Source organism: Schistocerca serialis, chromosome 1 (assembly GCF_023864345.2).
Source record: "Schistocerca serialis cubense isolate TAMUIC-IGC-003099 chromosome 1, iqSchSeri2.2, whole genome shotgun sequence".
Taxonomy (NCBI): Eukaryota; Metazoa; Arthropoda; class Insecta; order Orthoptera; family Acrididae; genus Schistocerca; species Schistocerca serialis.
Genome location: NC_064638.1, coordinates 254,834,618 through 254,906,706, shown reverse-complemented (window position 1 = coordinate 254,906,706; position 72,089 = coordinate 254,834,618). Strand labels below are relative to the sequence as shown.

Here is a 72,089-nt window from a genome sequence, read left to right as displayed (position 1 = left end):
AGCATCCGTAACGGAAGCGCGTTCCAAGCAGACAGATGTTGAGTTTCTCTTGGCGGAAAACCAGAGTACCGTAGATATTCATAGGTGTCTGCAGAATGTCTACGTATCCTTGGCAGTGAACAGATATGATGCGGCGTTGGTTGATGCATCTGTCATCATCGAAAAAGGTCGCGCAAATCTGTCCGATCTCCCGGCCGGCCGTACACAACTGGTTCTCCTGCAATGTTGGAACGTGCGGACACTTTCACTCGCCGGATCACAAACATCTTGCTGCACAACTGGACGTCTCTGTTGGTAGTGCTGACTCACTCCTCCACCATTTGCTGTATTCAAAGGTGTGCGCCTGCTGAGTTCCTCGCCGTCTAACACAAGACCGTAAAGAGCAACGAAAGACCATCTGTGCGGAATTGCTTGCACGTTACGAGGCTAATCGTGGCAATTTCTTGACGCTGCAAGACATTGGCCGGACGTTCACAAATGGAGTGGTACTACGCGGGCCTGCAGGTCCTCCCAGTAAATTGGTATAAGGTCGTCGCACTGAACGGGATTATATTGAAAAATGGGTTTTTTAGCTAAAATAATGGCGTATTGGAATCCTGGGTAAAACCAACCTGATTTCAGAACAAAAAGGTGTTGTATTACTTACTGAACGACCCTCGCACAAGTTCGGTTTACGAAATGATGGAGAAGGAAACTGACCGTGCTCTCTCAAAGGAACTGTCCCAGCATAGCCGGCCGAAGTGGCCGTGCGGTTAAAGGCGCTGCAGTCTGGAACCGCAAGACCGCTACGGTCGCAGGTTCGCATCCTGCCTCGGGCATGGATGTTTGTGATGTCCTTAGGTTAGTTAGGTTTAACTAGTTCTAAGTTCTAGGGGACTAATGACCTCAGCAGTTGAGTCCCATAGTGCTCAGAGCCATTTGAACCATTTGTCCCAGCATTAGCCAGGAGTGTTTTCTCTAGCACAATACAGTACGCGGCATTCTAAAGACAATGAATGCAGTTACATGAAAACTGTAACTGCGAACGTTTCCATAAGGTTAGAGCCATGTAGATATCCAGAATGAATCCTCTGCTCTAAACCCTTTCTCCTCAGTACTCCATCATCCATCAGTGCCAGCTCACCAGGCATCTAGAAGAAATTTATGAAGTTTGGAAAGGAGAACAGCTGGACAAAATAAAGAAGTTAGGACGTGGCGTGATTCGTGTCTGTGAAAAGTAATGGAACCAGGCTCGAGTCTCGATCTGGTACACAATTTGGATGTGCATGGAAGTTTCAGGTGTAAACCAAAAGGTTTGAGACACCGTGCATATTGAATCTTTTCACCTTTTCAAAGCATTGGTACTTCAGGAGTAAAATCAGTACAGCTCTCCATGTTTGTGTAAGTGGTATATGTAGCTGCTGCACTCAAAGTTTATAACACAGATATTTAAAAAACAAATGTTTATGGAACGTGTGAAACGCGGCTTTTCGTCACGACACACATTTCGTTTCATTCCGTTAAAACATCGCTAATGGTTGGGTTTTCACGTCCATTTATAGCTTACAATCAGGATGTCACGTCTGCTTTTCTGTGGTATTCTAGACGAGAAATGAAAGGTAGGAGATCGTATACGGCGAGCAATGAAACACATTGCGACAAATAATGGAATCTTTTGGTAAGGTAACATTTCCGGACGGCCAGTAACACAACATGGAGAGCTGCGGGGCGGGAGGGTACAAGGAGAGAGCAAGGTTCCCCGCTCCATGTCTTCAATCCTTACAGGTATTCTTCTCGGCTGCCAAGTGTACTTTACCAGCACAGTTTTCCCTCTTCCCACAGCATTCACAGATGGTAGACGGGAAGAAGGACGCTTGTTACGCCAATCTCTCAGCCAGAATTTCTTTGTGTTTGCAGTCGTACTCAACACGTGTGATGTTTGGAGGATAAAATGCAGTGCATCTTCACAGGTTTTGGGAAGAGGGCTCTCGGAATTTCGCAAGGCTACGAGATACAGCGCCTTTCTAGTGACGTCTCCCTCTGTATAGTCCGCTTTAAAGAGGTTTTCATTTAGAAGTACGAGGGTTGGTCTCACCCTGCCACCGCCGAACAATGGGTGCGACGCTGTTGCGATCCACGCTGTTACCGGTTTCGCTGCCCAGACCATTGTGCATGCCAGTTCACAGTGAGTCGTTTCACTAGCAGATTCGTGTAAGGTTCAGGTGCCGTTTGATGTGCGATAAAACTATGCAAAACAGAACAAGACAGACAATGTAGAGACCTATATCATACATGAGTTGCAAAAGTGTTACGTTACTTTAAATTCATAATTTTTGCAAGTTAAATACTGACTGCAAAAAAGCCTTTTTCCGTAACTTATACCTAGCAAACGCAGTACTATACACAATTTTGGAAAGATCCATTATCGAGTGAAGTATTTTGATAATCAACAAAAGAAAGGAACGTTAGTGAGTTGAATAGCTTCAGAGAGATGACGTGATAACGTGGAAGCTGTTTCCTCAGACATGAAAGCATCAAAATATTTAACGTGATTCTAGCCAAAATTAAAATGAATAAGTTTTTCACACGGTTACAGATACTATAGCTAGCTATTCCACACCAGATTTTTTTTATTTTTTCACGGCTTTGTACGAGATAGAGACTAGAAAGCGAGTTTACATCACCAGGGAATAGAGAACCATCTAGCACTGCCTGCAGACCGCATCTCACGCGACGTCATTAGAACTTTTGACTTTAAAATCAGATGCTAGCTAATTCGAAATAGATTTCAGTTTGTTGACCATTTCGCGCTCTGTCTAAACAAATATGTGATGAATCATTCAGCTCTTTTTTGAATCCCCTCTATTCACCTACATGAAACCAATTTGTTAATGGTCCCATTACAAAGAATCATATTAAAATAACTGACCGAATGAGGATTTTAAAAGCGGCCTCTTTCGTGTGCATGAAACCAACTTGTTAACTGTTCCATTCGAATGAACCATATTAAACAACTGGTTGAATGAGGATTTTGAAAGTGGTCTCTCGTGTGAGATTCATTTCTTTAGATTTCTTCTGTTAATCCAACGTAAGACAAAAAAGAAAAATAACCATGCACCACGAATGGAGCATCCGAATGTTCACAAATCAGTAGATGTGCTGTACATGTAGAGGTAAACAAATTATTATTTCAGAAGAATTGGATGATTTATTCAATAGAGAGAGCTGCACAAATTGAGCAAGTAAATAACGCATTGCTCCACATCTGACCCTTACGCAAGCAGTTATTCGGCTTTGCATTGATTGATAGAGTTGCTGCAAAACTCCGTCCAATTGGTACTCTAGATCATCAAAAGCTCGAGCTGGTTGGAGGGCCCTGCCCATAATGCTCCAAAAGTTGTCAAGTGGTTAGAGAACAGGCGACGTTGTTTGCCAAGATAGTGTTTGGCAGGCACGAAGGCAAGCAGCAGAAATCGCCGTGTGAAGATAGGCATTATCTTGCTGAAATGTAAGCTCAGGATGGCTTTCCATGAAGGGCAAAGAAACAGGTCGTAGAACATCTTCGGTGTACCACTGTGCTTGAGGGAGCGTCTGATGACAACCTAAGGGGTCCTGTTGTGAAAAGAAACGGAGACCATCAGTCCTGGTTACCAAGCCGTATGGCGAGCGATAGATCGGTTGGTATCGCTCCAATATTCGGCGCGTTGATTCGAAATCTCATTGGCTGAGGTGGAATTGTCTCCAGTGATGTGTCCTGCTTCGAGATGAGCACCGATGGCCACGACATGTCTCATGAGGACATCCAGAATATCAATCAGTGCGAAGCCGAATACCTGCTTGCGTTAGGGCCAGAGGCAGATCAACGCTTTATTGACTTGCTTAATTTGTAAAGGATCTTGTCTTGAATAAATCATCCAATTTTTTTGAAATTATAATCATTTGTTTACCTGTATATGTACATCGTATCACATTTCCGTCCCATTCGGATAATTCCTTCGCTGCTCGTCGTTTTTTTATGTCTTCGAGTGTATGTGTCTGGTGTCTCATTGCGCCCTGCCTAGGTTCATGTAATCGTATCACCTTAAATCCCTCTAGTTAAGAACTTACTTGTACTTGGAGATGGATTTGATTCCAGAGACTGGTCGTCGAACAGTATGGGATATTTCGTCTATTTACGGTAATTACAACACTATTGTTAATGTTTAGTGTCAGCTAGAAATCGTTACAGCAGGTGTTGATCATCTGCAAGTCTCCATGCATTTCGTAACCAGTTTCGTTGTCACTTCCCTGTTCAGTACTGCATAGTCTGTAACCATCCGCATACGACATGTTATTCACCGTATAATTTAATGCACTGCCCGAAAAAAAGAAAAAAAAGATTAGCATCCATGATCGAATGTCGGTGTAACTTCGTACATGTAGACGGCATTGTCGGCTATGTAAATGATTAGTGTAGTCGTGTGAGACAGCATTATTAGCACCTGACAGAGTCTGAAAGGAGCTTCATTGTTAGTCTCCATTTGGCTGGGTGATAGAATATTGCAATATCCAAATTTGTAAGACTTTCGGATGTGCTAATGTGCGACTGTATGGGAACCTGTAGATGTCATACTCGTTATTAAGATTCCGATAGACCACGTCCGACCATCACAAGCGAGGGTCGCCACATTATGGAACAAGCACATCGTAATCCATTCACACAGCTGCCTGTCGTCTGAGAACAAGTAAGAGACCCACTGCAACATTCTGTGTCATCCCGCACCATTGGTCGGAATTTATCAGCAACCAGTGTAGGCATTTACTGTCTACTGAGTAGACTGCCGTTAAGACCACAGCAGCAACGGGTGCGTTTGGAGTGCTGCTGTGACCAGGTAGCATGGTCTGTTGATGAATGGCATCGCATTGTGTTCAACGATGAAGCGCTGTTGTAAACTACCCCGTTGGCGAATAATGCAGCGACCTGTGGAGAGACCCCAATCTTTCAGTTTTTTAAGAGGCACAGCGGCAGTACTTTGCTGGTAACGACTGAGGTAATTCTGACAGCATACGTCCCTGGCATCCTGCGGTCTCATATATTACCTCTGATGTGACAGTGTGATGATGCCACTTTTCAAGAGGACAGTGCTCCTTTACACAGGTGTGTGTGTGTGAGAACTATACACTTGATGTTGAGGTACTCCCGTGGCCAACAAGATCCACAGATCTGTCGCCGAAAGAGCATATGTGAGACCATCTAGTGCCAGTCCCAGTTCCATTACCCAGGATATCAAGGACGAGATACCACCTAGCCTCAGGAGAGGCTGCAACGGTTTTATGACACCCTTTCCAACGGAATCGGTACGTGCATCCACTCCAGGGGGTGCAACGTCATGCTGATAAGTGAGATAATACTGCCAAGGTCTTTGTAAATCTGATTAGCATTTGTAATCCCTGCAATAACATCGCATGCCCTCTCAGCCCTTGAAGGTTCATTTCATTTTCCTTTCCCATTCTGAGTGATTCACGTTTCCTTTTCAAGCTCTATATATCGTGAACAGCAGCAGTTCTGTCGTACTACCTTGAGGGTCATCGGTTGTACCTTTGCTTCAGACTGTGCCTCCCATTAAGAACGATGTACCGTGTTCTGTTTTCTAGAAACCTTTCACTACTATCGCATTCGTGTTCGTATATTCCGTATTCACATCTGCTAGGTAAAGGGGTTGAACAATTGGGAATCTTGTGCTTCAAAAGGTAGTCTAAATGGAATGCCCACCAGTGGTAACCTTTCCTGATCTTGGCATTCTGCGTACATCTATCTATAGAGAGAAGAAAAGGTGTTCTCAGGAACGGTTAATTCAGAGCCCCTCAGCTACGAAGATGTGATACTGGACGACTCGAAATTATTCGAAATTTTTTAGATGTTTTAAAATTATTAATGGTAGTATCATAGTATGATGGGAGTGGTGTGATAGTATCAAGGAGTCAAAGATGCAGTAGTAATAGCCAAAAAGGTCTATGTGTGCTGTTGTATACCTCATAGCTTTTGAGCCAGTAGAGATGACTTACATGAAGATATTCCTGTTTTATTTTGAGACCTCATACAGATAGCCCGATTACATACCACCAAATAATACCGTTCGTGGAGAATTTCGCACAACACTGCTAATGCTTCATCACTAACTGCATACTGTAGGTAGATTTCCGGCTAAAACTCATTTCAGCAGTTTGTAAAACTTGAACTAGTTCGGCGATGGAATGAAGTTTTGATAGCAGTTCATTTTTAGCAGATCTTGCTACAGAGCCTAAGTGGCATCGTGCTGATTTGTGTAACCGAAGAAGATTCCGTTGGAGAACGCTTCTTCACTACATTCACACTGCGTGTGTGGCGAAAGACCGATGTGCTGTAGCTATTCCTGGAACAAATTGTGATTGAAGCGTAGAAATGCGATGCTTGGTCTGAAGCCCGTTGAACATTGGCATTTGCCACACTACTGAACTGCTGCTAGTGACTGGTATACTTCGGCATAAGTTGTTCCATTGGCTAAATCTCTACATTTTGCCAGGTTATGGTTAATTGTTGGTTTTAAAATGTATTTTGTACTTCGTTCTGATCGGTTGGCGGGTGTCGTTCCATCACTTATGAGTCACATTACAGATAGATTGGCCGCGGAGGTGAGCGCTGACTAATGAAGGTGAGCCACATGTACTTTACCTTATTAGTCATTAAACCAGCAAGTCTGAACACAGTGCTGCTGTCTGGCCTAGTGTGAACTACCTCGCACCGTCTACACTGCTGTCCCAGTTCTTGCAATGTCAATCTGATATACTTTTCAATGGTTCTATCAGGTTTTTAAGTATTGGTATGAACACAACCACACGACAGTAAGCTTATTTAAGGGTACAAAGGTTTCACAAGCAGTATTACTGATTGTCCCTGTCTTTGGAATGGAGTGATTCAAATGTATCACACTTAATCATTAATGTACACTCATGAAACAATTTCATTATATATTCATTTAAATTAAATATTTTCTTTTTACAAACCTTACAGTTAAATAATGTGAAGAGATCCTTTCGCATTTTATAATCGATCGCACTGTAATTTACCTCTGTATCTCTACTGATAAGGGAACCTCCCCATCGCACCCCCCTCAGATTTAGTTATAAGTTGGTGCAGTGGATAGGCCTTGAAAAACTGAACACAGATCAATCGAGAAAACAGGAAGAAGTTGTGTGGAACTACGAAAAAATAAGCAAAATATACAAACTGAGTAGTCCATGTGTAAGATAGGCAACATCTAGGCTAACGTAAGCGTATGAGCGCCGTGGTCCCGTGGTTAGCCTGAGCAACTGAGGAGCGAGAGGTCCTTGGTTCAAGTCTTCCCTCCTGAGAAAAGTTTACTTTTTATTTTCAGTTTATGTGACAAACTCTTATGTTTTCATCACTTTTTGGGAGTGATTATCACATCCACAAGAAAACCGAAATCGGGTAAGGTAAAAGAATCTTTTTACCCATTCGCCAAGTGTACAAGTTAGGTGGGTCGACAAAACATTCCTGTCATGTGACGCACATGCCGTCACCTCCGTCGTATAGAATATATCAGACGCGTTTTCCTGTGGAGGAATCGGTTGACCCATGACCTTGCGATCAAATGTTTTCGGTTCCCATTGGAGAGGCACGTCCTTTCGTCTACTAATCGTACGGTTTACCGGTGCGGTCGCAAAACACAGACACTAAAGTTATTACAGTGAACAGAGACGTCAATGAACGAACGGACAGATCATAACTTTGCGATAATAAAGAAATTAAACTTTTCACTGGAGGGAAGACTTGAATCAAGGGCCTCTCACTCCGCAGCTGCTCACGCTAACCACGGGACCACGGCACTCCTGCGCTCACGTTAGCCTAGATGTTGCCTATCTTACACATGGACTACTCAGTTTGTATATTTTGCTTATTTCTTCGTAGTTCCACACAACTTCTTCCTGTTTTCTCGATTGATCTGTGTTCAGTTTTTCAAGGCCTATCCAGTGTGCCAACTTATATCTAAATCTGAGGGGGGTGCGATGGGGAGGTTCCCTTGTGAGTAGAGTGGAGCATAGATTACGGCGCTGGTTTTGCACTCGGCGAAAAACAAGCGTTAAGTCTTAAGGCGACTACTGCTAAAGCAACGTATTTGTTTTCTTTTGTACAAACCTAGCATACAACATTTTCCAACGTAATTCAGAACAAGAAAAACGGCACCATTCTAATTATCCACTACAAATACTTCACTAGTAAAGCGAGCCCATGTGTTTCTCTCTACGTCGCAGTAGCGTGTCAACGTATCGTTAGGTATTTTTTCTTTGTTCTTAGATGATTCTTTGCCCTCGTCCACATTTACGTGCTGCATTTTTTTCCTCAAGAAATCGTTAGTCCAATAGCCAACAAGGCAAAATATATCGGACTAGGTACCTTCTGTGCTACTGAATGCTTCCGTTCGTCTTCTGGCGTTATTTTCAGGTGGTACAGGATATCATCCACGTGAATCAGGTGTATACACGAGACCCAGTTTTTATTAAGTAATTAAACTTAATTTTGTCCGGATGTGATGTCCATCTTCACCATCAGTACAAGGCGTGTGCCTACCGGGCATGGAGAGAGTCAAGTGTCCGTTCTGTCAGGAAAGCAAAAATATTCTTCATGTTATCTTGTAGAACTTCTTGCCAGCCGTAAGACACATGCTGCGTGAATTCATGAAGTCTAATAGCTGGAACGTGGTATGAAAGTAGGTTTACCCATCGTATCCCACACACGCTATATTGGTGCATAATCAGGGCACCAATAGGTTGGTCAAAGATCGAAAATTCCTCAAGCTGACTATGGTTTTAACTTTACTGTGAGCCGAGAAAAATCTTGCTGGAATATGCTCCTTGGTATCCCGTTCGTGAAGGGCATGGCAACCGTTCTTATGACATACTGGCCAGCATTAAGCCTCCCTTCTACAACACTGTCAAATCAGATCTGTTGTCACTTCCAGCAGCTTTCCACATCATGATTCCAGGAGACGGAGAGGTATGGTTCTCGAGATTCGTCGATTGCTTTGACTTCTCCCAGGTCTTCTACGGACGTACTGGAACCGTTCGATCCGACCACCAAACAAAAAGCGAGACTTACGCTACAGAACGCCATTCAGTGCCCCAGTTTGTACCAGTTTTTGACCATGCAAATCGCAGTGTTCTGTGGTACGACGTTAGTGGTACACGACACATGGAAACTCGAAATCTCAACCCACCTTCTAGTAATCTGTTCCAGACTGTTTGTTTTCACACTCAGCTTGTAACCTCTGCTCTGATTTCCGTTATTGTCATCTGTCTGTTCGCGATAGCCATTCGAACAATCCTGCTCTATCCTCGTGCGACCTGACTGTATGATATTCTCATTTTCATTATGCCAACGATTCGGCGATTTTCAGAGTCTGAAATATATCGACAAGCATCACGCGTACGTCCTCCGAGCATGCTGCCTTACAATTTTCCCCCTATAAATTTCCGGTAGCCAACATCGTTGCCGCGTTGGTAACACCGGTTCTCGTCAGATCACCGAAGTTTAAGCACTGTCGGGATTGGGTAGCACTTAGGTGTGTGACTGTCAGGTCTGCCGAGCGCTGTTGGCAACCGCGGTGCACTCAGACCTTGTGAGGCAAAGTGAGGAGCTTCTTGACAGAGAAGTAACGGTTCCGGTCTCGTAAACTGACATATGGCCGGGAGAGCGGTGTTCTGACCACGTGCCTCTCAATACCCGCATTCAGTGACACCTGTGGGCTGAGAATGACACGGCGGCCGGTCGGTACCGTTGTGCCTTCATGGCCTGTTCGGGCGGGAGTTTACTGTAGCATAAATTTCGGGTAACGTTACTGACCCTCTCTATGCTCAGGTTTGTCTGAGCGCACCATGTTGGCAATGCCGGTCTACACATCACATCTGCTGTATTCATTTCGCATTTACGAAAAGATCAGCACAGAAAAGACTGATAAAAAGTAGCTTCTAAAACGCGTGATGCTTTAGCAAGTTAATCTTTATAAACATATAAATATTGAAAGGGACGACTCGTTTAACTACTTAAGACGAAGAGACATTCTCCATGTTGTTGCAATATATAACACCCCACGATGGAGAAATAACATTGTAATGAGCAAGTCGGTAAGCGCTTATGAAAGACATATAGTAATATTCAGGTACTTGGTAATTTGCAGAAACTAAGCTGATATTAAGTTAGAACGAACCGTCAAAATCACAGTACTATTAATTTGTTTGCCAGTTTCGGCTTAAGTAAAAGCCATCTTCACAATATTTGGTCCCCTATGGCTGGTGCCCGGCAAGGGCCTTGCCGCAGCGGATACACCGGTTCCCGTCAGATCACCGAAGTTAAACGCTGTCAGGCGAGGCCGGCACTTGGATGGGTGACCTTCCGGACCACTATGAGTTGTTGCTATTTTTCGGGGTGCACTCAGCATCGTGATGCCAATTGAGGAGTTACTCGACCGAATAGTAGCGGCTCTGGTCAAGTAAACCATTGTAACGACCGGGAGAGCGGTGTGCTGACCACACGCGCCTCCCATCCGAATCCTTAGCTGAGGATGACACGGCGGTTGGATAGTCCCGATGGGCCACTTGTGGCCTGAAAACGGAGTGCTTAAGGCTGATGCTAGCGGCTCCTCGATTGTCTCTTGTTAGCACGATCGTACACTCAGAGACAACCGAGGAGCCTCCAGCACCAGCCATAGCGGCCAAAAATTCTGAAAATGGCTTTTACATAAGCCGATCAATAAACAAATATTATTGCGATGTTGACTGTTCATTTTAACTTAAATATAGCATCAGGTCGCTGTTCTCCGTAGACTATGTTGTCTAAATTTATGGTATTGTGATATTAAATTTTCTGCTGAGTTATCGTCTTCACAGTTGAGCCACAGTATTCCGGAAACTCAACGTGCCCAAAGCACTTCATCTGGTCTGCACTTCTGGTCTACGTAAAATCAAGTGCCATCAGACTGCGCACAGGCTGAACAAAGTTGACAGATAATCACTTTTCCGTCGGCGATTCATTCACCCGCAACGATTTGTCTGTGCAAACTGTGTCTGTACAAACAAGCCGGTCCAAATATCTGAGTGTGTGAAGGGCCCTTTACACAGTCAGGTTTGTCTAAGCAGACCATGTTTGCAACGACCGTCTGCACATCTCGTCTGCAGTATTCAGTTCGCATTTACACGTTCCAGCCACAGTGCAGCTTTAGCACATCCTGAAGTCCGAGGCTACGTAGTATTTTCTGGCCATGGGCACATTAAGTGAATTTGCTTATTGGAAAATCATTCTGTCCAGTGCTAATATTTCGGAAGCTATAAAAGAAAACATTCATTACGCAGAAAAGCGATGAAAGAGTGACAACCAAAATGTGTAACGATTTCGCATGACAATCTTTTGAAGGAGTAAAAATTTGTTAAGAGTGGACTGGTTTATCTACCTATGACGAAGAGATGTACTTTGTGTTCCTCCGAACAGGCCTCGGAAGTCCCAACGGCACCGACCGACCACCGCGTCACCCTCACCGCCAGGCCTCAGTGGATGTAGATATGGAGGGGCCTGTTGTTAGCACATCGATCTCCCGGCCGTTGTCCGTATTCGTGACCGGAGCCGCTACAACAATGTTGCTGCTCGATTGGCCTCACAAGGGCTGAGTGATCCCGCTTGCCATCAGCGCTCGGTGGACCCATATGCTCCGATAGGAAACGGTGTTACCACTGCAGTGATACTGGAAGAAATAACATGCCCTACTTCTTCTTTTTCTATGGCCTTTGCACAGCAACTGCGCAGGGTTGGCATGGTTATTAAAGGATCTGCAATGGTTAATTTAATGGATGACCGGATGTCATTCCTATCTCCATCCCATCAACCCTGGGACGGCATATGTGTATCCCAACTCTTTTTGCGTGTAGTGTTATTTATTTGAAAGTGTGCGAAAGTTATCTGAATGTTTGCGAATGGTGAAACAATCCTTTATTCACCTAGCCCGTGGTTTCCCAAACAGTATTTTCTGACGACACTATTTTTAAAAAACTTTTTATGATTTCTTTGTTATTAGTTTTGATTTAATATTGAAGTTATCACTGAATAAAACAATTTTTTCTTATTTTTAAAAAGTTCATAAAACTTCAAACGGCGGAGGTTCGAATCCTCCCTCGGGCATGGATGTGTGTGTTTGTCCTTAGGAGAATTTAGGTTAAGTACTGTGTAAGCTTAGGGACTGATGACCTTAGAAGTTAAGTCCCATAAGATTTCACATCCATTTGAACATTTTTAAAACTTCAGAATAAATGAAATGTTCCATCTAAGTGCCGGATTATCGAAGTATTCCGTCAGAGGGAATGATTGGGACCCGAAGCCCTGATGCCGGCCGCGGTGGTCTAGCGGTTCTAGACGCTCAGTCCGGAACCACGCGACTGCTACGGTCGCAGGTTCGAATCCTGCCTCGGGCATGGATTTGTCTGATGTCCTTAGGTTAGTTAGGTTTAAGTAGTTCTAAGTTCTAGGGGGCTGATGACCTCAGCAGTTAAGTCCCATAGTGCTCAGAGCCATTTGAACCATTTTTTTGAACCCCTGATCAGTCGAATGTAGAAAACAGAGAAGAAGAAATGACACTGAAATGGGAAAATCGATAAGCGCTCCTGTCTGCGTCATTTAAGACGCCGCGACTTCACACAGGCCCAACACAGACAGTAACACAGACAAACTTTGAGTCGGCGATTCATTCCACGCATAGAATTTTTGCAAACACTGTCTGTACAGACAAGTCGGTGCTGATTCAGAGTGTGTAAAGGATCCTTCTCACACACAGCAGGAGTTATGCACTTACACAATTCTTCATACGTAGGAAGCTTTTCTCCTGTTCTCCTAAAGCTGAATATGAGCTTGCATAGGAATTACATACACTAAAGTGACAAAAGTTATGGGATGCCTCCTAATATCGTGTCGGACCGCTTTTTCCCGGCGTAGTGCGGCAACTTGACGTGGCATGGGCCCAACAAACCGTTGGAAACCCCTCCCCCCCCCCCCCCCCCCACACACATTTATGCAGAAATATTGAGCTATGCTGCCTCTGTATCCGTCCATTATTGCGAAATTGTTGTCGGTGTAGGAATCTCGATTACGTCCCATAAATGTTCGATGGTACTCAAGTCGGGTGACCTGCGTGGCAAAATCAGTGGCTCGAATTGGCCAAACTAGTCGCGAACAATTGTCGCCCGGTCACACGGCGCATAGTTATCCATAAAAATTCCCATCGTTGTTTGAGAACTTGAATTCCACTATGGTTGCAAATGGTCTGCAAGTAGCTAATGAACCACAGGACCCAGTCCATTCCATTTAAACGCAGCCCACACTGTTATGGAACCACCACCGGCTTGCATAATGCCTTATTGACAACTTTGGGTCAAGGGGTACCACACTCGAACCCTACCACCAGCTCCTATCAACTGAAATCGGGACTCGTCTGACCCGACCGTGGTTTTCCAATCGTCTAGGGTCGTATCTACATAGTCATATCCTCAGGAGAGGCGCTGCAGGCGATGTGCTGGTAACAAAGGCACTCGCGTCGGTTGTCTGCTACCATGGCCAATTAATGCCAGATTTCGCCGTTCTGTCCTAATAGGTACGGTCGTGGTACATCTTACATTGATTTATGCGGCTATTTCACGCAGTGTTGCTTGTCTGTCAGCACTGACAATCCCAAGCAAACGCTGCTGCTCTCGGTCGTTAAGTGAAGGCCGTCGACCACTGTGCTGTCCGTGGTGAGAGATAGCGTCTGACATCTAATATTGTCGGCACACTCTTGACACTGTGGATCTCGAAGTAATGAATTCTCTAATGATTTGCGAAATGGAATAGCCCATGCCTCTAGCTAGGACTACTATTCCGCGTTGAGAATCTTTTAATGCAGCCATAACCACGTCAGGAATATCCTCACATGAATCACGTGAGTACTAATGACACTTCTACAAACATGCAGCCCTTTTATACCTTGTGTACGCGATACAACTCCATTTGCGTATATGCGTTTTGCTGTTCACGGGATTTTTGTCGCATTGGTGTAATGTAGTACCAGTTTGACAGCGCTGATTCGAGGTGATTTATATCTTCTGTACGCGATACTATCGCATTTATCTATGTCCATCTCACTATTCCACGACTTTTGTTACCTCAGTATAATGGCGTAGCAATTTGGCAGCGCTGAGATGAGGTGTTCTTGGTGTAACACTTCCAGTTTCGATCAGTGTAGTAACAATACTAGCATTCCCTGTTTCCCTGCAGTGCGAATAAAGTACAGGCGGCCCTCGCGTGGTCGTACTGCCTATCGCAGGAACCTAACGCCTATCGGCTGCGCTGCTGCAACTAGATAGGCTCTCCCGTGATTTACGCGCAAGCCGGCTGGCAGATTTGCGGCGCGTCCCTCAAGACCGCTTCACACGTAAACACGTAAAAAAGTACACAAGGCGGCCGGAGCGGGAGAGGGAGGAATGAGGGACGACGGCGAGGGAGACAGGAGGTGGGGAGAAAAAATCCCAGAAAAGGAGGGCGCGTGCCGGCAAATGAGGCTGTTAAGCACACAGCTCACGTAAACTCATCTAAGTTGAGTGTCGGCTCTCCGGGCCGGAGTGACAACAGGCATTGCGGGCGAGATAGTGGCTGGCGGCGGCGGCGGCGGCGGCGGCGGAGGCGGCCAATCGGCGGGGTGGCCGGGGGCGGTGGGGGCGGAGGAGCCGCCGCAGCGCCTGATAAGCGGTTTAATTAAAATGCTGTCTCTTGAAGGATTGATGGCAGAAGAAAAGTATAGCCGCCAGTAGGGCGCGCACCGCCGCCGCCGCTCTCCATCCACCTCGCGGCGATCCGCCCCCGATAGCAGCCTGCGGGGCACGTCCGCCGCCAGGCGTGGCAGTGCGCTGGAAAAGCCCGTATGTCCAGTATCCGCCAGCGGCAGAGGAACGAGCTGAAATATCAGCTCGCTGGCCGGTGAACCCGTGCAGCCCTCCCAAACGGAAACTCAGTGACTAAAATTCGTGGAACTGTAATGTATGTACCTTAGTAAAAATCAGCTATTTCTCCAGATGAAGAGCTGGAACCTTACCGACGGTACTTGAAGGCTGATTAATTGTGTAAGAACATTTCACTAGTAATTTTGAAATCTAATTTTAATTGACAGCAGAGACGCAGAATGGCTTTTATTTTATTAGAAGTCGCAGTAATAATGTTGCCATGTAGAAAATTGTCAATAATTTTATAATACGTGAAGATTATCTGAATGTCGAATCTGGTAACTAATGATGACCCACGAGCAGTTTGTAGCAGTTCTGGATTATAATTTTTTTTTTTTTTTTTCAAAATGGAACTCGTAAAGGTAAAACATACTGTTCTGCGTTCTGACCTTAGACGGAAGAATCGGGCCCTACCGGCTACCGCGTAATCCTCTACCAATGGCGTCACACCGAGGGCCAGAATCCTGAGCACCTACCCAAAATTGCATTATCTGCTTCAGTATGGCCACAAGTGGGTAGAATGGGGTTTCTGAATCTTCTAATAACGATTTCTTATATCAAAACGAAAAATCTAAACTGGCAGATCCAATGTGGCTAAGAGAAACAGGAAAATATTTGTGGAATAGACAAAATTTGTTTTCGGTGAACATTTATAAAATTTATTACAAACTGCCTCTATTACTGTCTTTATTACAGAAAATAAGGCCGCGCGGGGTAGCCGCGCGGTCTAAGGGCGTCCTGTCACTGTCCGGGCGGCTGCCTCCGTCGGAGGTTCGAGTCCTCCCTCGGTCATGGGTGTATGTGTTGTCCTTAGCGTAAGTTAGGTTAAGTAGTGTGTAGGCTTACGGACCGATGACCTCAGCACTATCGTCCCTTAAGAATTCACACACATTTGAACATTGGAGCAGAAAATATGTATTAGTAACAAAAACTGAAAATTTTATAAGTATTTTTAAACATCTTCCTCTTGTGCTTCATGTTCCTCGTCTTCATTTCCTTCGTCATCTTCTTTCCCAGCGACATTTGTATTTTCCTCATCATCCTCAGCATCTTATTCATCGTCATCTATACCAGCAGGTAAGAAGAGGGCAATAGCTTCCTCCGAGCAGGTTTTCACTTTCCTCAGACACAGTGTCTCGAAACAAGAAATACGTAATAGGAAAGTACGAGGCTTATTCGGAAAGTAAGGGACGATCGCTTGCGAAATGGAAACCACAGTGAAAATCCAATGAAGTTTTGCACGGGTGTGTTGGGCGGTGTCTAGCATGCCCGTCGATCGCGTTACGTCGTTCTTTTTAGTTCTAAGCACACAGGGAGCGCATAAAGATACCTAGAACCATAGTGTCTCCCGCCAAGTACGAGTGCACGGTGAGAAATTTCGCCTCAAGCTATGCAGCCAACATTACATAACTGTCGTGCGTCTTCTTCTTCAAGACAATTCTCAGCCACATCCTGCAGGGGCAATGAAGATGTTCCTGTATCTTTTTCAGTTTGAAATGTTCGATTACCCACAATAAAGCCCGTAATTGTCTTCCTCTGAGTTTCATCTCTGCGCACATGAACCGCTGCCTATGAAGACAACATTTTGGCACAGATGACGAGCTGTAGGCCAGCATAGAGAATTGGCGAAAAGCACTGGCGGCTGCTTTCTATAACGAGGATATTGGAAAGTTGCTACAACGCTACGACAAACGTCTAAGTCGGATCGGAGATAGGTAGCTTGAAGTTGTAGCTAACTGTTGCAAATAAAACAGCTTTTATTTTCACTGTGGTTTCCATTTCGCGACCTATCGTTCCTTACTTTCCAAGTAGCCCTCGTATAATTTAAGACAATTAAATTAATCAAGGAAAAACCTATGGTATTGAGATAATATAGTAATACGATTCTGATATATATTTAACGTAGTCTGTATGTCATTTTCGAGTTGGTAGCTTACTTCGCAATCCTATTTTCCTCTACAGATTGTTCACGCTTTCTTGTAACATTATTTGATCGTTCGCGAACATCGTGCGGTTTATGCAGTTATCTCGTCCTACAGTTTAGGAACAAAGACGTAGTTCATATATACAGACATATACACAACTACATGTCTAGCTTGTCAAGGATGAACCTATTAGCTGGTATTGTCCTTGTTTTGGGAACCACACCAGCATTCTCCTGAAATAAATTACGGAATTCATTAAAAATCTATACCAGGATTGCCGGATGGTGCAACGTATTGGGTGGTTTATTGGTAAAAAATAATTGAAGTGAAATTAATCGTCACATGAAACTAGTTTGTTTTTACCTAACCACTGGAGGGCGAGTACACGACCGTGTATTAATGGTGGACCTTGGCGTCTGGTTGTGTTGCATTGGCCCTAATGAAGAATCAATGAATAAGTGCAAAGCAAAATTAAATGTGAATGTTAAACAAACTGATACAAGAATAATCCCTTAAGACGAGAATGTACCCAGACATCAATGTTTCGATTCTCTCTCAGTCTAATTCAGCACGAGGAAACAAGTTTTACTGAATGCTGGCCTGACAGAGGGTAGTATTACACACAGTGAAAAAAACAAAAACTAACGCAACTGACCTAGCGGAGTGTACGGAGGCAACATCTGATATATGCCAAAGGAACTGTGCATTGGACCACATCTAAAATCTGAACAAATACCTAACTTTCAACGAGTTCTAATAAGTCTGTTTGCAATAACGAATTCCTTAAAGCACAATCCAGTAGCGAATGTCTATGCTGGCGTTCAATGATAACACATTTCCTAAGACGCAAACTATTGCACTGAAAACGACTTAGCTCAGATTAACTGTAGACCACGCTATCAGTTAAAGACACGAGGTTCTCCGTCATAGAAGTCCTTACTATCCTTACCCAACTGTACGAGAACATCTAAAGTCCATCTTCGCCGAAGATGTTCTGCTCGGTCATTTAACGCTTCTATCATGTGACAGAACTTTAGTCAAAAGAATAATTACACATCTGACCAGCATGTCACGAAAACCATTCTTTAAAAGTTTTACAAATTTTAAATATGTACAATATACACGTCTGAATAACTACAACTCAATATCACTTTCTTTTAGTTTCATATTCGCAAATAACTAACATTAAATTATATTTATTATATTTTACACAAACCAGAACGAAGATTGCAATTCAACTGAGCATTTTTTAGTGTTCTCGCTGGTCCCTCAATAACCTATTCAAAAGGATCTGTTGCACCGCAAATGGTTCAAATGGCTCTGAACACTATGGGACTCAACTGCTGTGGTTAGCAGTCCCCTAGAACTTAGAACTACTTAAACCTAACTAACCTAAGGACATCACACACATCCATGCCCGAGGCAGGATTCGAACCTGCGACCGTAGCAGTCGCACGGTTCCGGACTGCGCGCCTAGAACCGCGAGACCACCGCGGCCGGCACACCGCAAATAATTTGATGGTTACTGCAGAATGAAAATGAGACACCCTCCATGCCAACGGCGCAGTTATGCGCTGACCGGCTTGACTAGCACCTGGATGGGTGACCTTCCGGTATACCGCGCGCTGTTAGCAAGCGGGCTGCACTCCGCCCTTGTGAGACAAATTGCGGAGCTACTTGGCTGAGGAGTCGGACAACGGCCGGGAGAGCGGTGTGTTACATGCTCCTCAATATACGAATTAAATGGTCCTTAAGACTAAGGATGACATGGCGGTCGGTCCGAGGCCTGTTTATTGCTCATGCAAGAGACCGTGGAAGCGGGCATTTCGGGCTGGCCAGGGAAGTTACAGCAGGGGCTGCCTGCTGATATAACAAGTACTGTCTCCGAAATGTCGAACTCGAAACCACATGCTATGAGCAAGCAAAGAGAACAGAGGCGTAATAGCACTGCCGCAGCCGACAGCAGAAAGGCAAAGCCGGTGCGACATGTGTTACCGGGCTGTTTTAAGTTTGAGCCACGGTTCTGCTACGGCTCATGTGACAGAAACTGATGCTTTAACATAACGAGGCTGGGGCATAAATACTCCTCATTTCTAATTAGGTGTGCCGTTATCTCCCAGCCGCTAGCTCTGATGGAGGACCTGCTGTGGTTCACTAGTCTACGTGGATCAACCAGACATCACATCTGGACTCTGTTATGCCAGCTGCAACCTGCTTCTCGCGCTGAGACCGGTGCAGTGTACTTGGCGACTTGTGGCCAGCGGGTCGCCTGGTGACCTATAGCCCAGGATAGTGCAGGCACCCAGCTGCCTTCTCCTGGCAGCCTGCCTGTGTTCGTGTTGGCAGACACTGCTACTGCTGTGAACCATCTCATCCGCGCGATGTCCACGGCGTGATTCTGAGCATCTCTGCAAGGCCTGTCCTCTGCTGCTAGGCTGTCCTAGTCTGTATTATGGGTCACCACTCGCTGCTGTGGTTAGTGGCCTTGACGAGTCGCTGCCGTCATCACTTCATCAGCCGTAAGAGGCCGCACGCCATCGGATCACCATTTGAAGACCGCAGCTCTTCGCACGCCGCTTACCACTTGCGTCCATGGTGAACAATTTTAAAATTATCTCAAGGTAACACACTCATGAAGAAGAAATAAAAACTTTGAGGTTCGCCTATGACATTGTAATTCTCTCAGAGACAGCAAAGGATTTGGAAGAGCAGTTGAACGGAATGGACAGCGTCTTGAAAGGAGGATATAAGATGAACATCAACAAAAGCAAAACGAGAATAATGGAATGTAGTCGAATTAAGTCGGGTGATGCTGAGGGAATTAGATTAGTAAATGAGACGCTTAAAGTAGTAAAGGAGATTTGCTATTTGGGGAGCAAAATAACTGATGATGGTCGAAGTAGGGAGGATATAAAATGTAGACTGGCAATGGCAAGGAAAGCATTTCTGAAGAAGAGAAGTTTGTTAACATCGAGTATAGATTTAAGTGTCAGGAAGTCGTTTCTACAAGCATTTGTATGGAGTGTAGCCATGTATGGAAGCGAAACATGGACGATAAATAGTTTGGACAAGAAGAAAGTAGATGCTTGCGAAATGTGGTGCTACAGAAGAATGCTGAAGATTAGATGGGTAGATCACACAACTAATGAGGAGGTACTGAATAGAGTAGGGAAGAAGAGGAGTTTGTGGCACAACTTGACTAGAAGAAGGGATCGGTTGGTAGGACATGTTCTGAGGCATCAAAGGATCACCAATTTAGTATTGGAGGGCTGCGTGGAGGGTAAAAATCGTAGAGGTAGACCAAGAGATGAATACACTAAGCAGATTCAGAAGGATGTAGGTTGCAGTAGGTACTGGGAGATGAAGAGGCTTGCTCAGGATAGAGTAGCATGGAGAGCTGCATCAAACCAGTCTCAGGACTGAAGACCACAACAACAACAACAACAACAACAACACACTCAGTTCGTTAGTGGAAGGTAGCAAGCGCAGTTACTCAGAAATAAACACGTACAGGTTTCATAATTTTATTTTCTCAAGTAACTTCAAGGACAACGGTCATCTTAGAAATTGAGTAACAACAATAAATGCCATTAAAAACGATACAGCATGTCTTCAAAACATACACGGTTTAAAAATGACATTGCAACATTTTCCAACAGGTTTTACAGCGTAACCGCTCCGTCTGGCATTCCAAACATGTTCCTTTCGCAGACAGATACAAGTTATTATACAGAGAGGATCACACTCTTCAATGATCTGAAACACATAAAAAGCAATTAGAATAAATATCTTAAAACAGAAAAGCAGTTAAAACATTTTACGCCCTAAAATAAAGCAACAGTGTACACAAGGGTCCACTGGTAAAGTACAGTGAAGTATTTTAGGTAATGTAAAATGAAAACCAAGCAACAGTGTTACAACAGATCTTAAATTAGAGACGCTACTTGGATAAAAGTTTAACCCTTGACTACGGCTTAAATGAACAAGGTTTTACCAACATCTGGCCAACATTCTATAGGCAAAAAAATATAAATAAATAAATAAAAATAAAAAACTTTCCCAAAATATGATTTCAAATGTAACTAGAGTGGAATGAATCGTTGGTTAGCTAAAATCTATTAGTTGAATAAATAAAAAAAACCAGATTGTTAATATTGTAAACCAAGAGGAAAGCTACAGAAATTTGTTTCTTTTTAAAACAACTTAAAACATTTAGCAAAATATTCATAAAGGTACCTCATCATACGTCATTTAAAAGCACTTCACCAGTAACCATCAAAACGACTAATCAGAATTCTTAACGGCACTAATCCAAACTTAGGCCCGCCCGGATAGCCGAGCGGTCTAACGCCTCGTCCCCGGCACGAATCCACCCGGCGGAATTGTGTCGAGGTCCGGTGAGCCGTCCATCTTCTACGACACTACAGGTAATACACACTCAACACTGCATAAACAGCTCGTAATCTCGACAAAAAAACTAGCTGCGCATCAAACTTCCACGCCAACGCTCGGTTTAGACTCAAGACAAAACTTGAGACACTACTTTATTTTCAGGTACATACTATAAAAGATTTCTCTGAGCTTCTGTCTCATGTAACACTGTACCGATCATGAGGCATCAACTCCTCATGAAAACAGCTCCTCCACTGCCACACAAGAATCAGTGACTCATTCGCTGGAGGTGACCAAAACCATGAACTGGTCCGCGTACAGCATCTTAAAACGTCATAGTACGACAACGCTTGCCAGTGGCCGACGTAAGCGTTGCTTGGAGATGCGGCGTCGGTATCTTTGGATATCGACTGTGGACCGCGTCAGGGGACATTGGCCTCTCCGAGTATCATCCCTAATCCTCTAGCAATGGTGTTTTCATAACGATATGACAGACTACTACCAGGCATTCACTCACCGCTTGATTGCTACCCTTCCCAGGGTGGTGAACAGCTAGCCGCCTGATCGCTGCCAACAAATTCCATCACCCACCATTGGGAACTGCCACCCTGGCCTCTACAGATCTTTTACAAATATTCGTTCAAAAATTTCTCATTAAATAAATACAGACGATTAGAAACTGTAGTAGAAATTGTTAATGCGTAGGATAAACTTTTCGTGCAACTTTAGAGAACTCTTTCTTTGGCAGTATGGAAACAGTTATAGAATAATTTATTTATAATAAATCTCTAGTTTCTTTATTGATATTTTAAATATTCTTATTTTATAGATAACTTCATACTTTCTCAGATGTCACATCAAATATACCAAGTGGTTACAATTAAAAATGCAACTTCTCAAAGAGTAATTATCGTATGGCATCGAAGCTTGGTAGATACTCTAAGGATTTAATGCGGAAACGATAATTTTGATCAACAAGTGCAAGTCTGGTGATGCGAATGCAAAAAATATATATAGAAATGTTTCCATATGTAATGGATTAATAAAGGGACGTGGGAAGAAAAAGTCAAACAACTGAGAAAGACACTATATTGAGTTTATTATTAGCCGCCACTTATATAATTTGTTCGCTATGAACACCGGAGATGTCGACGAGATGCTGTACAGCGCCAGTTTTGCACCTGGATTTAATTTTTCCAGTGTAAATCGGTCCACATGAACGTATCAGAATTGTAACTTCCCCATTATATTTTTCTGTACGAAATTTAGCCCAACTTTGCCTCCCACTCTCTAAAAATCTACGTACTACGAAAATTGTGTACCCATAAACTGTTATCCAACTTGCATTCATATGCTGACCTTTGACTAAAGAGAATGTAATTTGAATTGACATATAACTGTTCTGAATATAACTTGTCTTTATATTAAATGCGCAACTGAAGTAAATATATTATAGGGCCCTAATCAAATTTCCGCTTACATCTCGTCTTGACAACATTGTTACAAATTTCTCGAAAGCATTACAGTAAACAGAAAGCAGGCAGCGGCTAAGCTCGATTTTTCTCTTTCTAAATAAATATTCGAACTGTTACAGACCACATGGTGCAATGTCGTAACGCATAATTGTAAATATTGGTCTGAACGAAACTATGCTTAAAATAGTGAGCAGCGATTTGGAAAGTGTTCAATGTTAACAGAGAATTTCTATAAAAATCAAACAGCTTAATCAGTTGAAATCTTAATGCATGATTCAAGGAAGTGGGGGATCTTTCTCTCAGATTTGAGCAAGTTAACTAAATGCCAATAAACATTAGATGCGCAGTGCTGCAGTCTTTCCTTCTCTTAAAAAAATAGCGTGAATCACAATTTATATTCCTTTGATCTTTCAATATATACATCATATTAATACTTGTTGTCCATTAGAATATATCTTTCTTCATCGAACAGATACAATCTCAATTGAACGCAACACTGTTGAATACGTCCATCAGCTACGACACTCCAACTAAGAATATATTAGACTGCGCTGAAATAAAGACCGTGCCACAACAAGACCAAAGATTGTTTCATAGAAACGTAACTTGCTCTCTCTCTCAGACGCGTACATCGATAACATACAAAAGTCAAAATGATATGTCCCGGTAACAGAATATCTACCATGTTCTGCTCCCGTACCATAATAACAGCCCTCACTGCACTTAAATGATAACCACCCGGCATATATAATTAGGCTGTTACTTTAGCTGCAAATTTAACACACAAAAACTAATTACTTTCCTATTATTGGTTGTACAAGTGTGTCGTTAATATTATTGGAATCGTCTCTTTATTACATACACAAAGCTGTAATCAAATCTGCTGTAGGTTGCCTGGAAGCAATTTCATTATTTTAGTGAATATTTGAGGCTTCAGAAACTGACACAGTCAGATATTTGGCCGTGTTTGCTTGTCGCTCAGAAGCACGCTGCGGTAATCTCTCACGGCTCTTACAAGAAGTGGGCGCGCAGCCGGAGACCGGATACCCACCCATTCCCTCCCACGACTCGCTGACCTACCTGACTTTGCTGCCTCGTTGTAACTCACCAGCAACCTGACACTCAACTCAGCCACCCTTTTCTTTTATTGAGTCATACATAGCAGACACATTGCTCCTAACCTCACTATGGGGAACAGAGCCTCTATCCTGCTGAATAAGACGGCCATTTTGCTTAAAACAGTGCAAGCTCATTCGGTTAATCTCTAGAGCACAACACTGTTTACTTTACAACTTCTGCCAAGTAAGTTATTTCATAATGTAGAAACTTAATGCCACCATGCTCCTCCATTTCCCAACACCATTGACCACATTGGCTACGAAAACTAAACCCAGATAATTTCAGAATGCAGAAAGCTAGTGTTACACTAATCATTCAGTTCTCAATGTGATTCGCTGCTCACACTGCCTACTGGTATAAAAATAATGATGACGATGTTTGGCTTACATTTCACGTATCGTAACTTCCCGTAAGTGTGTCTGAAAAACTGAGTCAGCATACCACAAAATAAATGAGACTTTGAGCTCAGAAAGAGGACAAGTTATTAGTATTATCAACTGCAAGGCTTTGGAATAAGGTAAAAAAATGTGAAAACTGTGATGCGAAATAACTGATGTTTTTATTATTATTCAGCTGTGTTATATTTTTTACAAAACCCGTTATCTGTGTTAAGGTAGCTAATCACTCACTGTAAGGAATGGCACTTTCTAACTGCCCTTTTAAATGACTTTACTTTAGCAATCTCCTTTCCCATCTTACGATATTCATTTTACTGTTTTATTCCATAGTACAAAATGCTCTTTTCAGTTTCATGTTTGTTCTTTCTTGGTAAAGGCAGGTTCAGTCTAGACCTCTTATTTCCGTGGTCATGGACAGCGCTGTTTCTACAGTAACTATCACGGCTATTTTTGAAGTCCATTACTGTATAGTTAATGTACTTACGTGGTGCAGTTAAAACATCCACTGTCTTGAGTCTGATAACTATTTTAGGTTATTTTTACGATCTTTTTCTATAGCTTGAAGCCGGCCGCGGTGGCCGAGCGGTTCTAGGCTCTCCAGTCCGGAACCGCGCGATTGCTACGGTCGCAGGTTCGAATCCTGCTTCGGGCATGGATGTGTTTGATGTCCTTAGGTTAGTTAGGTTTAAGTAGTTCTAAGTTCTAGGGGACTGATGACCTCAGATAGTAAGTCCCATAGTGCTCAGAGACATTTGAACCATTTTTTTGTAGCTTGAAAACTATGTTCATATTTTGTGTTTGTTCCCCTGCAAACACTTGTGTAGCTAAAAATTCATTGTACATACGATTAGAATGAAATTAACACTGGCTGTTACACACTGATGACATGGCATAGCGTGATGACGACATTCTGTTTTCAGCGAGCATTGCACCTTCCAACCTTTTCACCTGACACTCAATATTCACTCTTAGAAATTGTGTGTTTGTACTATCTACATTGAATTTATCATTGACGCCCCCTTCCCCCCTGCCAACAGAAATTGATAGATTTGTTCTTCTTATGTTCAGCATAAGTTACTGCATATTGCCCAACCGTAAACTCCTTCAGGGTTTCATTTGCTTTCTACGTAATTCAGTACAGTGCATTAGTGCCAACTGATGATGTTCCGAGATCACAATTACGCGCTCGAATAAAGAATAATTGTAGTAGCATCTACTGGAGCTCATATTGTATCTTAACCACATTTCAATGTTCGTTTATTTTATTCCCGCTTGTGAAACATTACAATGAAATCAATACCTGATTTTATTACGATCCAAAATGATGTGCGAGTTTGCTGATGTCCACAACATGCTATACATGTCCGTACTAGAAACACGGCCGTAGCGGAATCGTCTACATTTTGAATGCGAAAACCTGACAGGGATCTTACTTTCTAGTTATCCTTCGCAAGTTAATGAGTAAAGTAAGGCGAAGGAAATCCTGACCTTCAGTCAACAAACACACTGATAAGTAGGCTCTCACTCTTCCGCTCTTGCGACCGGATAAACCTGAGTGACTTTGAGAGACGGTCTTCTAGATCGCATGCTGCCTCAACAGAGCTCTGCGCATGCGTGTCGGCGGCCGGGGTCACATGACGGAGTCCGTCGTTAGCACAGCCAGCTGCGCTGATGGATTGTAACGACGCTGTTGTTTTTCATAAGGCCGTTGTTTATCGTGCGCATTCCGCCTTTACTGTCGCAAGTTCCCTGTATATATATACGCATTCTGCCGCTCGCCGAGATTTTCGCTGCGGCATTCGTGCCACCATAAAGTTCTCCTTAATCTTAAATTCAAAGTTCTCTCCGCCGGGGGAGTTCTGCGAAAAGGGCTTGAGGGCGGTCGTTTCCATGGAATGTTGTTCTGTGACTCGGTTCACAGTAATTAATAGTTTGCGCGCCGAACCGTTCAAGACGAAATGTTACGGGAAACCCCGTTCAATGATATTGTTTTACAGTTCTCGAAGGAAAATTACGAGCGAAGTTTTACGTTAACTAAGCAACTAGTGCATGAACGTAAATGCGAAACACCTTCACAAAAGTCATGAAACATGATTATTTCTAGCTAAAAGAAAGACCGAGCGTACCTTTCTTCTCTCTAAATTCATCATCCGCCACAGTACTCTCCTGGCATTATAGAATTTGTATTCTTAATTAAATCTTCCTTCGTCTCACCTGCCAATTGTTCTCTAGTTTTTGGCTGAACGAGTGAGCTGGGACAGTGATTAGCATACTGGACTCATATTCAGTTGTTTGACTGTATTCATATCCGTATTATCAGCGAGAATGCCGTAATGGTTCCAATGCAAAGCACATTATTGTCACTTATCTAACTTACTTGCCCTATGTTGACTGGATTATTATTTCGTAGATGAATTTCCTTTTTTAAGAAAATGATTTTAGTTGTTAGGCTGCATCATCATGAAACTCTATAACAAGTATATAACCCAAGTTTCAGCCTTCTTTGCACAGAGTATCATAGCTGCTGCAGTTTGATCGTCATACAATTTCGTCGCCCTGAAGTGGACCGCTGCACTAACGGTCAAAACATTTTTATCGGTCTTTTAGTTCAAACGGTTCAAATGGCTCTGATCACTATGGGACTTAACATCTGAGGTCATCAGTCCCCTAGAACTTAGAACTACTAAAACCTAACTAACCTAAAGACATAACACACATCCATGCCCGAGGCAGGATTCAAACCTGCGACCGTAGCAGTCGCGCGGTTCCAGACTGAAGCGCCTAGAACCGCACGGCCACAACAGCCGGCGGTCTTTTAGTGCTTCTTAATGATATCAATAGACAATTCAAATTGCTGTAACCAGTCACTCGCATTTTACATTACAAGAGGACAATACCGCCATCATCTAGCCAATTTTATGTCACTTAATAAGCCATGAGAGTATTTTACACGTGAGGTATGACTAACCTCAGCCAGTCTTTGGCAGCAGAAGACAATCAGAGTTGCGTGGACGCCTTGATTGCATGAGTGGATAGTATTATAAATAAAAACATCTTAAACATCTTTCAGGCATCACAGGCAACTTTTAACGTCGTATTTACATGACGTACTACACACTGAAGTAAGCAAATAGAGTGCGTTAGGATTTAACAAGTGCAAGAACAATAATTTGTATTTTATTTGATATTCACAACGGTTAGGCTTAAAGCTAGCTAAAAGATAATCCTCCTAAAAAGTAATATAACGCATAATATAATAAATACGACTAATTACAGCAATTTGTATTTTCAGGTGGTATTTATAACCAAAAAAAATGGTTCAAATGGCTCTGAGCACTATGGGACTTAACATCTATGGTCATCAGTCCCCTAGAACTTAGAACTAAGTAAACCTAACTAACCTAAGGACAGCACACAACACCCAGCCATCACGAGGCAGAGAAAATCCCTGACCCCGCCGGGAATCGAACCCGGGAACCCGGGCGTGGGAAGCGAGAACGCTACCGCACGACCACGAGATGCGGGCTATTTATAACCTTTACGGCCAAGAGCAACTTAAAATGTTTACATTAAAAGTTTCACAACGATACGAACAGACACGCGGGATAACCACGCGGTCTGGGGCGCCTCGTCACATTCCCGCGGCTCATCCCCCCCCCCCCCCCCCCCCATCGGAGGTTCGAGTCCTCCGTCCTTCCTGGGCATGGGTGTGTGTGTTAAGGAGCGATGATCTCAGCAGTTTGGTCCCATAGGAACGATGCGGACAGACAGCCAGAATTACTTTATACATATTGATACCGACGTTGAAAACCCTATGCCGGCCGGAGTGGTCGAGCGGTTCTAGGCGCTTCAGTCTGGAACCGCGAGACCGCTATGGTCGCAGGTTCGAAACCTACCTCCGGCATGGATGTGTCTGATGTCCTTTGGTTAGTTGGCTTGAAGTAGTTCTAAGTTCTAGGGGACTGATGACCTCAAAAGTTAAGTCCCATAGTGCTCAGAGCCATTTGAACCATTTTTTTTTTTTTTGAAAACCCTATCTTGAAGCAAGCCTACCCACAGTGATCTTCCGTTGTTTGTGCTTCAAGAGTTTTCTCTCTGCTTGAAGGAGATGCACCAGCATCGTATGACACTAATTTACATTGATCTCTCGTGTTTTAGACTGAAGCTCGGTTTAGTACGTTAGAAAAAATGTTAATACCAACAGAAACGAGACATAACTGCAGTGGACAAGGCTGAAATGTCATTGTGAATCGTGGTTTAGAAAGAGAAGGCAAATTTTTCAGCACATACAGGAAAGAAGTTGTCAGTAGACAGTCAGAAGAGGTGTTGACAAGAGAAACTTCTTAATGTGTCTTAATGTGTAATTTCACTGTCATGGGACGAAAAGGAGAGGATTTGGCGTGATTGGGAACAAGTAATTTTGATATACTATTCAGAAAGAAGTGTTGAGGGAAGCAAGTTAAGGTGATTAGGATTTAACCTTCAGTCAACATTGGTGTCATTACAAGCGGAGCACTTGTTCTGAAAGTGAGTGGGGAAGTAAATCAATTTTCAGAGCATGCATCCCGACATTCAGCCAATGCGATTTAGGTAAAACATGGGATAACTAATTTGGAAGGCTAAGATGGTATTTGAAAGCCGCTGCTCCAAAAGCCGATCCAGTGCCATAACTACTGCCTCGATACATTCTTTCTGTGCTACGATCCACTTATCACATTAGGTGAGTGACACAGATTGCTTGATTGGATCTGAATTAAAATAATAAATTTGATTGTGGTAGTGTCTCATTTATCCCCCCGCATTTCCACCAGAAATAAATGAGCCTTCATTCTATTGTATGATTGGATCAGAATTACAACGAAAACTTTCAGTAAGGCAGTGTCCTATTTATTCCACCGAATTTCCATTAGAAATAAATGAGCCTGCATATTTATCATTGATTTTAGTTCAAAATGTTCAAATGTGTGTGAAATCTTATGGGACTTAACTGCTAAGGTCGTCAGTCCCTAAGCTTACACACTACTTAACCTAAATTATCTTAAGGGCAAACACACACATCCATGCCCGACGGAGGACTCGAACCTCTGCCGGGATCAGCCGCACAGTCCATGACTGCAGCGCCTTAGACCGCTCGGCTTTGATTTTAGTTGTTAGTTGCTTTTTTGTAGTTGCTTTCTTCAGAGAAATAGTCGTAGTCACATGGTTAAAGAGCTTTCACGAATATCTTACTTGATTATTTCTAGATCAGCTCAGTTTCCTCCTAGGCATGATGTTAACTGAAAAATAGTTCGTCTCCTTATTATTAGATTATGGCGATGCCTAGAGGAAATTCAGAATGTTTGTTTCTCTGACGTTGACGTACGTAGTTAGTGGAACAATGAATGTCCGAATTTTCTATGAGCCGAGCAATAATGTGCACTAATACGAATCATCATCATCAATCGTATGTCTCGCAACTGCAGTACATGTACAGGGCTATTACAAATGATTGAAGCGATTTCATAAATTCACTGTAGCTCGATTCATTGACATATGGTCACGACACACTACAGATACGTAGAAAAACTCATAAAGTTTTGTTCGGCTGAAGCCGCACTTCAGGTTTCTGCTGCCAGAGCGCTCGAGAGCGCAGTGAGACAAAATGGCGACAGGAGCCGAGAAAGCGTATGTCGTGCTTGAAATGCATTCACATCAGTCAGTCATAACAGTGCAACGACACTTCAGGACGAAGTTCAACAAAGATCCACCAACTGCCAACTCCATTCGGTGATGGTATGCGCAGTTTAAAGCTTCTGGATGCCTCTGTAAGGGGAAATCAACGGGTCGGCCTGCAGTGAGCGAAGAAACGGTTGAACGCGTGCGGGCAAGTTTCACGCGTAGCCCGCGGAAGTCGACGAATAATGCAAGCAGGGAGCTAAACGTACCACAGCCGACGGTTTGGAAAATCTTACGTAAAAGGCTAAAGCAGAAGCCTTACCGTTTACAATTACTACAAGCCCTGACACCCGATGACAAAGTCAAACGCTTTGAATTTTCGGCGCGGTTGCAACAGCTCATGGAAGAGAATGCGTTCAGTGTGAAACTTGTTTTCAGTGATGAAGCAACATTTTTTCTTAATGGTGAAGTGAACAGACACAATGTGCGAATCTGGGCGGTAGAGAACCCTCACGCATTCATGCAGCAAATTCGCAATACACCAAAAGTTAACGTGTTTTGTGCAATCTCACGGTTTGAAGTTGACGGCCCCTTTGTCTTCTGCGAAAAAAACGTTACAGGACACGTGTATCTGGACATGCTGGAAAATTGGCTCATGCCACAACTGGAGACCGACTGCGCCGACTTCATCTTTCAACAGGATGGTGCTCCACCGCACTTCCATCACGATGTTCGGCATTTCTTAAACAGGAGATTGGAAAACCGATGGATCGGTCGTAGTGGAGATCATGATCAGCAATTCATGTCATGGCCTCCACGCTCTCCCGACTTAACCCCATGCGATTTCTTTCTGTGGGGTTATGTGAAAGATTCAGTGTTTAAACCTCCTCTACCAAGAAACGTGCCAGAACTGCGAGCTCGCATCAACGATGCTTTCGAACTCATTGATGGGGACAAGCTGCGCCGAGTGTGGGAGGAACTTGATTACCGGCTTGATGTCTGCCGAATCACTAAAGGGGCACATATCGTACATTTGTGAATGCCTAAAAAAACTTTTTGAGTTTCTGTATGTATGTGCAAAACATTGTGAAAATATCTCAAATAATAAAGTTATTGTAGAGCAGTGAAATCGCTTCAATCATTTGTAATAAACCTGTATAATATGTAACGACTGTCATTTCATAAATCAAAAATAAATCGACTAATTACTAATATTTGGGTCTGTAATCCATTGCTCCGCCGTGGCATTGTCATTCATGAAACCATTCCACGTGCCGTTATAGCAACATAGAACGCACTCCTCTCTTACACGTGAAACAGAACACTGACCACAAGTGAGGAACCTGTTTAATTTGATCCACAGTTTTGTGTCAAATTCGACACCCGCAGGATCACAGTTATATTTCTCGAACCGTTCCCGGTCTTGGTAATTTCCGATGTCTTATTCCAGAGATTTCATACTTGGTGTTACTTGTAGCTAGCTGTTCGGGCTACAGTAGCGGCGGGTGTCTCGAATGAAGCCTATATCTCCTTAAAACAGGTACATCGTGACAAACAGTTAGTTCCTTACTCTCTTGTATATTGTGGTAATTTGAAAGCAGGGTCTCCCCTGCGAATCTGTAGTGGGTAAATATTCTTTAGCACGGGAAGCCAATAGCCAGAAGTTGGTGTGTTTGTACTAATCATGAGCATCGTGTTTTTGAGCTGCGCATCGATGAGGCTGGTAAGATAACTCTTACATCACACTGAAGCACAATACTCTGTGGTTGAAAAAAACCAGAGCCACAGCCGAGCGCAAAGTCTCCACTGAAGACCCACAGGTTGTGTCACACAGCCTCGCAACAATGTGGTTACCAGTTTTTATCTTAGCTAATGTGTTTTCGACATATATATATATATATATATATATATATATATATATATATATATATATATTTATTTATTTATTTATAAGATAGAACGCTGTCTAGTGTGATGACTATACACATGGAGTACATGTTTTGGTGGAGAATATTGCCATAAATTATTACCTTGAATTCAGTGTTTGGAAATATGAGTTAAAGGTTCAAAATGGTTAAAATGGCTCTAAGCATTAAGGGACTTATCTGAGCTCATCAGTCCCCTAGACTTAGAACTACTTAAACCTAACTACCCTAAGGACATCACACAAATCCATGCCTGAGGCAGGATTCGAACCTGCGACCCAAGCAGCAGCGCGGTTCCGGACTGAAACGCTTAGAACCGCTCGGCCACAGAGGCCGTCTGAGTTAAAGTCTCTTAAGTCCTCTGTTATTGTTACCTCTGACTGATCAAATGATACGAAATATTATCATGATGTTGTTGTGGTCTTCCATCCAGAGACTGGTTCGACGCAGCTCTCCCTGCTACTCTATCCTGTGCAAGCTTATTCATCTCCAAGTAAATACTGCAACTTACATCATTCTGAATCTGCTTCGTGTATTCATCTCTTGGTCTCCCTCTACGATTTTTACCCTCCACGCTGCCTCTAGTACTAAACTGGTGATCCCTTGATGCCTCAGAACATGTCCTACCAACCGATCTCATCTTTTACTCAAGTTGTGCCACAAACTCCTCTTCTGCCCAATTCTATTCAATACCTCCTCATTATTTATGTGATCTACCCATCTAATCTTCAGCATTCTTCTGTAGTACCACATTTCGAAAGCTTCCATTCTCTCTTGTCTAAAGTATTTATCGTCCATGTTTCACTTCCATACATGACTACACTAGATACAAATACTTCCAGAAAAGACTTTCTGACACTGAAATCTATACTCGATGTTAACAAATTTCTCTTCTTAAGAAACGCTTTCCTTGCTATTGTCAGTCTACATATTAGATCCTCTCTACTTCGACCATCATCAGCTATTTTGCGTCCCAAATAGCAAAACTTATTTGCTACTTTAAGTGTCTCATTCTCTATTCTAATTTCCTCATCATCAACTGAATTAATTTGACTACATTCCAATATCCTCGTTTTGCTTTCGTTGGTGTTCATCTTATATCCTCCTTTCAAGACACTGTCGATTCTGTTCAACTGCTATTTCAGGTCCTTTGGTGCCTCCGACAGAATTTCAATGCCATCGGCAAACAGCAAAGGTTTTATTTCTTCTCCGTGGATTTTAATTCCTGCTCCAAATTTTTCTTTTGTTTCCTTTACTGCTTGCTCAAAATACGGATTTAATAATATCAGGGATAGGCTACAACCCTGTCTCACTCCCTTCCCGACCACTGCTCCCCTTTTCTGCCCCTCGGCTCTTATAACTGCCATCTGGTTTCTGTATAAATTGTAAATAGCGTTTCGCTCCGTTCATTTTACCCCTTCCACCTTCAGAATTTGAAATAGAGTATTCCAGTCAACATTGTTAAAAGCTTTCTCTAAATCTACAAATACTGGAAACATATGTTTGCCTTTCCATAAGCCATCCTATAATTAGTATGGTCAGTATTGCCTCACGTGTTCCAACATTTCTACTGAATCCAAATTGATCTTCCTTGAGGTCGGCTCCTAACAACTTTCCATTCGTCTGTAAAGAATTCGTGTTAGTATTTTGCAGCCGTGACTTATTAAATTGATAATCTGGGAATTTTCACACCTGTCAAAAGCTGCTTTCTTTGGGGTTGGAATTATTATATTCTTCTTGAAGTGTGATGGTATTTCACCTTCTCATACATCTTGCTCACTGGATAGTTTTGTCATGGCTGGCTCTCCCAAGGTTATCAGTACTTCTATTGGAATGTTGTCTACTCCCGGCGCCTTGTTTCGACTTAGGACTTTCAGTGCTCTGTCAAATTTCATCTTCATGTACGTCATCTTCCATTTCCATAATAATGCCCTAAATTACATCGCCATGGTATTGATCCTCTATAATGTAAACTCCTTCCACCATACCTCTAGGTCCTACGTTCGTCCTCTAGCCATCCCTTCTTAGCCCTTTTGCACTTTCTGTCGATCTCATTTTTGAGACGTTTGTATTCCTTTTTGCCTGCTTCATTTATTGCATTTTTATATTTCCTCCTTTCACCAATTCAATTCAATATCTCTTCTATCATCCAAGGATTTTTACCAGCCCTTGTCTTGTTACCTGCTTGATCCTCTGCTGCCTTCACTGTTTCATCTCCCAAAGCTACCCATTCCTCTTCTACTGTATTTCTTTCCCCCGTTCTTGTCAATCGTTCCCTAATGCTCTCTCTGTAACTCTTTACACCCTCTGGTTTATCCAGGTCCCATCTCCTTAAATTCCCACCATTTCGCAATTTCTTCAGTTTCAATTTACAGTTCATAACCAAGAGATTGTGGTCAGAGTCCACATCTGCACCTGGAAATGTCTTATAATTTAAAATCGGGTTCCTAAATCTCTGTCTTACTATTATATAATCTGTCTGATACCTTCTAGTATCTTCAGGCATCTTCCATGTATACAACCTTCTTTCATGATTCTTGAACCAAATGTCAGCTATGATTATGTTATGCTCTGTGCAAAATTCTACCCGGCGGCTTCGTCGTTCATTTCTTACCCCCAATCCATATTCACCTACTACGTTTCCTTCTCTTCCTTTTCGTACTATCGAATTCCAGTCCCCCATGACTATTAAATTTTCGTCTCCCTTCACTATCTGAATAATTTCTTTTATCTCATCACACACTTCGTCAATTTCTTCGTCATCTGCAGAGCTAGTTGGCCTGTAAACTTGTACTACTAGGCGTGGGCTTCGTGTCTATCCTGGCCACAATAATGCGGTCACTATGCTGTTTGTAGTAGCTTACCCGCACTCCTATTTTTTATTCATTATTAAACCTACTCCTGCATTACCCCTATTTGATTTTTCATTTACAACCCTGTATTCACCTGACCAAAAGTCTTGTTCCTCCTGCCACCGAACTTCACTAATTCCCACTATATCTAACTTTAACCTATCCATTTCCCTTTTTAAATTTTCTAACCTACCTGCCCGATTAAGGGATCTGACATTCCACACTCCGATCCGTAGAACGCCAGTTTCCTTTCTCCTGATAACGACGTCCTCTTGAGTAGCCCCGCCCGGAGATCCGAGTGGGGAACTATTTTACCTCCGGAATATTTTACCCAAGAGGACGCCATCATCATTTAATCATACAGTAAAGCTGCATGCCCTCTGGAAAAATTACGGCTGTAGTTTCGTCTTGCTTTTAGCCGTTCGCAGTACCAGCACAGCAAGGCCGATTTGGTTAGTGTTACAAGGTCACATCAGTCAATCAACCAAACTGTTACCCCTGCAACTACTGAAAAGGAAGGCTGCTGCCCCTCTTCAGGAACCACACGTTTGTCTGGCCTCTCAGCAGATACCCCTGCGTTTTGGTTGCACCTATGGTACGGCTATCTGTATCGCTGAGGCACTCAGGCCTCCCCACCAACGGCAAGGTCCATGGTTCATGGGCGGAGGGGGGGGGGGGAATTTCTTACTGCTGATGACTAATGCGTCACTTGCAGTCCCTATTCACTTTGATGTTCTTACAGTATTTTAAAAAAGTTTTTGATACTTCTCATTATGCTGTTTTTGCAACCTAAATTGCGTTTCCTACTGAAAATGTATAACGACTACTGCGCCCTGACCACAGAACCTCAGGATTTACATACATTTAATTCGACGTTAATAAATTTCGTTTCTTCAGCAACACTTTTCTTGTTGTTGCCAGTCTAAATTTTATACCCTCTCCACTTCAGAAATAAGTAGTTATCATTCTGCTCAAATAGCAAAACTCATCTACTACTTTTAATGTTTCATTTAATAGCTAATTCCTTCACCATAGTCTGATTTAATTCGACTACATCCCTTCCTCGTCCAGGCAGCTCTCCACTGTCCTGCCTATGCTGTTCCCTAAATACCCGTACCTCAGCGAACACCGCTGCCCTGGAGCCCTGACGTTGGTTCCGACAGAAGTGGCCAAAGACCATTAATAAGGATCGATGCTAAATAACAGTTTAGAAAGTTTGCTGGCGTACGGCACAAGAACAGCTGTGTCATCAGGGAATCTTATAACTAAACCCTTTCACACTGAATTTCAGTTCCACTCTTGATTCTCTATTTCACGTCCTTCAACGTTTCTCTGATGTACAGAATGAACAGAAAGGGCGAGAACTGCGTCCCTGTCTTACTCTTTTTTCGACCCTAACATTTCTTCTTGGTCTATGAGTCTTCTAGTTCTCTCATGGTTCTTGTACATTTTGCATATAACTCTTCTTCCCGTACACTTATTCCTATTTTTCTCATAATTTCTAAAATCTTTCAGCATTTTACATTGTCGAGCCCTTCCTCCAAGTTGGAAAATGCTATGAATGTATGTTGAAATTTCTTCAGTCTTGCTCGATTTTCAACCGCAACCTCAGAATTGCCTGTCTCGGGCCTTTAACTTTCCTAAACCAAAACTGATCGTCGTCTAATAGATCCTCAGTTTGCTCTCTCATTCCTCTTATATTATTCTTGTCAGCAACTTGGATGCACAAGCTGTTAAGCTGATTGTGCGATAATTCTCGCACTTGTCGGGTCTTCAGACCTTCGGACTGGGTTGGATTCCGTTTTTTTCCGAAAATCTGATGGTATGTCGCTGGTCTCATACATTCTAGACATCAAAGTGAATAGTCGTTTGTTGTCGCTTCTCCCAATGATTTTAGAAATTCCGATGGAGTGTTAGCTATCCCTTCTGTCTCATTTGATCTTAATTCGTCCAAAGTTCTTTTGAGTTCTGATTCTAGCACTAGATCCCCTATCTCTTCCCTGTCGACTCCTGCTTCTTCTTCTATACGTCATCAGACATGTCTTCCCCCTCGTAGAGGTCTTCATTTTACTCCTTTCACCTATCCGCTCTCTCCTCTGCATTTTACAGTGGGATTCCCATTGCACTCTTAAGGTTATCTTCCTCGCTTTTAATTTGCAGTGCTAATTCTGACGTCACCTTTCCATCACTATGACTCACTTTGTTGGCACCAACATCGTCCTCTCCGCTTCATCACTAGAACTTCTGTTTACTTTATTCACCATTTCCACAATAGCACTGTCGGTCCCTTTACACTGGTCGTCGTGATCCAACCACATTTGCACTTAGTTTCGTATCCCTTTCCACACCCAGGAAGAAAAAATGTTCAGATGTGTGTGAATTCCTAATGGACCAAACCGCTGAGGTCATCGGTTCCTAGACATACACTACTTAAACAACCTTAAACTAACTTATGCTAAGAACAACACCCGCACCCATGCCCAAGGGAGAACTCGAACCTCCGGCGGGAGAGGCTGCGCAGTCCGTGACATTGCGCCTCAAACCACGCGGCCACTCCGCAAGGCCACTCCGAGCGGCACACCCAGGAAGAGATTGCATGGTCTGAAATTAACGACGATTTACTGTACCAAGTCTAACCACGTAGTTCTCCACTAGAGTTGCGTGTGTTGTGGCGTAACAAGCTTGCTACGCCACACTAGGAAGGGAGCCGAAAGAAAGGCACGCGTACACACACGCCGACTGGCGTGAAGTCTGGAACAGGATAACTATTGAATGGTAGCAAGAAAAGTACGTAGCTGCTTTATACTTAACTTTTATTCTTTGATGAATACAGCGTTCTTCTTGAGACATTTATACGATAACTCTCAAACTAGGTAAGGCTAATGGCGCCTTGCTAGGTCGTAGCCATGGACTTAGCAGAAGGCTACTCTAACTGTCTCTCGGCAAATGAGGAAGGCTACGTCCGTATTGTCGCTAGCAATGTCGTCGTACAACTGGGGCGAGTGCTCTATCGTATATCGAGACTGCCTTGTGGTGGCGCTAGGTCTGCGATCACACAGTGGCGACACGCGGGTCCGACATGTACTAAATGGACCGCGGCCGATTTAAGCTACTACCTAGCAAGTGTGGTGTCTGGCGGTGACACCACATTCCTCCCCCGCAAATCGGCGAACGGTCGTGAGATAAGGCTTCCGCCCGCCGTGGGGAGGACCCCATGTTGACGTATGCGATGAGGTGGGGAGCCTAACAACAGGCGAGGCTGTGCCACCCGCACCCGGCCATTCGGTCCGAGGGGAGCTAGGAAACGCCTGAAAACCTAGTCCAGGGTGCACATCAACATGCGGTGTATGCGCCCGTAAAGAAACAGGAGGGGCCGAAGGGTCGACCTCCATTGCGTCGGGGTACCCGACGCGCGATGACGTCCTGTGGTCCGGAGCGGGCAAGAGTTCCATGGCGGAGGACGGCGGGTCACGGGAAGCGATCGGCGGCGCGTGACCCAGGGAGGCGCTTGGCGGCTGCAGCGAAGCGTCCACTGCGGGTGGCGCCGGCTGGAGAACAGGCGGCGGCGGCGGCGGCGCGTCGCCAAGGGGCAAAATGGAAGGCATCGTCGGTAACACCTGGGGATGAGGCGAGCCAGTAGATGGGTCCCCAGGGCGCTGACGGACGGCACCGTCGCTGAAAGCAGACGGGGAGCGGCAGAACCCGTGCGACGACAGAGGCGCAGCTGATTGAGATGCCGACGCACCTCACCAGAGGCCCCCACAACCAAATACATCGCGCGGCCGAGGCAGCGAAGAATGCGCCCTGCGAGCCAACGCCGTGAACCTCGATAGTTGCGATAAAATACAACGTCGCCTGGAGCAAAAGCAGGAGTCTGCCGCTGCACAGGAACCTGATGCGGCGGTTGCAGCAAAGACATCAAGGTTCGATGAGGACGACCGTGGAGCAACTCAGCCGGCGAGCAACCATCTCGGGGCTGAGAGCGATACGAAGACAAAAAGAGCAACAATGCGTCCTCCCGAGAATGCGACTCTTTCAATTTCAACATCTGTGACTTGAAAGTCCGGACCAATCGTTCAGCGGCACCGTTTGACTGAGGTGAAAACGGCGCGGATGTCAGATGTTGAATACCATTGGCCTGGCAGAATGACTGAAATTCTGCGGACATGAATTGTGGGCCATTGTCGGAAACAATAGTCTGCGGAAGACCTTCAATGCAAAAGATAGCAGACAACGCTTGGATGGTGGCAGAGGACGTCGTGGAAGACATCCGGACAACAAAAGGAAAATTACTGAAGGCATCTACCAGAACCAACCATCTAGCATTCCAGAATGGACCAGAAAAATCGATGTGCAAGCGTTGACAAGGGGAAGTGGCTTTTGGCCATGCAAAGACTTTCCGCCGCGGTGCGGATTGTTGTTCGGCACACGCCATGCAAGAAGAACACATATTCGTAATCGCAGCATCGATTCCGAACCAAGTACAGTGCTGACGAGCAAGTTGTTTCGTTCGCACTATACCCCAATGTCCTTGGTGAAGAAGCCGTAAGACAGAGGACTGTAACGAACATGGGACCACGACTCTGGACTGATCATTATCAGAACGCAACAACAAAACACCACGTCGAACAAAAAGTCTCTCCTTGTGAGCAAAAAATCGGCGAACCAACGGATCCGCAATCCGAGACTTTGACAAAGGCCATTGCGTAGCAACAAAACGTAAAACGGTAGCAAGGACAGGGTCAGCAGCTGTGGCTGTAGCTACACGACGAAAATCAATCGGAAACGATTCGACCACTTCATCGGTTTCCGAATCAATGAACAGGCAAGCAAGTTCGGAAGAATCGAATGCTTTATCCTCAGCAACAGGCAAACGGGACAACGCATCGGCGTTTCCGTGCTTAGCAGTGGACCGATACAAGATATCGTAGCGGTACTGCGAGAGGAAAATAGACCAGCGAATGAATTTCTGCGCTGTACGCGGAGGTACAGGCTTGGTCGGATGAAAAAGCGATGTCAAAGGTTTGTGGTCTGTGATGATGGTAAAGTGACGACCATACAAGAAATCATGGAACTTAGTAACACCAAACACGAGAGCCAAAGCTTCTTTCTCTATCTGTGAGTAATTTCTTTGCGCAGACGAGAGCAATTTGGACGCAAAGCCAATAGGGCGATCATGCGAGCCAACTTTGTGCGCAAGCACAGCACCGATCCCGAAATCCGATGCATCTACCATTAACAAAAGGGGTTTCTGGGGATCGAAAGGCGTGAGGCAAGTATTAGAAAACAACGCCGCTTTCAACTGGCGAAAGGCGCGTTCGCATTCCGTCGTCCAGACGAACGGAACACCTTGACGGCGTAAGCGATGAAGCGGAGCTGAAATGGAAGAGGCATTGCGCACATTCACTCACACCTTGTGAGTCTAAATCGTGTAATGTAGTTGCGACCTCATCACGCAATGCGCGGGGAACATTGCGCGCTCTGAAAAATTTCGGTTGCGCGTTGACTTTCAGTTCCAAATGTGCTTCATAGTTTTTAGCGCAACCTAGGCCCGGTGCAAAAATGTCTGCAAATTCGTCACACAGACGAGAAACACTGTCTGAAGGCACAGTTTGATTCACTGATAGGACCTGATTTACAATAGACATTTTAAACAATTGAAATAAATCTAAACCAAACAAGTTCACTGCAGAAGAAGAACGAAGAACGTAAAATGACACAAGTTTTGTTTGTCCTTTATGTGTTGCAAGAAGAGTGCACTGTCCTAACACAGGTATAACTATGTAACTTAACATTTGCGGCACGCAACGGAGGTGTGCCCAGTTGTTTGTACGTCTCGTGATTGAGCAATGAAACTGCAGCTCCGGTATCGAGCTGGAATGGTATGACCTTGCCGTTAAAGTCCAAATCTACAAAAAGTTTATTGTCCTGCCGACGACAAGAGCGACTGTTTTGTGCAATTTGAACAGACACTTGTACAGAATCACTTGCTAATTGACGTGATTTCCGGCGACGTCGACGCACACTGTTTGTGGGACGAACACAGTCACTGTTAGAGAAAGTGTCACTGGACGAAGTGGAATTAACTACATGAATGTCCATGGGCGAAGGTCCACGAGCCTGAGTGTCCTTGGTTCGATTCCGGCGCGAAGCAAAGGGCCGGGAATGGTTGTGATTGTCTGATCTGAGCTTTTTCTGGCAAACACTTTGAACATGTCCTTTCTTATTACAGAAAAAGCAAATAGCTTGGCGTGACGGGCAATGTTCACGCGAATGTCTAGTAGCACACCGCGGGCATGATTTCACTGCATTTGTGTGCTGGCGCGGCACACCTGGTTTAGAGCGCGGCGGCAGCTGCGTCGACGTGCGCGAGGGCAGTTGACCGGGCCGCGTAGCGCGAGCGCGCCCGGCGGGCCGGTTAATGGTACACACAGCTGGCGAAGTTTCAAAAGATTCCTGAGCACAGTCAAGTGTGTCTTGTCTATCCAATATGTCTATCACTTGTTGAAGGGAGGGATTAACTAGTTTCAAAATTTGCTCCGGTATGCGAACATCAGAAACGTTCTGTGCAATTGCATCACGCACCATTGTATCTGAATAAGAAAGGCCACAGTCACAGTCAAAGGCACAGTCCCCAGTAAGTCCTTGCAATGTTGCTACCCACTCCCTATTAGTTTGACCGGCCGTATGTTTTGTACGAAAAAACGTATACCGTTTTGCAACCACATTAACTGTTTCTTTGAAATAGGCATCTAAAGCAGACAAAATTTCGTCGTAGGACAGAGTTGCTACGTCGCGTCGGGGAAACAATTTCACTATCACACGGTAGGTGGACACACCGACACAAGAAAGCAAAAACGGTTGCCGCTCATCACCTTGAATTCTGTAGGCGGCTGTGTGAAAGCCAAATTGTCGGGACCATTCTGGCCACGATTCGTGCGCCGCATTAAAACTGCGAAACGGCGGTGCAACTGCATGTTGTGGCTGCGGTAGCGGTGAAGCGGCGGCTGCCGCATCGTGTTGCAGTGAACGTTGACCCTGGACGAGCTGTCCAAGGGCATCCAATAACGCCTGCGTCTGCTGATTCTGCAAGCGATAAAATTCGGACAGTACATCTGGCGAAGCCATGACACAAGTAAATGTTAGCAATCAGAAAGAACACTTTTCCTTCGTCGCCAATCTGTTGTGGCGTAACAAGCTTGCTACGCCACACTAGGAAGGGAGCCGAAAGAAAGGCACGCGTACACACACGCCGACTGGCGTGAAGTCTGGAACAGGATAACTATTGAATGGTAGCAAGAAAAGTACGTAGCTGCTTTATACTTAACTTTTATTCTTTGATGAATACAGCGTTCTTCTTGAGACATTTATACGATAACTCTCAAACTAGGTAAGGCTAATGGCGCCTTGCTAGGTCGTAGCCATGGACTTAGCAGAAGGCTATTCTAACTGTCTCTCGGCAAATGAGGAAGGCTACGTCCGTATTGTCGCTAGCAATGTCGTCGTACAACTGGGGCGAGTGCTCTATCGTATATCGAGATTGCCTTGTGGTGGCGCTAGGTCTGCGATCACACAGTGGCGACACGCGGGTCCGACATGTACTAAATGGACCGCGGCCGATTTAAGCTACCACCTAGCAAGTGTGGTGTCTGGCGGTGACACCACAGCGTGTTACATAATGTTCCGTAATTTTGGTACATTACATAAATGACTTAGTAAATCGTAGGATTACCGGTAGTATTGGTAGCATTAGCAGGGAAAGGAACTTAAATGAGCGTGTAAGAAAGAAACTGGGAGCGGCAGACAAATCTTTGATTTTTGTTTATCTAGTTGTTTCTTTTGTGCATAATTAGAATTACACATCATTATTTTATATCCTTATGTAACGTAACTTGCATATTATAAATAATAAAAATTAGTTGATTGCATTGTATCTGCGCTTTTATGTAAGTAAAGAAATTACTTTTGAAGCAAGTATAGTTCACACGCACAAACATAAAAAAAATCTGTGTAGTTATTGTTGTTATTTAGTACTCAATAGAACGTTCTTCATCATGATCAAAGGCAGGTTTTTCCTGTCATTATCTGATAAATGTGGAAGTTGCTTATGGGTAACAGAAACATGATTTATATTACTTCGACGAGTTAATGTGGCGACGTTTCATGTACTTTTGTTTTGGGTATTTTTCAATTTTACCTTTTTAGGATCTTGCGTTGTGAACCACTGTATGATAAATATGTAATATTGTTTTTATTTTTACTACGACATTGTCTGTTTCACGTCACAAATCACAATTTTCTAATAACACCTGAATGAAGTACCTACAGTTTCAATTTTCCTAAAAACATACTGTCTATTTCTATGTAATAGATCGGAATAGAGCTACGTAGAACGAATATATTCCGTATGATGAGACTAGGTTTGTGGGGCGCTCAGCTGAGCGGTCACCAGCGCCCGTACAAATTTCAAAGTTTTACGCAGTCCAGTTTTCACGCAATCCAGTGTAGCCACTTAACGAATGATGATGATGATGATGATGATTAAATAATGAGGACAACACAAACGCTCAGTCCCCGGGCAGACAAAATATATTCCGTAGGTTACCATGGCTTTATACAGGGTGAACATTACTAAAACAAACTGCAGAGACAGATTCCTGACTAAATGGGGCAAAAAATGTCGTATAAACATGCGTCCAGAAACGGCAACAACAAATCGTCCCGAAACACAGTACAGAACTGCATGGTATCCACGTCGCAACAGAGGTTCAAACTGTTATCCATGGAATGTGATGCACGTGTTCTCATACAGGACACACATAATGGTACTTTGGCCTACACTATTTCAGCGGGTCACTTGCTTGGAAACTGTACTAGGACTCGTCTCAATATCCTGTAGGAAAGGGTCTCCAGATCTGGTGTACGCACAGTCCACCACTTCCCTGCACGTTTGTCTCTCTGAAAGGACCCAAATCACACAAACGCTTGAAATGTTGCGTGATGTGGTCGGTGACCGTGAGGGTACTTCTTTGGGTATATCATTCCTGCCTCTGGACCGTTTCCATCTGCTTGGCCGTATACAGACACGCCATCTCGGCTTATTCCGGACACGAATACAGGAGCATTCTGCTGCTTACACGCTGAAAAGCAAACGAAATTGGTACACCTGCCTAATATTGTGTAGGACCCACGCGATCACGCAGAAGTGCCGCAACACGATGTGGCATGGACTCGACTAATGTTTGAAGTAGTGCTGGAGGGAACTGACACCATAGATCCTGCAGGGCTGTCCATAAATCAGTAAGAGTACGAGGGGGTGGAGATCTCTTCTGAACAGCGCGTTGCAACACGTCCCAGGTATGCTCAATATTGTTCATGTCTTGGGAGTCTGGTGGACAGTGGGCGTGTTTAAACTCAGAAGAGTGTTCCCGGAGTCACTCCCTAGCAATTCTGGACGTATGGGATGTCGCATTGTGCTGCTGGAATTGCGCAAGTCCGTCGGAATGCACAATGGACATGAATGGATGCAGGTGATCAGACAGGATGATTACGTGCGTGTCACCTATCAGAGACGTATCTAGACGTGCCAGGGGTCTCATATCACTCCAACTGCACACGCCCCACAAAATTACAGAGCCTCCACCAGCTTGAAGACCCCTGTTGAGATAGAGGGTACATGTCCATCCGCTCGATACAATTTGAAACGAGACTCGTCCGACCAGGCAACATTTTTGCAGTCAGCGACGGTCCGATGTCGGTAACGACGGGCCCAGGCGAAGCGTAAAGCTTTGTGTCGTGCAGTCATCAAGGATACGCAAGTGGGCCTTCGGCTCCGAAAGCCCGTATCGATGCTGTTTCGTTGAATGATTGGCACGTTGACACTTGTTGATGGCCCAACATTGAAATCTGCCGCAATTTGCGGAAGGGTTGCACTTCTGTCACGTTGAACGATTCTCTTCAGTCGTCGTTGGTTCCGTTCTTGCAGGAACTTTTTCCGGTCGCAGCGATGTCGGAGATATGATGTCTCACCTGATTCCTGATATTCACAGCACACTCGTGAAAAGGTCGTACGGTAAAATCCCCACTTCATGGCTACCTCGGAGATGCTGTGTCCCATCGTTCAAGCGCTTACTATAACACCACATTCAAACTCACTTAAATACTGATAACCTGTCATTGATGTAACCGATCTAGCAACTTGTTCTCTTATATAGGCGTTGCCGACCGCAGCATCGTATTCTGCTTTTACATATCTCTGTATTTTAATAGCATGCCTATACCAGTTTCTTTGGCGCTTCAGTGTTGTACGCTGCGTCAAGCACACAGCCTACAAGACAGAAGGAACAGGTCACACGTACTTTCATTCGTCAGCGCCATCTAACTTGGCAACGATGCGTTTTAGGTCGCATATTCATAGAAGCCATTTTCCACCATTTCCAATCAGGTATCCGTCCTTGCAGAGTGCTTGTTTTCTTAATGTCCACTCTGTACAATTTCACTCAGTTTTTAGACGGTTCACCATTTCCTGTTTTTAGGGGAATCTATACTCATGCTCATAAATTAAGGATAATTGCAGAATGTGGTGCCACACAAAGTGGCACTACACAAAACTGGCGCTAATAGCATGGGCATATAGGGAACATACACGACACAGATCTGTAAGTCCACGGTATTGGTGATAAGTTGAAAAAACCGTCCCAAAACACAAGCGCTACAAAACGCCACTGTTTCCTGCGCATGTACCCCGACATCACTATGGGATATGATCACCCACCACACGTACACGGGCCGCGCAACGGGTTGGTATACTCTGGATCAGGTGGTCGAGCAGTTGCTGGGGTATAGAGACCCCATTCTTGCACAAGTGCGTGTCGGAGATCCTGAAGTGTCGCAGGGGTTCGAAGACGTGCAGCATCCCAGACATGCTCGATGGGGTTTAGGTCTGGAGAACAGGCAGGCCACTCCATTCACCTCATATCTTTCAAGGTACTCCTTCAGGATGGAAGTTCGGGGGAGCCGTGCGTTATCATTCATCAGGAGGAAGGAGGGATCCACTGAACCGCCGGCCGGAGTGGCCGAGAGGCTCTAGGCGCTACAATCTGGAACAGCGCGACCGCTACGGTCGCAGGTTCGAATCCTGCCTCGGGGATGGTTGTGTGTGATGTCCTTAGGTTAGTTAGGTTTAAGTTGTTCTAAGTTCTAGGGGACTCATGACCTCAGCAGTTAAGTCCCATAGTGCTCAGAGCCATTTAAAACATTTGATCCACTGAACCCATGAAAAGGCGGACAGAATGGTGCAAAATGACGTCCCGATACACCTGAACCTGTTACAGTTCCTCTGTCAAAGAGATGCAGGGGTATACGTGCACCAATCATAATCCCACCCCACACCATCAAACCACGACCTCCATGCAGGTCCCTTTCAAGGACATTAAGGGGTTGGTATCTGGTTCTTGGTTTACGCCAGATGAAAACCCGGCGAAAATCACTGTTCACTGCACTCGTCCGTGAACATAGCCTGGTACCACTATTCCAATGACCATGTACTGTGTTCTTGAGATCAGGCTTTACAGGCTCTTCTGTGACCAGGGGTCATTGGAATGCACCTTGCAGGCCTCCGGGCGAATAAACCATGTCTGTTCAGTGGTCTGTAGACTGTGTGTCTGGAGACAACTGTTCTAGTGACTGTCGTAAGGTCCAGAGCAAGGCTATCTGCAGTAGTCCGTGGCCGTCTGTGGGCACTGATGGTGAGATATCGGTCTTCTTGTGGTGTTGTACACTGTGGACGTCCCATATTGTAGCGCCTGGACACGTTTCCTGCCTGCTGTAATCGTTGACAAAATCTTGAGATCACACTTGTGGCACACGGAGGGCCCGTTCTACGACGTGCTGTGGTTGACCAGCCTCATAATGTCATCAATATATTTTCTTTGAGCCATTTTCAACGCATAGTCGCTATTAGCACGTCTGAAAACGTCTGCACACTTACTCGCTGCACCAGACTCTGGCATGCACCAACACAAGTCTGCGTATGTGGACTGCTGCCAGCGCCACCGTGCGACGACCGCAGCTCATAGCCTGAGGTGATTTAAACCCGAAAACCGCCCATCAAGGCGTTGTTCCGCCATGTATCAGCATTATTCTTAATTTATGAGCATGAGTGTAATAAGACACTGCTCACATACGCAGAGAAAGGGAATTGGGAGGTAGAGCCCAATACGTAGTCAACATACGTGACGTGGGATGATAATGGCATTGAAAGAGAGGATCATACGCGTAAAGCTGAAATACTAAACACCTTTTTTCCAAAGCTGTTTCACAGAGGAAGACCGAACTGCAGTTCCTTCTCTAATTCCTCGCACGAACGTAAAAATGGCTGACATCGAAATAAGTGTCCAAGGAATAAAAAAGCAACTGAAATCACCCAACGGAGGAAAGTCCACTGGACCTGACGGGATACCAGTTCGATTCTACACAGAGTACGCGAAGGAACTTGCCCCGCTTCTAACAGCCGTGAACCGCAAGTCTCTAGAGGAACGGAAGGTACCGAATGATTGGAAAAAAGCACAGGTAGTTCCAGTTTTCAAGAAGGGTCGTCGAACGATGCGCGAAACTATAGGCCTATATCTCTGACGTCGATCTGTTGTAGAATTTTAGAACATGTTTTTTGCTCGCGTATCATGTCATTTCTGGAAACCCAGAATCTACTCTGTAGGAATCAACATGGATTCCGGAAACAGCGATCGAGTGAGACCCAACTCACTTTATTTGTTCATGAGACCCAGAAAATATTAGATACAGGCTTCCAGGTAGATGCCATTTTCCTTGGCTTCTGGAAGGCATTCGGTACAGTTCCGCACTGTCGCCTGACAAACAAAGTAAGAGCTTACGGAATATCAGACCAGCTGTGTGGCTGGACTGAAGAGTTTTTTAGCAAACAGAACACAGTATGTTGTTCTCAATGGAGAGACGTCCACAGACGTTAAAGTGCCACATGGGAGTGTTATGGGACCATTGCTTTTCACAATATATATAAATGACCTAGTAGATAGTGTCGGAAGCTCCATGCGGCTTTCCGCGGATGATGCTGTAGTATACAGAGAAGTTGCAGCATTAGAAAATTGCACCGAAATGCAGGAAGATCTGCAGCGGATAGGCACTTGGTGCAGGGAGTGGCAACTGACCCTTAACATAGACAAATGTAATGTATTGCGAATACATAGAAAGAAGGATCCTTTATTGTATGATTAAATGATAGCGGAACAAACACTGGTAGCAGTTACTTCTGTAAAATATCTGGGAGTATGCGTACGGAACGATTTGAAGTGGAATGATTATATAAAATTAATTGTTGGTAAGGCGGGTGCCAGGTTGAGATTCATTGGGAGAGTCCCTAGAAAATGTAGTCCATCAACAAAGGAGGTGGCTTACAAAAGACTCGTTCTACCTATACTTGAGTATTGCTCATCAGTGTGGGATCCGTACCAGGTCGGGTTGACAGAGGAGATAGAGAAGATCCAAAGAAGAGCGGCTCGTTTCGTCACAGGGTTATTTGGTAATCGTGATAGCGTTACGGAGATGTTTAGCAAACTCAAGTGGCAGACTCTGCAAGAGAGGCGTTCTGCATTGCGATGTAGCTTGCTGTCCAGGTTTCGAGAGGTTGCGTTTCTGGATCAGGTATCGAATATATTGCTTCGCCCTACTTACACCTCCCGAGGAGATCACGAATGTAAAATTAGAGAGATTCGAGCGCGCACGGAGGCAGTCCAGCAGTCGTTCTTCCCGCGAACCATACGCGACTGGAACAGAAAAGGGAGGTAATGACAATGGCACGTAAAGTGCCCTCCGCCACACACCGTTGGGTGGCTTGCGGAGTATAAATGTAGATGTAGATGTAGACGTACAGGTAACGCGGGTACAGCCTAAAGTGACGAAAGCTACTAGGAAAACTGCGGTAGTCTGCGCTTAGTTATAATAGTCTACGATAGCCAGCGATAGTTTTGCAAATCTGTTCTGCACTTGCAGACGCTGCTATGAAATAACGAAATGTGTAGTGAACACAGTAAACAAGTGACTAACATAAAAAACTGTTTTATTTATATTTAGCTACCAATTGTAGTCTTTATGGAGGAAAAAATTAAGTGCCCTCGGTTTGAGCGAGGTTCGTGGAATCGCCCTGAGTAGCTTGGACTTCGTTCCCACGTGAATTTAACGTGCAGTACCTGCTACAGAGTGTGACGAAACGAAGAGACAGCAGGTCTTTCCCCCGCAGGCAGTGACTCTCTTGCTGCGACGCGCGCAGTTCCGCTGCCAATAAGCGCGGACGGGGCGGAGCGAGGCCGTACCATATTTCAGCGGCGAGCGGGCATCTCCGAGACTAACTGCCCAAGTTATTGTCGGTAAGGCTGCGGCGAGGTTCCTTCTTGTTTGTCAACAGCGTGATTTAGCGGGCGCCTCGGCCCGCCGGCTCTCGGCTCTGCGCCTGCCGCCACACGCCAGCAGCACGCCACGCCGCCAGACACCCGTCACTGTCACGCGACGCGACGGCCCGCCGACGCCGACGGCGGCGCCCTCCTAGTGACACGGCTGCGGCGAGTCGCCGTGACACGGCGCGCTCCGCTGCAGCCGACTGCGGCAGCGGCAGCGCGGTCTCCAGCCGGCGACACGTGCGGAAATTACTCGTTACGGCGAGCGGCTCTGCTGGAAACGCGACTCGCGCCATCAAAATTACCGCACGGAGCTAGAACGACCACGGCGTTTGAGTAAATATACAATGTTCTTCTCACAAAATGTCTGCTACTTCTTTCCCTTAAAGGAAGTTTTCGAGGCCTATGCTACCAGCATTAACCACCGATCATTTCTGACCCTTATCTTTGGAACCAATGAAGACATCAGACTAAAACCTTTACAGGTATTATATGCAAACTTCTTATGTTGACTCAAACAGAACTAAGAAATGAAACGCGAAAGAAATTTTTTACATTAAATGTTTGTAAATGCAAACACGTAGCTTCAAGCCCATTGAAATCACTGCCGTGATTGTGCTTCAGTAGGTGTGGAAAGTCGTGATAAAGCAGTTCACAAAGTTTCATCTACCTTTCGCACGTAGTTTTTCAGATATAGGAACAGTAGCCGGCCGTTCTGGCCCAGCGGTTCTAGGCGCTTCAGTCTGGGACCGCGCGACCGCTACGTTCGCAGGTTCGAATCCTGCCTCGGGCGTGGATGTGTGTGATGTCCTTAGGTTAGTTAGGTTTTAAGTAGTTCTAAGCCTAGGGGACTGATGACCTCCGAAGTTAAGTCCCATGGTGCTCAGAGCCATTTGAACCATTTTTTTAACAGTAACTGTAAAAAAAATCGTTTTGAGAAAAGCGAATTTAAATGGAAACGTTAAACACACCACATACTTCCGCGTAGACAGGCTCCTCTCCCCCTCTTTCTCTAAAACCACCTTCGGGTTGACCATGCTTCTTTGGTGCAGAACTCGGCTGCGAGCTTTGACCTGGCAGTTCATAACTTGTCTGAAAGTTGCAGTTCCTTCACGGTATGTGGACCGTGTCGAGCAGTACTTTATCGTTGGTATTTCTTTGTGGTGGTGATCCCTGAACCAATGTTGGTTCTTCGAACAGATCTTATTTTCCCCGGTGAATGTCTTGGGTCCAGCAAAAAAGAGAACTTTGATATACCGATATAGGTGCATCTTACCTTTAATCGTATCTATAAAGAGGAAAATTTGATGTAACGTTACGTGGAATTGAAAAATAGACGATAAACAGTTCAAATAGGGATTGAATAGCTTTTGAGATGCGGCATTAGAAAATAATTCTGAAGATAAGTTGGCTGGATTGGTTAGCAATGAGAAAGTACTGAATAGAATCTGAGGAAAACAAGCTTCTAGGGCTAAGTTGACTAAAAGTACGGATCGACTGACAGGACACTTAATGTGTCATAAATGCATAGTTAATTTCCTAAAGGAGGGAAGTGTAGGGAATAAATATCGTAGAGGGAGGGAGGCCACAACTTGATTTAAGCAATCACGTTGAAACGGATATAATTTCCACACATGAACGGATTTGTACAAGACAGACTGCTGTCGAGAGCTGATCCAAAACAGTCGCCTTACTGAGAACAGCTAGAAAACCCAACATACAGTCAAGTGACATGCCCTCTTTTCCATTCACTCAATCTACATAATGATGACTCTTGCTACTTGAGGCAGTGTAGACGGAAAACTGTATAAAGTACGTGTATCCAACTTTATACGAATGATGTTCAGGCTGCGCGTTGCAGGATTTGCACTGCTATGAGCGCTAGCGTCTTGACTTGCCGACAGGCGCCAGTACTGGTATGGCAAAGCTGGCCTGAAACACAAGTATCATTGTACATTCTACTAGCAGACGGTCGACATGGGTCTGGGCAAGGTCAGCAGGGGTTTACTCGTAAAAAAGTTTTATCAAAACAAGAGCAATATTGCTGCTGCTCTTTGAAAGTAACGACGAATTAAAGGAATACAGAGAAGTCATCTCTCAGCACCGGGACCGAAGAACATGATTTCGAAGTTCAAGTTAGCTGGCGATTTGGCAATTGCTCCTGGGAGAAGCAGACTGCTAATTGCGCCAGAAATTGTTGAAGAAGTGACTGTTCCCACGGCTGAGAATGCTGGATGCAATGTGCGATCTTGAAGTCTGCACGAGCTGTGTCACGACGGCTGAACATTCCATGGTCCGCCGTTATTTCGGGCAGCAGTAGACCAGTCTGCAGCTTTCTAATCTGGAACATAAACGTGGCATTCAATAGACAATTGTTACCCTCTCACGTTGAAATTAAAATGTGTTTGTCTCAAGTGTTTTATTCATTACTCTTCTTCGGCTTGTCCTTAAGAACGGTTCCTCAAAGTTTCATTGTTCTACGATTACTCGATGATCATGAGGGCCCTCTCAAGTAGCGAAATTTTAATTTTAACCACCCACCACATCAGTCCGATTGTTGACTCAGAATGAGGATAATTGCGCAGAGTTTTCAAAACATGGTTCAAATGGCTCTAGGCACTATGGGACTTAACATCTGAGGTCATCATACCCATAGACTTAGAACTACTTAAACCTATCTAACCTATGGACATCACACACATCCATGTCCGAGGCAGGATTCGAGCCTGCGACCGTAGCAGTAGCGCTGTTCAGGACGGAAACGCCTAGAACCGCTCGGTCACAGCGGCCGGCAGCGTTTTCAATAAGAAAGGAAAAAAAAAGGAACGAGAAGAAAGATAAAAGGAAACTGCAACAATACTGTAATTTTCCAGTCTCAAACTTTCATTCATATGAAAGAAGTAGCCTCAGATACAGTTAAAGGCAAACTTTGTATTACATTTCTAAATGTTATTTCTGTGTTGCAATATCACTGCGCACAATAATTTCTAAACTTGTTAATGACAAATTTTATTAACAAGAAGTAAGAACAGAGGACAAAACATTAATCGTCTCCAGGAGACGTCACGCCAATAACGCGTCATATCGCCTACAACCATTCGGCAACGATCAGAGTCAGAAAGTTTCTTCAAGTATGCCAAATCCAGCAGAAGTCGCACAGTGATGATTAATTTCACCTGCTGTTCCAAACAGCTCCAGAAATTTCCCACATGGTTAAGATCGGATGTTTTGGCGGCCCAGTCGAAATGCGGTATGGTGCGTGTTGTTGTACCTGGAACACATGCGAGTATCCCTGTTGACATGGCTGTTGTCATTTTGCAAGCTGGGAGCGTCTACAGAATACTCATCACGAATACGTAGAATAAAGCACGACACTTGTTCTTCTAGAATGCTCGTTTATAATCACGGCAATCTGAAAGAAAGGACCCAACTAATGGTGAGAAACATACCACCAAAACATCCAGCCTTCACACAACTTTGCGTACCAGTGGTTTCTCCCGAAAACCACAATTTTATTCTTTTTGATTTGAAGTACCAGTGCCTTTTGCTTGAAACCACCAATGCTGTTCCAAGACAGACATATCTACTGGTACGCTGAGATACTTCTACAAAAGGAGTGCATTGTAGCAGTCACTTACGACTTTGAAAGCAATAGTCCGCGTGGAGTTTGTGCTATGTGATTGTAGGAGTTCGTAACATGCGATTTTTTTAATAGTAGCTACATTGAGGAGATTAAGTATATCTTTATTTATTGTATCTTAAATTTTAGTTGGTACTGCTACTTTTATGAGTAGTTTCGCAATGAAATGACTGGGGCAATACGTAGGTTTGATGCAAAATTTGTTATATTTTAGGTCCATTTTTGCTTGTTATTTAGTACTATAATTTGTTTCAGGCATATACACCTACACGTCTACATGTACGTGCCTGCTCTTCTGTTCACTCTTAAATACCACTTTCACATTATTTCTCTGCCGTTACATTTGCTATTAGCGCGTGGTAGAAACGAACACTTAAAACTTCCCGTGCGATCTCTAATTTCCCCTATTTTATTACAGTGATTACACCTATGTAGGTGGGTGTAAACGAAACAGTTTTGCATTGGGAGGAGGACGTTTGAGACTGATATTTCGTGAAAATATCTCGCCGAACCGAAAACGACTTCGTTTGAATTATCACCGCCCCAGCTAGCGTATAATCCGTCTGGCAACCGGTCCGCTATTTCGATAGTACAAAACAACCCACGCTCCACTGAACTTTTTCGATGCTCTCCGTCAGTCCAGTCTAGTAAGGATCCCATATTGCACTGCAGTAGTCTAGCAGAGGATGGGCCCACTTAATGTCGGCAGTCTCTTTAGTAGACCGGTTGCAACTTATAAGTCTTCTGCCAGTAGGAAGCTGTCTTTGGTTTCCCTTCCCCACATCACCATCTGTCTAATCGTTCCAGTTTAAGTTGTTCGTAATCGTAATTTCAAGGTATCCAATCGATATGACAACCTTCAGATTTGAGTGATTTCTCGTGTAATCGTAATTTAACGGATTCCTTTTAGTACTGATGAGGATGAGGCCACACTTCTGATAATTGTTTAGGGACAATTGCATTGTGAGTTCATTAAAGTATCGAAATATAAGATATTATCTTTAAAAAATGCCAAATTGCTTTCAAATGTGTCACGCGGAATAATAGGTGTCTCAAAATTACACTCCTGGAAATGGAAAAAAGAACACATTGACACCGGTGTGTCAGACCCACCATACTTGCTCCGGACACTGCGAGAGGGCTGTACAAGCAATGATCACACGCACCTCACAGCGGACACACCAGGAACCGCGGTGTTGGCCGTCGAATGGCGCTAGCTGCGCAGCATTTGTGCACCGCCGCCGTCAGTGTCAGCCAGTTTGCCGTGGCATACGGAGCTCCATCGCAGTCTTTAACACTGGTAGCATGCCGCGACAGCGTGGACGTGAACCGTATGTGCAGTTGACGGACTTTGAGCGAGGGCGTATAGTGGACATGCGGGAGGCCGGGTGGACGTCCCGCCGAATTGCTCAACACGTGGGGCGTGAGGTCTCCACAGTACATCGATGTTGTCGCCAGTGGTCGGCGGAAGGTGCACGTGCCCGTCGACCTGGGACCGGACCGCAGCGACGCACGGATGCACGCCAAGACCGTAGGATCCTACGCAATGCCGCAGGGGACCGCACCGCCACTTCCCAGCAAATTAGGGACACTGTTGCTCCAGGGGTATCGGCGAGGACCATTCGCAACCGTCTCCATGAAGCTGGGCTACGGTCCCGCACACCGTTAGGCCGTCTTCCGCTCACGCCCCAACATCGTGCAGCCCGCCTCCAGTGGTGTCGCGACAGGCGTGAATGGAGGGACGAATGGAGACGTGTCGTCTTCAGCGATGAGAGTCGCTTCTGCCTTGGTGCCAATGATGGTCGTATGCGTGTTTGACGCCGTGCAGGTGAGCGCCACAATCAGGACTGCATACGACCGAGGCACACAGGGCCAACACCCGGCATCATGGTGTGGGGAGCGATCTCCTACACTGGCCGTACACCACTGGTGATAGTCGAGGGGACACTGAATAGTGCACGGTACATCCAAACCGTCATCGAACCCATCGTTCTACCATTCCTAGACCGGCAAGGGAACTTGCTGTTCCAACAGGACAATGCACGTCCGCATGTATCCCGTGTCACCCAACGTGCTCTAGAAGGTGTAAGTCAACTACCCTGGCCAGCAAGATCTCCGGATCTGTCCCCCATTGAGCATGTTTGGGACTGGATGAAGCGTCGTCTCACGCGGTCTGCACGTCCAGCACGAACGCTGGTCCAACTGAGGCGCCAGGTGGAAATGGCATGGCAAGCCGTTCCACAGGACTACATCCAGCATCTCTACGATCGTCTCCATGGGAGAATAGCAGCCTGCATTGCTGCGAAAGGTGGATATACACTGTACTAGTGCCGACATTGTGCATGCTCTGTTGCCTGTGTCTATGTGCCTGTGGTTCTGTCAGTGTGATCATGTGATGTATCTGACCCCAGGAATGTGTCAATAAAGTTTCCCCTTCCTGGGACAATGAATTCACGGTGTTCTTATTTCAATATCCAGGTGTGTATATGTGCTAGTGGTTTCAAAGCAAAACCTTGTCCTTAAAACAACTTAATTTTACTTTTTGCCAATTTCTTTTGTATTCGTTGCTTATTATGACAATAACGATTAGTTTTGTGAGAAATTTTAAACTTATTTAATTTTTCACATTGTCGGGACTTAGAGGGTAAAGCCCGATCCACGACTGATGGCGGTTTTGCATGTCGAGGCACGGATGGAGATTGCATTGTTGACGATTCCGAGCGACAGTTGTTGTGTGCGACGGATCCACGACTGATGGCGGTTTTGCATGTCGAGGCACGGATGGAGATTGCATTGTTGACGATTCCGAGCGACAGTTGTGGTGTGCGCACGCGCGTGCTTTTTTCCGCTTGAAGGAAGCGTATATCCTGCAAATTATGTCTCCTGCACAGTTGTGGAGAATTTATCACTTAATATCACAATCAGCGATGGAAACTTGCAACAAATGGAATATAAATTTACTGAACAATTAGCAACGATCACATTTAATGCTCGCATTAGCCACGGCATTCACAGCACTGCGCTTAGAACATACTTAACGCTCGTTGGCTGTCGGAGCATATGTGACGTAGGTGCGCAGAACAAGCCTAAACTCGACCGCCGTCGTTCGTGACTCCAACTATAGTATACACTGATCAGCAAAAACATTTGAACACTGCCCACCGTGGTGTTGGATGCCGCCTCGTGGCGTTAGGGTAGATTACGCGGTAACAGAAACATGTAACGGGGCAGACACAGACTGGGAACCACCCTAGCGAAGATTTGGAGCCGGCCGATGTGGACGAGCTGTTCTAGGAGCTTCAGTCTGGAACTGCGCGACCGCTACGGTCGCAGGTTCGAATCCTGCCTCGGGCATGGATGTGTGTGATGTCCTTAGGTTAGTTAGGTTTAAGTAGTTCTAAGTTCTAGGAGACTGATGACCTCAAATGTTAAGTCCCATAGTGCTCAGAGCCATTTGAACCATTCTGAAGATATTAGCTCCAAATGTGTAAATCCATTGAGATAAGGGACTCTGACATAGAGCAGTTTATTATTACGCAGAGCCTGTGAACATGTATCTCGAAAAATTTTCGAATGTTCACGTGCTACTGTCGTGAGCATCTACGGAAAAAGGGAGAAGGACAATGAAACTACCACTAGGTGCTAAAAGGTTGGACGTCCACGACTCTTCACAGAGCGTGGTGTTCGGAGGCTTGTCTGCTCTGTAAAGTAGGATAGATGGTGCTCTGTTGCATCACTGCCGAAAGAGCACAATGCTGGTGCATGCGCAAGTGTTTCGGAGCACACCGTACATCATACATTATTGAAAATTGAGTTCTGCAGCAGTCCACCCTGTGTTCACATGTTGGCCCAATGACATCGACATTTATGACTGCAGAGGGCATTGGTCCAAAGGGCTTCGACCGTCGATCAACGGAAACGTGTCGGCTCTTTGGGTGAATCATATTTTTGCTCTAATAGGTCACTGTTCGTCTCCACAAATGCCGTCATCGAGGTGAAGCGCGTCTCTAAACGCGCAGCACGCTACGGACACAGGCTGGTGGGAGCAGTTTTATACTGTGGGACACATTCTCCTTGCTTAGGATCTGTGGTAGTGATTGAAGACACGCTAACAGCTGCGAACTACCTGCATTCTCGCATGCTTGATATGTTCCCCAACGACGATGTCATTTTTCAGCGGTATAATTTTCCGCGTCTTTGAATGAAAACCGTGCTACAATGGTTTGAGGAGCATTATGGCGAACCCATGCTGACGCCTCTGCGACGAATTTGCCTGACGAAAATCCAATGGAGCCATCCGGGTCGCTATGCCAATCAGCGGCCCGTTATTTACGAGAATTACCTAACCTGTGAGTAGACATCTAATGCCACACACATCCACAAACCTACCAACAAACTGTCGGATCCCTGATATGCAGAATCAGTGATGTATTTCGTTCCAAAGACGGGCAAAAAAGCTATGACGCAGGTGGTCATAATGGTTTGGCTCATCAGTGTATTCGGCGCCTTACATCATACGAAAAGAGGAAAAATCTCCAACCGAGCGAGGTGGCGCAGTGGGTAGACACTGGACTCGCATTCGGAAGGACGACGGTTCAATCCCGCGTCCGGCCATCCTGATTTAGGTTTTCCGTGATTTCCCTAAATAAGTCCAGGCAAATGCCGGGATGGTTCCTCTGAAAGGGCACGGCCGACTTCCTTCCCCATCCTTCCCTAATCCGATGAGACCGATGACCACGCTGTCTGGTCTCCTTCCCCAAACCAACCACCCCACCAACCACTCTCCAGACCACACTGCTTGCCTTCAATCAGCTACTGTTAAGTTTCTGTTTCGTTTGGCCCAAAGAAACGTGTATCTTAAGGTGCAAATATTAGTAATAGCCTTTTGGGACGTATCTGACTCAAAGCGTCCACTGCACGGAGCTTACTCTGTAATCTTTACTCGGAGCCTGTTGAGACAGACGTGCATTTACTCAACGCAGCAATTTCTGTCGATTTTGTAAACCGATTGTCTTTTATTAGCCGTTCCGCTCGTCTCTGGTGCCCATCTATTAAGATCATTTTAGGACAACTGTTCCTAAAAATGTGTTACATGGCTACGAGAGATACACCATACCTCCTAGACACTTTGATCAGTCTCCGTTGATACATCCGCAAATCGCGCAACAGTATTCGCAATGTAGTGTTAGGCACTGCCGAATGCGTAAGTTCATTTCTACCATCAAGTGGCATTTTAAAGGGGTAACTAATATTTTGTCTGGTGTAATTATTTATTGAATCACCAAATATGACTTTATAATTTTGTCTTTGACGGCTGTTTGCTTCAGGTTATACCAGTCCACTGTTGTTAAATGGTCGGGTATATAGTGTTGCCGTTATTGTTTCATTTATTATCACATTTTTCGAACAGTATCTAACTTCTTGTTGGCGTTCTTGTCATCTACAACAAAACAGTAATCATAAAGTCATTTTGTATTGACACAGTGAAGTGAAAATATGCGAAGACCCATGAAATTAACTTCAAAGAAGAAAGATCTATACTTGCTTAAGAGTCACTTGGCCTCAGCACAAGAAAAATATCCTCTAGGGCAGGTTTTAATCAGGCTACAATTACGAGGTTACTGAAAAAATACATGAAGAAAGGAACTGTTGATCGTAAGAAAGGAAAAGTAGAAAAAAAGCGTCTACTATCAAGCAACATATGAAAGTGGGAGGAATTTCTCTCATCAGTCGTCACCTTTCATCAATTGCGCTAAAGCGAGACTGGGAGGAAATTTGTGACGTCCTAGTAACCAGCAGAAATGTCAGAAACAAACTGTCAGACGCTAGACTCGTTGCGCGTCGATCTGGAAAGAAAAGTTTGTTGACACAGTAACACAACAGCTGCTAAAATGGGCAAAAGCAGATATGAATGAACACCGGAGATGTGGGACAGAGTAATCTTTTCCGATGACTGTAAATTTAATCTGCATGTGTCCAGCACAAACTGTTCGTGTGTCGCAGAGTAGGTGAAAAATTTTTCCCTTCGTATATAACGTAAATAATCAAACATCCTGCACGATGCATTTCTACCCATGGAGTAGATCGTCTGGACATCATAAATGGTTTAAGTCGAAGCACATATATATGTCAGCGTGCTTGGAAAGAAGCTTATGAGCACAATAAGAGACTAGTATGTAAATCTCTCTAGTTGCATTTTCCAGGATGAATCTGCTACGTACGACAGAGATTTGAAGGTAAGTCCCGAGGTCAGTGTTTGTATCATGCATGAAGCAGATGATGTTCCAATTTAATTGTTACGTATTTTTACATTTTTAATAAAAATGTTCCTGAGACAAAATGGAGTTCAAACAGAAGAATGGCCTGAAATAGCCACAATGTCCTAGTGAGAAATGTTAGAAAGTTATGGGAAATGCTGACGCAAAAAGGGGAAACTGTTGGAGCATCTGACGCGAGTGTGGTTTCATGGGCTGAGAAGCACATTAAAAAATTACTTCTCTCAACGCCCACATGATTAGAGAGGCGATTAAGGCACGTGCAGGGGCCGACCAAGTATTAAATGTCTACAGTGGAAGCAGATGAATAGTGGATTCAGAAGAGGTGCAGATAACTGTGTACAAAAAGTAACAGCTAACATTGTTGTGTCGTATAAGTAAAATACAGTGTCTCTTCTAAGATTAAAACTCGTAGTTCACAATGAAAGGAAAACAGATCAGGTTACATATGCACTCCCATCTGGTTCCTTAAGAAAGTGATGTGTAAATAGCAACTCATTTTACAGAAGTAAATAAAGAGAATAAAATAATACTTGTTATCGTATAGAGTATATTTGCGCCCTATAGAAACAGAGGGAAATCAAGCCAATTTCCCTTAGATATACAACGATTAAAACAAAAGTATTCAGTTATAGAACGTGATACAGTAAATAATTCCACCACTGTATAATTTACACAGTGCTATCTTCGGGTAGGTGTCAGCTGACCTGTTTAGCATACCCTAAGATGCTATACATGCGGTCCCAGGTATCCAAGAAGGAATCTGAGCTCCCAATAAGATCACATGAATTGAGAGAAATAATGTTGTGCAATGAATAATGTCTCGTTAAAAGAAAATTGCTAGGGGTGGCTCAATTATAATGAAAGTTGGGTACCACACTTCTCACAGAGATATTAATGAAGGGATTCATCAAAAGTAGAAAAGGAAATTACTGGTTGCTACAAAAATTTGGTTTAGTGCCATAACACATGAAAAAAAATGATTTAACGACCAGATCAAGCATATAAACATTTAATAAGTGGACAAGAAATTGCGAGCCTGAAGTATAGCCTTGGAACCGGTGAGTGGATAAATGAAAGGATAATGTGAAACTATATGGTGGATATGGTCAACGCGGTGAAAATTATTAGTGATTTGAAGAGAGAACGCCAGAAAGGGAAGATCGAACATCAATATTCTCGCTGCATCATATGACGCATTCATCCCTATTACGGTCGGAGGAAGGCAATGGCAAACTACCTCCGCTGGGACCTTGCCTACTACAGCGGTGCGGGTCTCCCGCATCGTCCCCTACGCTCTGTCCAGGAGTATGGGACTTCATCATCATCATCATCATCATATGACGAGTGGAACTGGCTGACTTTAAATGTTAAATCTGCACCCTTAAATGGAGCGAATGTGGAAAACGACGGCAATAGCTGCTGGAAATTCTGTATCGACCTGATAAACTGCTCATTGCTCCAAAACGGAGACATCCCTTTCTACTCTTCGATTACCATGCAGAAAATGTTCCTGACTTTCCTCCATGAAACTAAGATATTTCTGCCAGCACTGGAATCCCACCAGCCGACTGCAGTTGACCTTACGACTTCCGACCAATAGTTATTTTGTAAATAACAGTTTCCTACTCTGCCATATTTGGTACTGGTTAATCAGTAATGGTGTGGTGTGCAGTGTCTGATTGCTGGCCTCACACTCTGAAAGTCTGTCTTTTATCTGACCTTAATATCTTATCCAGCCTACAAGCCTTGCACAAAGCAGTTTATATGGAATGCAGTCCGCCCTGTCCTACATTCCTGCTGAACAGATTTGGGAGACTGCCATTTCCCTGTTCTTTACCTGCTTACAGTTGGCTTTCAGCACCAAACTATCTTACGACACCCCAGACCTCCTGAGTTAACTTCCTGTTGCGAGCAAGCTAAAGAAAATCATCAAAGCTGCAGAAATAACAGGCCTTCCTCGCTGTATTAAAAGGAAGGAAGAAGAAGGAGTAATCAGCAGTGCAATCATTGGCAGCAGTCAATATTGTCTGCAGAATTGAATATACTGACTACTGGGCTTGAATATTACATAGAAAAAACAGGTTAAGTAACATTTTTGGCAAAAACTGCCATGTAACACTTTGAATAGTATAATGCCAATAATTTTTAAATTAGTTTAGTGGTCAATTGATGGTAGGGTAGGAGATTATTATATGAATTCGTGGTGTCTGTCGTTTTGGACATGTCTGAAAGGACAGATATGGTGCTTTCATAAAATTGATTTTCTCGATGGGCAATGAATCCACCACCTTCAGTGCAGATACACAACTATGTTCTACTTCTTGCGCGAATCTCAAAGTAGCGAGCATGGAGGAAATGGGCGGGGATTGCGGATAGGTGGCTCTAGGTGGGAGTGTTTGATGGGCTGAGAGGAGTGCCGTGATAGTCCAGGCAGTTGCGATGATCGGTGTATCTGAGCAACGCAGTAGTTAACCCTACTGCCTAGTAAGCCAGAGATCCCGTGTTCAAAAATGGTTCAAATGGCTCTGCGCACTATGGGACTTAACATCTATGGTCATCAGTCCCCTAGAACTTAGAACTACTTAAACCTAACTAACCTAAGGACATCACACACACAACACCCAGTCATCACGAGGCAGAGAAAATCCCTGAGCCCGCCGGGAATCGAACCCGGGAACCCGGTCGCGGGAAGCGAGAACGCTACCGCACGACCACGAGCTGCGGACATCCCGTGTTCGAATCTCGGTCCGTCACACATTTTCACTCGCCGCTGCTGACTGCGCAAAAAGTCTCGATACATTTGACTTCAATAGTTCCTTTCCTTTCCTCTCTTCCCCTCCACCTTCAATTTACATAGTAGGAGTTTATCATTTCGTTATTCTGCCTATCAGCTACGAATCTGAGAGTGTTGCTGACTGTCTCAAAAGGGAGAGGAGTGTTCTTATATCTGAGGTAGCTGTAAAGAAGCAGGCCCGAGTCGAGTCAGAAGCGCTGCGACACACCAAGGCCGCAGCCGTGACGGTTTAGTAGCTTATTTGCAGGTTTATGTGGCCGGGCTGCGGTTTTTCCGCCGCGGCGAGTGGTAATTATTCAAGCGCGGCGGCGGTGGTGGTGGCGGCGGCGGCGGCGGCGGCGGCGGCGTCGTCTGCGGCGGGTTCGGCTAACGACCGAGCCGCGAGCCGCGCAGCCGCCGGGACGGCAATAACTGGTCCGGGGGCAGTTTCGCTGCCAATAAGGCCGCCGGAGACGCGCGGCCTCGTCATATTTCAGCAGCTACAAGAATAACTGCCCAAGTTATTGTCGGAGATGGGCCCGGAGCCGGCGGCGGCGCCAGCGCCCTCCTCTTCCGCACGTCCGTCTTACATTTCCGACATTCTCGCTGCCGTGCAACGCCGTTCCGCTCCTTTCATTTTTCCCCGCCCGTCCGCCGGCGGAAGAACTGCCGAACCGCGTGCCGCTTATATAACGGCGGTCAGGCCGGCGCTCCTGATTCAAACGTGCATACACGGCCTTCACTACTCAATTTCTGCTAAGTGATGATGGAGCACATGTACTAAAACTTTTATTTAAGGGAATGGTGACATATACATCGGCCACGGTAAAAATCGACCTGATAGTTGTTGTTGTGGTCTTCAGTCCTGAGACTGGTTTGACGCAGCTCTCCACGCTACCCAGTACCTACTGGAGCCTACATCATTCTGAATCTGCTTAGTGTATTCATTTCTTGGTCTCCCTCTACGATTTTTACCATCCACGCTGCCTTCCAATACTAAACTGGTGATCCCTTGATGTCTCAGAACATGTCCCACCAACCGATCCCTTATTCTAGTCAAGTTGTGCCACATGCTCCTCTTCTCCCCAACTCTATTCAATGCCTCCTCATTAGTTGTATGAACTACCCATCTAATCTTCAGCATTCTTCTGCAGCACCACATTTCGAAAGCTTCTATCCTCTTCTTGTCCAAACTATTTATCGTCCATGTTTCACTTCCATACATGGGTACACTCCATACAAATACTTTCAGAATGACTTCCTGACACTTAAATCTATACTCGATGTTAACAAATTTCTCTTTTTCAGAAACGCTTTTCTTGCCATTGCCGGTCTACGTCTTATATCCTCTCTACTTCGACCATCATCAGTTATTTTTCTCCCCAAATAGCAATACTCCTTAACTACTTTTAGTGTCTCATTTCCTAATCTAATTCCCTCAGCACCACCCGACTTAATTCGACTACATTCCATTATCCTTGTTTTGCTTTTGTTCATGTTCATCTTATACCCTCCTTTCAAGACACTGTCCATTCCGTTAAACTGCTCTTCCAAGTCCTTTGCTTTCTCTGACAGAATTACAATGTCATCGGCGAATCTCAAAGCTTTTATTTCTTCTCCATGGATTTTAATACCTGAAACGAAGTTTCCCCAATCCTAGTAATTTATTTATTCGTGATCTACATGCCGTGTTGATATTCATGAGAGAATATACCACATCCTTGGCCACCACCACTTGCCTTCGCTGACGTATGGTTTGGAGTGAGAATACTGCATATACGAAGTATGTAATATTTATATTCAAGGAAACGTAGTTACAATGTATCGGGTCATACCATCAGGAACCTGTATATCTGTGATAGTTATAGCTTTATGTTAAAAATAGTGCGTACTGTGTATTTGTGTTTCATTCTGTTAACTGGGTTCGAGGGCACTGGAGCAACGGCGGTGTTGTTGCAACACGGTACGTCGTCGTTGAAAGCTAGTTACCATATACGTGATTCCGGCGGCCGCTCGAAGCTGAAACACGTCGTCCTTAGGAAGTGGCATTTGATTACTAATAAAAAAGATATCGTACTGTAATGGAAAAAGAAGGAGAAAGATGATAAACTTTGTATGATCTTAATGCATGCATCAATTGTTTCCTAGTTGTTTTTCCGGTGTTAAGTCGTGTTCACAAGTGTGAGCAACCAGTGTTTCTCTTATAGCATTGACGACACAAATGTGTTACGGAGAACGAATAAAAACTGAAGAGATATCATTCATGGAAATTTATAACCTGTACTGGGAAGTTATTTGTGGCAAGAGCGTTTGTGTTCTATGCTCATTGTGTTAAATCTTAGCCGGCTGGAGTAGCCGTGCGGTTCTAGGTGCTACAGTCTGGAACCGAGCTACTGCTACGGTCGCAGGTTCGAATCCTGCCTCGGGCATGGATGTGTGTGATGTCCTTAGGTTAGTTGGGTTTAATTAGTTCTAAGTTCTAGGCGACTGCTGACCTCAGAACTTATGTCGCATAGTGCTCAAAGCCAATTTGTTACATCTTCAAGAGAAGCCGAGTCATGTTGTTTGGAATTTCTTGCCACGTTCCTTTGGGTGCGTTTACAGGTTCTTACTGTGGTCGCATCTAGGCATTTAGGCAGTGCATTTCGTAACTATTTTGGGATTCTTTATGTCAAAATGTGTGGAGCACTTGTGACTTCTTTGAGAGGTAATTCTTGTCAAATCTGGAGATTTTGCGTTCCACGTGGTGGCTTGCGTGCTCTGAGTCAATTGTCTTCTCAGACATCGATTAATGAGGCCACAATCCTTACGACTTTTGCGTGATAAGAGTAATCCTTCACACTCTGTCGGAAGTTCTTGTTAACTGAATCACCTTCGAGGTGTTTCTACGGTATTTCGTAGCGAGTGCCTGTAAGATGTGACCATATCTGAAGGACAGCCTTACAGTATTATCTGTATATTGTGTATCACGTAATTTCTGTTGTTATTTTTATTTTTTTAGTTATACAGTGTAAAGGAAAGGTAAACTCCATGAGCAATGATTAGGATTTCCCTTGTTCTGATTTCTTTGTCCTATGGCTATGAAAGTGCGATATGAAATGAACATGTATACCATTAGTTTAAGATATTTAGAGTACACATATTAATGCATACGGATTATTCACACAACTACTCTCGTGTTTCATTAACCTATGTTGGACATTTATTAAGCACTTGTACATTACGTACAGCCTATGTGCATAGGTTCTTTTTCTGTTTTTCATTACTTTTAGTTTATTTTTTAAATATACTTTTCAGACTAGACATTAAACTTTTAGATGCAGAGTTCGTACTAAATGATTTACACTAAAAGACGAAAGGTTTGCTAACCACGTATTCATGAACTATTTAGTCTACTGCGCGATTACTGGTTACAATGTGTAGCACTGCGACGCATTCTTTCAGCATCGACTGCGGTATGAAACGATTTGCGAGCAAAATAACAAGTAAGACGTTGTTGAGTGCGACTAGAATCTTTAAATCTTGATTGGATACAGCAGACGGTACGATTGTCATTAATGTAGTAAGAAATATGATCCCCGTGTGCATTTGTGTCTGAATAATAGTGAATTAATTCCGTTGTCTTTGTATATTTATTGTCAGTCTTTGCGTTATTACATATATTCGTTACCAGTACGTTGTGTTTTTATATTCGACACAAATCGTACATGGCAAAATAGTGAGTCGTAGTCAGTTATGTTTTTTCTAATCAGTAGGAGTTAGAGGTTTTTTTGTACGTAACGCTGAAAAAGTGTGTGTAAAAATTAGTCTCAGTCAGCTACACTTAAGTCACTCAGAACTTTCACCGGTCGTCGGTAAATTCATTCAGAGCAACCTCTGCCTTTGAGTAACGGATTGAGTCGTATTTTATTTCCAGGTTCAGAGTTACTTATTTATGTGCTGGGTTCCAGATTTTACTGATGATAATGCCCTATAGTACAGTCAAAAGAAGATAAATACGACTATTTTGTTCTTTTATGTGATGTAGCTATTGCATGTTTATTTTACAGCTAAAAGATTACTTTAGGAGAAACGTAGTACGGCACAGACCTTAATCAATTCATGATATAATCAAAATAGTCCTCCTTTTAAAAAAATGGTGCAGGATTTCATTTTTCTCAAAAACTGATTTCTGCAGTAGTATTATCCTCGTTTCTAAGTACTCCTCGTGAGACATAATACATTCGTGGAGGAACTTTAATCAATCTTCAAAGAGCTTCGTAAGCACTATTTCCGGTTTAGCATTTAGTTCCTACAGCGTTTCTGCCTTTATGTATTCATTTTTGGCGAAACTCGCCCTTTCGGCCTTTCCGGGTTTAGTTTCAACTTCGGGAGATGGAAGAAGTAACAGCGGGCTATATTGGCGAATTTGTAGGCAGAGTCATCATAGTGATGTTTGGCCACAAATGCGGGAACAAATCTTAAAATACGAGCAGGTAAATTTCTGTAGGTCACTTAACAATAAACTGTTTCGCCACAAATCGGAGTGTTTTCTTTGGATTGCTTCGTTCGAAGTGCTTAGAAAGTAATGATAATGGACCGTATACTTCATTGTACCTGGTGGTAACTCATGATACAAAACGACACTGAATTATTATTATTATTGCTATTATTATTTACTTTTCACGATTAATCAGATCCCTAGATGATCCCTGATTTCTCGAAACTAGTTATCATTAAAGATAAATTGCAACCATCTGTTCTATGTAGCTATATTTTACAAATATTCGAGGTAGTCTAACAAATAAAATGTTTATATAAATAAGTACGATAAGCTCATCATCGCTTAATTAACTTTCCATAGTGGGCCAAATAAAGCTCATTGCAATAAACGTTTCCCAACGTAGCGCTACGAGCAACAAAATTCGAAGTTCAACTTACTTTCAAGATATATTGCTTGTTGCTTGGTTAAATAACGCTAATGACTTGGCATTCATAATTAATAATCATTACTCTTCCTTGGAGGGGGCGCTAATGCTTCGGAATATGCACTACAGGAGGGTAATTGAGCAACTGGAAAACATGTTCTGTTCTACACCAGGAAAATTTTAATGTAAATCTTAATTACAGCAGCGAAAGTCGCTCCTCCAACTGTACATTGGCACTACACGTAAGTCGGCGCCTCCTAGTGCTGTGACAATCTGCGGCAGTGTTATTGCCGTGTCGTGTGCCTCAGCGAACTTAGCAGCACAGCGCCTGCTGCTGAAGACTATGTGCTCCTCGCCAGCTCGCCTGTCTGCCGGGTTGCCTACCCTTGCAGGCGCGCAGCAATTTATTGCGATCTGCACGGCCGTCGCACGTCTCCGCCACGGGTCATTAAATAATTAGGGGAAGGACCACCACGCCACGTCACGCCATGCTAGGGGCAGCTCCAATGGAAAATCTGCAGGCGCTCTTACACTGGAGCTCCTACCAAAAGCGAAGACTCCCTCCCTGTCGTCACTACTAAGGTAAATCTCCAATTTCATGTCCGTAGTTTATTAGCTCCACCACTTTTCATTCAGTTTACTATCCTTCCTCTGCACACACTCAGCCCAAGTCTCTGCAAACAATGATAGTACTTCATAGTAAATCAAAGTGCACAAGGCTCTGCAGCTGACTTTTATTCTTTGCAAGTATCGTAGTAGTATTGTTGTTGTTATTGTTCTTGTTGTTGATACTAAAAATTTCATTAATTTCCGAGGAAAAAAGAACATGTGCTTACTAACATACAAGTTGAATTGCCGGAAGGAATCAGTGTGTGAAATGTGTACAACAGACGAATAAATTCGTCGTTCTGTTTTTACTTGTGCCGTGTACGGAATCGACTTCCGCATGTTCTTCAGTTTATCAGGTTTGATGTTAAAGTAACATGTCGAATTTGGCTCTGATAGGACAGGTAATCGAACTTGGTTATATTGTAGAAACCAACCAGGTATTGGCCTGAAGTAATTTAGAAAAACCAACGAAAATCTAAATCAGGATGACCAGATGAAATTAGAGCCGCTATCTTCCAGAATCCGACGTCAGTCTAAAACTGTACCTCATTTGGTATATTCTTAGCGTACAATACCGACTTGCTTATAAATTCTAGCAACTATCTTATTTTTTAATGTAAAAAACAAGAGCTACATTATTCATTTGTTACTCGGTGTCAGTCACTGCCTGCACTATACACACATTGCTTGATTTATATAATTCTGTTCGAACAGGCCTCGGAAGCCAGAATGAGATTTTCACTTTGCAGCGGAGAGTGCGCTGATATGAAACTTCCTGGCCGATTAGTACTGTGTGCCGGATCGAGACCTCAGAGGAGAGCTTCTGTAAAGTTTGGAAGGTAGGAGATGAGGCACTGGCAGAAGTAAAGCTGCGAGGACGGGTCGTGAGTCGTGCTTGGGTCGCTCAGTTGGTAGAGCACTTGACCGCGAAAGGCAAAGGTCCCGAGTTCGAGTCTCGGTCCGGCACACAGTTTTAATCTGCCAGGAAATTTCAGGCCTCGGAAGGCCCAACGATACCGACCGACCGCTGTGTCATGCCAAGACCATAGACGTCACTAGCTGCGATGTGGAGGAGCATATGGTTAGCTCACAGTTCTCCCGGCCATTGTCAGTTTTTGTTACTGGAGCTGCTATTTCGCTATCGAGTAGTTCGTCAATTGGCCTCACAAGGGTTCAGTGCACCCCATTTTCTGGCAGTGCTCGGTAGAACCGAACAGTCGACCACCCCAGTGCTAGCTATGTCCAATAGCACAAACTTCGATAATCTGATGTGAACCGCTGTTACCCCTGTGGCAAGGCCGTTGGCTCATTTATCTGAAGGGTGAGCAAAATAAAACTTGCCTGTAAAATATTTGTTGCACCTTATCATAGACAGCACAGCGTACATCAGCTGCCCTGCTTAGGATGATGTGAATTGGGTCTCAAATCTTAAAGTGTATGAAATATTCTCCAGGCCAGTTTTATTTTACCTACCGTGTACAAAGCTGGTCTTACAATGATTATTTTTTTGTCATGTCTAACCTCTACACACACTGTCGACTGACATCATTGCGATGACTGTTATTTCCGGTTTCTATTTTGTGTAACGCAGCTTCCGCATTAGTCACCTGAAAAACTGAGTCTGTATCCCTCCATAATGAGAGAGATAATGATCACAAAAAAGGATGTTGCAAAAAGATTATATCGACCAATTCAGTGAGGAATCATTAAACTTTGTGTACACTATATTCGATTACATTATTGCCAATCAGTCTACAACCATAGACTATCTACGGGTACGTGTCTGGAATGACCTAAGGTAACAGGCTGAGATTCTTTATAAGAATCGAAGATAGCTTGCTTGTAAATCCGCTTCAAAAAATTGAATTTTTGTTTTTCCTCTCAAGCCGATTTTTCGACAAAATGGTAGTTAAGAGAAGTTTATTGTATATGAGGAAATTATTTGAACCAGACGTAAAGGTCTCTTGGTGTGCGGCCACAACCACATTTCTTCTGCTTTCACACGTCAGATGTTGTCATTAGACTCCCGTAGACGTACGCTATATTACATTTTTCGATGGATTTATTTTTTTGGTATTATTGATAATGTGAACGCCATGAAATTTCAGAAATTGTCTGCAAGCATATCTCAGATGATGGCATTATTCGTATGCTAGATCAATGTGATCTCAGTGACCCTGAAGATGCAACCCTGGTGAGGGCTTTATCCACAAACAAGATGAGTCAGAATCGGAAGATAACCTTGAAGTGAATTCACAAGGAACTGACAGTGCCAACGAAAATTCTGATGGTGGATTCCGGTAGAGGAGATGATTTTATTACAGTCACGACGAAAATGGCCAATTTATTTGATGATGAAACTGTAGATACTATAAACATCTTTACCAATGCTGAAGCATCGCGAATTTTTTAATGTGACAATGCAAGTATTGCTCTGCGCAGAATGAGAATTTGGACGGACGTACATTCTGTGAAACTGAGACTATTTTTGATGTGCTACTGATTGCTGAAGCTAATCGTTACTGAAAAGAACCAGAGTCTGAAATGCGGACAACAGACGAAAGTATTCGTCGTTCTAGTTTTACTTGTGCCATGGCACGGAACCGACTTGCACGTAACCTTCAGTTTGTCAGGTAAAGTAACACGTCAAAAATTGTTATTTAATTTAAATATACTTTGAGACATTCGAATAAAATAATCTGAGTAACCTTTTACACTGCTATGTTGAGAAATTAAGAAAAAAAATAGACGGGGTCGCCAGAAGACCTCAGCTGGGTGAAAAAAGATGACGACGTAGGCTTCGTATGTTAATTCAAACGAATATCTAACTATGTGAGTATTTCGCGTAGCGGACAATGTTGTTTCGTGCTAGAATGTATCAACAAATGATTGTTGTATCACTTTTGTTAACAATGTAGAAGACACGATCCGCCCAAACATTGTGACGTATCTTCATAATAATGCATAGCACACCACAGGAAGTAGAGCATGTACATAGAACACTTGTTTCAGTTTGTAACACGTACAATGTGATCTAATACAGCTGCATTAAGGCAGTTATATTCTTCAGAACTACAAAAATAAATAAATAATTATTAAAAAACGTCACTTTATGCCAATGATCCATTACTTTCAGTGAGCATCTAACCTCGAACTGTGTTATTTTTTCACTGTTAGGAGTTAATTTTCCCACAGAAAGTTTGGCAGTCGTGGCTGCGAGTCTCCTTACAGCACGGAACCTCTGTCGGAAACACATCATTTATACTATGAAACGTCCCCTTCGAAAAATTTATACATGACTGTGCTTAAACTGACACACAATATTTTGTTAGCGCAACGCAATCTGACTTTCAAAAATCCCTGCAAAAGAATGGCCCTGAGTAACATTAAACTATACCTTTCACAAATCACTTACCTCACAAAAATCTTCGCTACTCAAGCTACTGCAATACAGCGAGCGCCACTACTGCCAGCTAAATAAAAGATTCAAACTATGGAAGGCACTAACTACTGATAGGGATAGTTAGCAAATGAAAGATATTAATAGAGAACAAACAATGTATTTACCTTGATATCATCATATATAAATATAGCAGTTCATGACAAATTTCAAAACTCCGCCATCTCTCTCCCCACATCCACCACTGCTGGCGGCTCACCTCCAACTGCCAATGCTACGCACTGTTCACAGCCAGCTACAATGGCGAGTATTACAACAATGCAAAGCAGCCACAGACTGCACACAGCACAGCCAGTGATTTTCATACAGAGGTGGCGTTACCAATAAAAAAAACTAAACAGCCTACTTACATAGCCCCCATGCTCCCCACAAAAAAGTTTACAAATTTTTTTGGGCACTGGCCAATACATATTTGTTAAAATTTTTTTCACAATTACAATAACAAAGAAATCAAAGGCACACACTTATTGATACTATGTTGGTCAAAAGCTAAAATTTTCTCACAGTCCATAAAGACAGTCCTCATCATTCGTCACCGTAAAATTGCAGTGTTTTTCTCAAAGTCTGAGCAGTAAAAGAAAATGCACACAGAAGTAGTGGATTTCCATGCAGTCTTGAAGAAGTAGTGTTGTCCTTCCAACGGAAAGACAGTGCTGACTCTTGACATGCATACAGGTAATGGGCCACAACAGAGCAAACCCACAGCACAGTCAGTCGAAATTTTGAAGAGTATTGGTAGGTAGGTCATCACAGAGCAGACCCACTGTAGTCCTGGTAGAGATAATGGTATTGGTGGGCCACCAGAGGTGCAGACCCACTGTAGTCTTTGTAGAGATGGCCAGCAGCCATCTGTTGCGATTGTGCAGGTGCACATTCACCATTGAAGAGTCTTGCGGAGAATATAGCAAGTCCATAACCCATCACTTGTGCACTCACAAAGTTTTTGGAATTGTCCTTAGAACCAGCAATGCTGTTATCCAGTCCCTTGCTGAATTATTAACACACGTGCAAACACTAACAGTCCCTACTTCTCACATATTGTCCATATACTATGACCAACAGAAACGTGTGCAGTGAAATGGAACTTACAAGTTACTTAATTTGATTAACTGGTGTCAATTACAATATTATAACACGAAAACATAATTACAAAGGTACAAAATACATCATTAAAAACATAACAATACAGATAACATTTGTAGTACAGGCTTTACAAAAGAATAGAAAT

At 44.0% G+C, this 72,089-nt stretch overlaps 1 protein-coding gene across 1 annotated transcript; it reads right to left on the bottom strand.

Annotated features, from left to right (window-relative positions):
* Positions 1 to 14,615: 14,615 nt before the first annotated feature.
* LOC126464191 (uncharacterized) lies at positions 14,616 to 62,375 on the bottom strand. Its single transcript, XM_050096219.1, has 2 exons — positions 62,211 to 62,375; positions 14,616 to 15,020 (listed from the first exon to the last, which is right to left on the bottom strand). The coding sequence occupies exons 1-2, from the start codon at positions 62,373 to 62,375 to the stop codon at positions 14,616 to 14,618; spliced, it is 570 nt and encodes a 189-aa protein (XP_049952176.1).
* Positions 62,376 to 72,089: the final 9,714 nt, after the last annotated feature.

Excerpts from the sequence above, each read along its gene's own strand:
- LOC126464191 (XM_050096219.1), bottom strand. The coding sequence starts at position 62,375 with ATGACGAGGCCGCGCGTCTCCGGCGGCCTTATTGGCAGCGAAACTGCC. Across the intron at positions 15,021-62,210 it reads CCGCCACCACCACCGCCGCC|GGCTGCACGGGTTCACCGGC; the intron begins GCGCTTGAATAA and ends TCCGTTTGGGAG.